This window comes from Lissotriton helveticus, chromosome 3_1 (assembly GCF_964261635.1).
Source record: "Lissotriton helveticus chromosome 3_1, aLisHel1.1, whole genome shotgun sequence".
Taxonomy (NCBI): Eukaryota; Metazoa; Chordata; class Amphibia; order Caudata; family Salamandridae; genus Lissotriton; species Lissotriton helveticus.
Window position 1 is genome coordinate 820291563 of NC_136061.1, and position 72089 is coordinate 820363651.

Here is a 72089-nt window from a genome sequence, read left to right on the forward strand (position 1 = left end):
CCTGGCCAAAGAGGGTACAGAAGAGCTGAAATTGGATCATGCATTCCAAGCTGTTCCGAACATGGAGCCCCAGAATACTTTTGGCCCAGGCCGCCCCAAATCCTTAAGATGTCCCTGGTACTCCGTCCTGCCGACCACACAAAAGGCAGACCTTCCCGTGGTATTTCATCAGTGACGCGCAAAGCAGTCACTCTCAAGGCAGGAGGCTTGGGGAGCGCGCCACGGGGCGCGAGCGCTGGTGGTGGAGTCTGCCAGCGACGCACAAGCAAAGCGTAGTGCGTGGGTGGAGGCGATGCGTCGCCGCCAACATTCAGAATAGTAATATAAAAATATACAGAAAAAATAATCGAGGGATTTCATTTCGACGGCAGCTTTCCAAACTCGTTCAAACAAAACCTGCTGGGCAGAGAATTTTTTGCTCATCTACTAATTCGGCTTTTTCTCGCTCTGCTTTCGAGTTAAGAAAGGACTGGGAGCGCAGACACCATTCAGCATCACGACAAGGTATTTACTTCTGCAGCCTAATCATGCGTGGCGGCGTTGGAAGAAAGTCCCGCGCTTACTTGACTGACTGAGATTAGTACGTGTGTGGCACCAAAATTGTCCCCTCTAAGAATTGGGAGGTCAGGAGCGGAAAGCCTTTCAAATGGACGCCAGCTCCTCGAAGGCTGCCCGCCATTGTGGCGCAATACTGCCCCCGTGGCTGAGAAGGTGGTCGAGGCCCCCTGATCTCTGGTCCATGCTCCAGACATCAGATCAGTTCACACACGCAAGCGTCGGAATACATTTGCAGATGGTAGACACCACAGTGGGAATCTGGATCAATATTTATTTAATTGCTTGTATCGCGCCAGAATCGACCCATGGGGTATCTCCGCGCTTTGCTCGCGTAAGTACAGGGATGCGTTGCCTCTGTGGAGTACCACAGGGTGGGTTATGCTTCCTGAAACCAGTGGTCGAAGTGGGAAAACAAAAGTAGGGGAACTGTGGGTGGAGAATCAGGGGGCGGGAATAACCGAAGATTGAATCAGTGGGCGGAGTCAGGGGTGTGGCTAGAAATAGCAAAACATGCCAATTTTTTGTACGTTTAGCATTTCACTGACCAGTTACAGCTTATAACATTATTTAATTAAAAGAATGGATATGTTTATTTGAGGTTTAATTCAGGAAAAAGCAAACACGCATAGGGAATACAAGTTTATGTAAAGCATGTGAAATATAAGCAGGAACAACATGTTACCTTAATGCTTTTACTCTCATTGTTCAGAAATCCATGATTCTTTTTTGTCTCAAACATTGAGGTCATGAATACAGGGCTCCTCTTGTACACATGTGGGGCTCAGAAGAGAAGGAGACTCTTCAGGAGAATCTAGACTCAAGGAAACCCACAAAGGCTCCTTCATATTCATGTCAGCCAGCTAGCTGCTCAATCATAATATAGCAAAAAGAACAACTGGTGGATAGAATCCAGAACAAGATCATACATTCACCCCAGTACAGAGATCTGGGCCTAAATCCATTGTTTCTTTGCTCACCATGCCATTCCAGTTTGGACCCAGCCATATGCAAATCAGTCTTGATCCTGCACCCAATGAGAACAGTCCAGCCCGAACTGCCAGGCCAGGTCCTCCCTGGACCGGAATCAAGCATCCTATGACCGGTTTCGGGCTTTCAGCCCTCATCAACCAGGATAGCTTGATTCCAGTGGCATGGAGAGCACGGGACTATTGTCTGAGCATACCTGTCCCACTCGGGGTGACAAATGCAAAAAGAACAATTGATGGACAGAAGGCAGAACAATGTCATACATTCACCCCAGTTCAGAGATCTGGGCTTAAATCCATCGTTTTTTGCTCACCATGCCATTCCAGTTTGGACCGAGCCATATGCAAATCAGTCTTGATCCTGCGCCCAATGTGAACAGTCCAGCCCGAACTGCCATGCCATATGTATTCAAGTGTCCTTTCATTCGGGAAGTGAACACAAAGCAGTACCCACTGAACCATGCACATAACATATTGCTCTTTGATATGCATGGTACATGTTCTTTGCAGCAGGCATATTACCACTCTTCACTACCTTAGATGAGTAAAACAGCCACTAGACAAAACATGCTCCTATCTCTCGCCAGCAGGTACATTGATCACCAAAGTTATCTTGGCACTTGTATTGTTGACCGAAACCTGCTGAATATACAAAGAACTTTGCAGTGTTTTTAAAACTCCTGCACTTGTACAAAACCGGTCCCCCCAAACTACACTGGCCCCCTACCCTTCCAGTCGCCCTGGGAAACACCTGCTCCTGCGCTTTCACTGCTCCAGTCCAGTCAGTACTCCTGCTCATGCTCGATCAACACTCCTGCTTCGTCAATTCCCCTGCCCCCTCCCTTCTCCTGGCCCGTCACTTCTACTGGCCCGTCACTTCTCCTGCCCTGTTCCCTTCTCCTGCCCTGTTCCCTTCTCCTGCCCTGTTCCCTTCTCCTGCCCTGTTCCCTTCTCCTGCCCTGTTCACCGCTCCTGCCCTGTTCACCGCTCCTGCCCTGTTCACCGCTCCTGCCCTGTTCACCGCTCCTGTCCTGTTCCCTGCTCCTGCCCCGTTCACCATTCTGTCCTTTCACCGCTCCTGTCCTTTCACCGCTCCTGTCCTTTCACCGCTCCTGTCCTTTCACTGCTCACGCCCGGTTACTGCTCTAGCTCATGCCCCGTCACTTCTCCTGCCCGTCACTTCTCCTGCCCCGTCACTTCTCCTGCCCCGTCACTTCTCCTGCCCCATCACCTCTCCTGCCCCGTCACCTCTCCTGCCCCGTCACCTCTCCTGCCCCGTCACCTCTCCTGCCCCTTCACCTCTCCTGCCCCGTCACCTCACCTCTCCTGCCCCATCACCTCTCCTGCCCCGTCACCTCTCCTGCCCCGTCACCTCTCCTGCCCGTCACCTCCCTTGCCCCGTCACCTCCCCTGCCCCGTCACTTCTCCTGCCCCGTCACTTCTCCTGCCCCGTCACCTCTCCTGCCCCGTCACCTCTCCTGCCCCGTCACCTCTCCTGCCCGTCACCTCTCCTGCCCCTTCACCTCTCCTGCCCCGTCACCTCACCTCTCCTGCCCCATCACCTCTCCTGCCCCGTCACCTCTCCTGCCCCGTCACCTCTCCTGCCCCGTCACCTCTCCTGCCCCATCACCTCTCCTGCCCCGTCACCTATCATGCCCCGTCACTGCTCCTGCACCGTCACTGCTCCTGCCCCGTCACTGCTCCTGCCCCGTCACTGCTCCTGCCTCGTCACTGCTCCTGCCTCGTTCACTGCCCCTGTCCTGTTCACTGCTCCTGTCTTGTTCACTGCTCCTGTCCTGTTCACTGCTCCTGTCCTGTTCACCGCTCCTGTCCTGTTCACCGCTCCTGTCCTGTTCACCGCTCCTGCCCCATTCACCGCTCCTGCCCCGTTCACCGCTCCTGCCCTGTTCCCTTCTCCTGCCCTGTTCCCTTCTCCTGCCCTGTTCCCTTCTCCTGCCCTGTTCCCTTCTCCTGCCCTGTTCACCGCTCCTGCCCTGTTCACCGCTCCTGCCCTGTTCACCGCTCCTGCCCTGTTCACCGCTCCTGTCCTGTTCCCTGCTCCTGCCCCGTTCACCACTTCTGTCCTTTCACCGCTCCTGTCCTTTCACCTCTCCTGCCCCGTCACCTCTCATGCCCCGTCACCTATCATGTCCCGTCACTGCTCCTGCACCGTCACTGCTCCTGCCCCGTCACTGCTCCTGCCCCGTCACTGCTCCTGCCTCATCACTGCTCCTGCCTCGTTCACTGCCCCTGTCCTGTTCACTGCTCCTGTCTTGTTCACTGCTCCTGTCCTGTTCACCGCTCCTGTCCTGTTCACCGCTCCTGTCCTGTTCACCGCTCCTGCCCCATTCACCGCTCCTGCCCCGTTCACCGCTCCTGCCCTGTTCCTTTCTCCTGCCCTGTTCCCTTCTCCTGCCCTGTTCCCTTCTCCTGCCCTGTTCACCGCTCCTGCCCTGTTCACCGCTCCTGCCCTGTTCACCGCTCCTGCCCTGTTCACCGCTCCTGTCCTGTTCCCTGCTCCTGCCCCGTTCACCACTTCTGTCCTTTCACCGCTCCTGTCCTTTCACCTCTCCTGCCCCATCACCTCTCCTGCCCCGTCACCTCTCCTGCCCCGTCACCTCTCCTGCCCCATCACCTCTCCTGCCCCGTCACCTCTCCTGCCCCGTCACCTATCATGCCCCGTCACTGCTCCTGCACCGTCACTGCTCCTGCCCCGTCACTGCTCCTGCCCCGTCACTGCTCCTGCCTCGTCACTGCTCCTGCCTCGTTCACTGCCCCTGTCCTGTTCACTGCTCCTGTCTTGTTCACTGCTCCTGTCCTGTTCACCGCTCCTGACCTGTTCACCGCTCCTGTCCTGTTCACCGCTCCTGTCCTGTTCACCGCTCCTGCCCTGTTCACCGCTCCTGCCCCATTCACCGCTCCTGCCCCGTTCACCGCTCCTGCCCTGTTCACCGCTCCTGCCCTGTTCACCGCTCCTGCCCTGTTCACCGCTCCTGCCCTGTTCACCGCTCCTGTCCTGTTCCCTGCTCACGCCCGGTTACTGCTCTAGCTCATGCCCCGTCACCTCCCCTGCCCGTCACCTCCCCTGCCCCGTCCCTACTCCTGCCCCGTCCCTTCTCCTGCCCCGTCCCTTCTCCTGCCCCGTCCCTTCTCCTGCCCCGTCACCTCTCCTGTCCCGCCATCTCTCCTACCTCGTTCACGGCTCCTGCCTCATTCACTGCTCCTGCCTCGTTCACTGCTTCTGCCCGGTTTACTGCTCCTGCCCCGTTTACTGCTCCTGCCCCGTTCACTGCTCCTGCCCCGTTCACTGCTCCTGCCCCGTTCACTGCTCCTGTCCCGTTCACTGCTCCTGTCCTGTTCACCGCTCCTGCCCCATTCACCGCCCCTTTCCTTTCACCGCTCCTGTTCTTTCACCGCTCACGCCCGATTACTGCTTTAGCTCATGCCACGTCACCTCCCCTGCCCCGTCACCTCCCCTGCCCCGTCACCTCCCCAGCCCCGTCACCTCCCCTGCCCCGTCACCTCTCCTGCCCCGTCACCTCTCCTGCCCCGTCACCTCTCCTGCCCTGTCGCCTCTCCTATCACGTCTCCTCTCCTGCCCCCTCTCCTCTCCTGCCCCGTCTCCTCTCCTGCCCCGTCTCCTCTCCTGCCCCATCGCCTCTCCTGCCCAGTCACTTCTCCTGCCCAGTCACTGCTCCTGCCCAGTCACTGCTCCTGCCCAGTCACTGCTCCTGCCCAGTCACTGCTCCTGCCCCGTCACTGCTCCTGCCCCGTCACTGCTCCTGCCCTGTCACTGCTCCTGCCCCATTCACTGCTCCTGCCCCGTTTACTGCTCCTTCCCCGTTTACTGCTCCTGCCCCGTTTACTGCTCCTGCCCCTTTCACTGCTCCTGCCCCGTTCACTGCTCCTGTCCCGTTCACTGCTCCTGTCCTGTTCACCGCTCCTGCCCCATTCACCGCCCCTTTCGTTTCACCGCTCCTGTTCTTTCACCGCTCACGCCCGGTTACTGCTCTAGCTCATGCCACGTCACCTGCCCCGTCACCTCCCCTGTCCCGTCACCTCCCCTGCCCCATCACCTCTCCTGCCCTTTCACCTCTCCTGTCCTGTCGCCTCTCCTATCACGTCTCCTCTCCTGCCCCGCTCACTGCTCCTGCCCCGCTCACTGCTCCTGCCCCGTTCACTGCTCCTGCCCCGTTCACTGCTCCTGCCCCGTTCACTGCTCCTGCCCCGTTCCCTGCTCCTGCCCCGTTCCCTGCTCCTGCCCCGTTCCCTGCTCCTGTCCCGTTCCCTGCTCCTGTCCCGTTCCCTGCTCCTGTCCCATTCCCTGCTCCTGTCCCGTTCTCTGCTCCTGTCCCGTTCCCTGCTCCTGTCCTGTTCTCTGCTCCTGTCCTGTTCTCTGCTCCTGTCCTGTTCACTGCTCCTGTCCTTTCACCGCTTCTGTCCTTTCACTGCTCCTGGTCCTTTCACCGCTCCTGGTCATTTCACCGCTCCTGTCCTTTCACCGCTCCTGTCCTTTCACCGCTCACGCCCGGTTACTGCTCTAGCTCATGCCCCGTCACCTCCCCTGCCCCGTCACCTCCCCTGCCCCGTCACCTCTCGTGCCTGTCACCTCCCTTGCCCCGTCACCTCCCCTGCCCCGTCACCTCTCCTGCCCCGTCACCTCTCCTGCCTCGTCACCTCTCCTGCCCGTCACCTCCCCTGCCCCGTCCCTACTCCTGCCCCGTCCCTTCTCCTGCCCCGTCCCTTCTCCTGCCCCGTTCCTTCTCCTGCCCCGTCACCTCTCCTGTCCCGCCATCTCTCCTACCTCGTTCACGGCTCCTGCCTCATTCACTGCTCCTGCCTCGTTCACTGCTTCTGCCCGGTTTACTGCTCCTGCCCCGTTTACTGCTCCTGCCCCGTTCACTGCTCCTGCCCCGTTCACTGCTCCTGCCCCGTTCACTGCTCCTGCCCCGTTCACTGCTCCTGTCCCGTTCACCGCTCCTGCCCCATTCACCGCCCCTTTCCTTTCACCTCTCCTGTTCTTTCACCGCTCACGCCCGATTACTGCTTTAGCTCATGCCACGTCACCTCCCCTGCCCCGTCACCTCCCCTGCCCCGTCACCTCCCCTGCCCTGTCACCTCCCCTGCCCCGTCACCTCCCCTGCCCCGTCACCTCTCCTGCCCTGTCGCCTCTCCTATCACGTCTCCTCTCCTGCCCCTTCTCCTCTCCTGCCCCGTCTCCTCTCCTGCCCCGTCTCCTCTCCTGCCCCATCGCCTCTCCTGCCCAGTCACTTCTCCTGCCCAGTCACTGCTCCTGCCCAGTCACTGCTCCTGCCCAGTCACTGCTCCTGCCCCGTCACTGCTCCTGCCCCGTCACTGCTCCTGCCCCGTTCACTGCTCCTGCCCCGTTTACTGCTCCTGCCCCGTTTACTGCTCCTGCCCCGTTTACTGCTCCTGCCCCTTTCACTGCTCCTGCCCCGTTCACTGCTCCTGTCCCGTTCACTGCTCCTGTCCTGTTCACCGCTCCTGCCCCGTTCACCGCCCCTTTCCTTTCACCGCTCCTGTTCTTTCACCGCTCACGCCCGGTTACTGCTCTAGCTCATGCCACGTCACCTGCCTCGTCACCTCCCCTGCCCCGTCACCTCCCCTGCCCCATCACCTCTCCTGCCCAGTCACCTCTCCTGCCCTGTCGCCTCTCCTATCACGTCTCCTCTCCTGCCCCGCTCACTGCTCCTGCCCCGCTCACTGCTCCTGCCCCGTTCACTGCTCCTGCCCCGTTCACTGCTCCTGCCCCGTTCACTGCTCCTGCCCCGTTCAGTGCTCCTGCACCATTCCCTGCTCCTGCCCCGTTCCCTGCTCCTGTCCCGTTCCCTGCTCCTGTCCCGTTCCCTGCTCCTGTCCCGTTCTCTGCTCCTGTCCCGTTCCCTGCTCCTGTCCTGTTCTCTGCTCCTGTCCTGTTCTCTGCTCCTGTCCTGTTCACTGCTCCTGTCCTTTCACCGCTTCTGTCCTTTCACTGCTCCTGGTCCTTTCACCGCTCCTGGTCATTTCACCGCTCCTGTCCTTTCACCGCTCCTGTCCTTTCACCGCTCACGCCCGGTTACTGCTCTAGCTCATGCCCCGTCACCTTCCCTGCCCCGTCACCTCCCCTGCCCCATCACCTCTCGTGCCCGTCACCTCCCTTGCCCCGTCACCTCCCCTGCCCCGTCACCTCTCCTGCCCCGTCACCTCTCCTGCCCCGTCACCTCTCCTGCCCGTCACCTCCCCTGCCCCGTCACCTACCCTGCCCCGTCACCTCTCGTGCCCGTCACCTCTCGTGCCCGTCACCTCCCCTGCCCTGTCACCTCCCCTGCCCCGTCACCTCTCCTGCCCCGTCATCTCTCCTGCCCGTCACCTCTCCTGCCCGTCACCTCTCCTGCCCCGTCACCTCTCCTGCCCTGTCAATTCTCCTGCCCCGACACCTCTCCTGCCCTAGTACCTCTCCTTTCCTGTTGCCTCTTCTGTTCGGTCACTGTGGTCACTGCTCCTCCGTGTACAACATTGACAAAGGTGTCAAGTTCCCCACAGTACTCTGCTTGGGGAAAGCTCCTCTCTAATCACCAACTCCGATCTCAGGGGCACTTGATATGTTAAAGGCAGAGGGCGGGCGCGTTGTCATTCTAAAGGGGCTAATCTGCCTCAATCGGAATGACAATGGCCTGCCCTCGGTCTGTGCGAGCTCAGGGGGGGCGGGGGCTGCTGCAGCCTCTGGAGTACAACGGAGAAGTGTGAGCAGCCCCTGGAAGCGGAATGAAAAAAGTTATCATTTTAAAGTTGGACTATTCTTGCCGTCCCGGGACGCTTTTTTGAAAGCAAGAAGTAGGGGAACGGACTGAACAATTTTTTAGAAGTAGGGGCACGCCGTGCCCTTCCGTCCCCGCCCACTTCCATCACTGCCTGAAACAGATGTGTTTTTAAGGCTTTCCTAAAACACAAATGGTTGGTGTTGTGTCTTAGGTCGGATGGAAGTTTGTTCCACATGGTTGGACCTATAAATGATAAGGCGCATCCACCTTGTCTGACTTTTTTTATAGTGGGAGTTTCCAGTAAACACTGGTTACTAGAACGTAAGAGGCGTTCAGGTTTGTATATCTGGAATTTTTGTGCCAAGTATCTAGGGCCTTGTCCATAAAGGCATTTGTGCACTAAGCAGCAGATTTTAAATCTAACACGTTGTCGTATGGGCAGCCAGTGAAGGTAACTTAGCAGGGGTTTGGACGGGGTTCTTGCAGGAGCATTTAAAATTAGTCTGGCCGCCGTATTTTGGACTACCTGCAAACGGTTGAGCGCCTCCTCATTTGCTAATATGAGGAGGCCATTGCAGTAGTCCAGGCGGCTTATCACCAGGGCCTGTACAATCAATTCACAACACAGGCGGCTAATGTGCCCAGAAGCCCAGACCTTGCCAACTCACAGCATTGTCAGTACCGCACACTCTCTAGACGACCTCAATTCAAACATGACCTTCAGGTAGGGAATTTCAAAACAGGGGAGTGCTGGATCCACGCCAGACTTTCAGGATAACCACGGTCTATGTAAATAAGTTCCATATATATGCCTATTATGTGTACATTTTCTCATGAGGATAATCTGAGCCCACAGTAGACACTCTTCCTAAACAAGGAAAGGTTTTTACACATTACATTTTTTCTTGACCCAGCATCCATTTATATGGGACACATTTCCTTGTGCCTCTCATATTTCTTTTTCCCTCTCGAGGTCACAACCTTACTCTTAGAAACATTTGTCTTCAAGAACTGTTTGTTTTCCATCTTAACCACATTGGAGACTGTGGACCTGATTATAAGTGAAATAGACTGCTCCGACTCCAGCACAAACCTGTGTTTGTGCAGTGGTCATTATTCTGCGTTGTGCCTGTTTACCTCACCCTATACTTACCAAGTGCAATAAAGTCTGCACCATTCGTTACATTTCAGCAGGTCAAACATACCAGAATTTATTAGGATAAAAAATGGCCGTGCTGATTTTGGTGCAGTAAGCCCAGAGATCCACCTTATTCCCAGGAAACTAGAGTATGTGATATTTATTGCATCCAATAAATTCCAAACCCTGGGGTGTCAGATTTTTTAGATGCAATAAATAGCACCTTTCCCGAAGGGCCCTCATGATTAAGGCCTATTGGAGTAAGATCCGAACGGAACGCATGTCAGCATACAGTTGAATATGGAAAGGATATGACACTACCTGAGTAGGGTAACTGAGAAAAGTTCAAATACTCCTGACAAATAATAGAAATATAAGGAGACAAATAAAGAGGCTAAAAGACAGCCCTGCTTTGCTCCATTCTGTGTCTCCGTCCGCGAGGGCAAGCAATTGTTGCTTCCATTAAAACCTTATACCAAGTGGAAGAGTGAAAGGCAGTTATTAACTTTAGAAGCCCTGAAGGACTTTCAAGCTAAGCCAACTTTTTCCATTGAGTGGGTCCATCGAAATGATTGAAGGAGTAGAAAAATCAATGAAAGCCGTGAGGACAGGCAGCCCTCTACTTTGAACTTATCTCTCTGGTATGACTGGACTGCAGCTATTTGTCAGGCGTTGAACAATGTGTTTTAAATCTAGACTCTGGTGAAATTCCTGTTACGCCAGGGTAATCTTGTGCAATTTTGCGCATTGTGCATTAAACTTGATATGTGAAATTCCCGAAATGACACTGCTATGCCAATGTGGCAGTATTTTAGTGGAGGAGCACAGAGACAATTCTAGCGACTAGAACGCGAGCGGCTTTTGTTCGCTGCACTTATGCTTTTGCTCACACAATCAACACGCCAATCAAATGACTGTAGATGGGGCATGAAGACAATGCTGTTGCTGTTTCACCATGAAACAATCATGTTATTTGTGCAACGATTTCCAACCAATTATTCCTTCATTTATGCAGCCTTGATGTGGCTCAGCCTCTGTGTAGGGGCATGGTTGCGCGGAGTGTGAGAGGAGTTGAGATTGGGCGTACTCATAACATGATCTAGTGTTTCATCTACTAGTTAAAATGCCCTCCTTCCAATAGAAAAAGTCTAATATATTAAATTATTAGTCATCAATTTGAAAAGTGTATTTTTTGTGGGGAACTAGGACTCGTCAGCCTCACACTGAGAGACCAGACACACCAAAAATCCTACGGGGACAGATTTCCCTTTGTGAATCTGTTAATCTATCGTTTGAGATGTCCGTTTTTTTACAATGTCTTGTGACCAAAGTTGTTGTCTCAACCCATTGGTACATCCCATTCGGAGTTGCAATTAGGAGGGGACGCTCCGTTCACGCCTCCAACTAATTACTATTCAGAATGAATCGTAAAAACACTTTCCAACTCACAAAAGTTTTTTTTTACTTGGACAAACCACATTTTCTGGTCTCAAACTCTATCATTTCATGAATTGCCGGGTTTGTGAAATGAAAAATAGTTTTGTCAAACTAGTATTATGACCGGTTCGGTTAGACTTATTGGCTAGGACTGAATTCTTGGGAATGCAGGAGACAGCTATTCAGTTAATTTATTCAATTCGTATTTGATAGGTACGTCTTAGACCATTCCCCCCTAAAATATCTCATAGTTTAATTTTTTCTCTTACTTTATTTCCGTGTGTGCTCTGTGGTTTCATTTTGTTATAGCTCAGCTTTTGTTTTTCACTTCTGCATGCTTTTTGTATTGTTTGTGGCTCAGCATTTAAAATGTCTATTTTTAATTCTTTCTAGAATAGTTGAATTTGGGCTTCAATTACTTATTATTTATTCGCAAAATTATTTTGGATGATGTTTTTCGAGTACATTTGATGGCCTAAATGCTTCCATCACTTTAGTTCTAGTAATTGGAATATATGAACATTGTTTGCTAATTTACTTCCTTAATTTGCACTATGTATTTATGTGTTTCTCATAAGTCTTGTCTCAACTTTCTGTAACTAATGTTACAGTACACAACTGCATTATTTTATAACTGAGGTAGTGTTTGTTGTGCAGTTTATTACTAATGTTGTGTTTTAATTCCTGAAGAAGCCTCTAAAAGGGGGCAAAATGCCATATCTGATCAATTCCGATTTTAAAGAAGAAAAAAAAAGAACTTTTAAGAATAATAAACTTTCCTGAATAAACATTATGATTCAAACTGTATGAATACATGCAGGAGTGCATACCCAATCTTTATAGTAAATCCCTTTTCTTTGTTGCAGCCATTTGGGGATCGAACACCAAGACCCACAGGACAGCTGAGCCTCTTTTTTGGGGTTTGTTACACCCGCCATACCAAGGTGAATGCATGCAAGTAAAGAGGATGGGAACTGAGTGCAGGGAAAGCCAAAAGGTACAGCTAGTCAGCTACCAATGCCAGGATATGTACCTATTAAATATTTATTACCGTATTGAGCCTAACAAAATAACTCCTGTATGCAATTGCTTAAGCTGCTCCATCTAACAACAAGAGAGTGATCATGTTTGCCTGCCTTCCTTCTGTCTTACATGGCTCACTAATCATAACCGCCCTCCCCCTCCACCCCGCAGGTTCCAATTTATCATCACTCATAATTGTAACGTGCCTTTTGATTTGGATAATAACTCGCTTTTCTCTGATTACAGTCATCAGGAAAACCTAAAACGAACCTCTGAGCCCCACAATCGATAGGTTTTAGGCTACTTTTGCCATTTGCACCGATTACACTTCCAATAACCGATATTTGAACTCTAACCAGTCATTCAACAGCACACTACACCGAATGGTAACTGCAAAGAGCATTCTTCCAATCATGCTTTTAGATGGTCACACTCAGTCACTAGATCTAAGTCAGACCCTTTCAGTTTAAAAACACAACAGGCACAGACTTGGTAAAGCGTTGCCAAATCAACAGTACTCGTTCGACACGCCCCTCCACAAATAAGGCCCCACAACGCTTTCTTAGATCAGACTCATTTTACATCCATGCAACCTTAACACAAACTATTTCCAAATGATACACCGAACACATGTTACCAACTATAAACACACATCAACAAGCAATCGCCAGAGAACAATGGCTCTTCCTGAGACTCTAAAATGCTATAATAGTGATCGAAAGAGGTGTACAGTGCCAATAACTCAACATAGTGAAAATAAATCCTTGCTGTCACTTATTTCAAGATCCACTCTTGCCTTATGTACAGGGGGATGGGGAGAACCTCCCAAAGCCCTCTTCTTTGTCCTCCTTTACTAATCCTTCTCTTGTTCCTGGGGTCACACCCCTCTTCTCATTTTGCTCTTATTATTATTTCTCTTCCTACACCCAACAGGTCCTCCTAGTGGTTAGCTTGTAAAAGAAATAAGTGCCGGGGCTCTGTCCAGAAAGCAGCTTGCACCAGCCCATTTCTCCTGTTAGCGTCGCCTAAAACAGAACCAACTTCTAATCATGAAACTGGGGATAGGATGTGGCGTAATGGCCAGAGCTGCAAACTTCAGCGCTGTAGAATCAGGTTTGAGTCTTGGCGTTGGCTCACCACCCTGTGATCCTGGGCAAATCACTTAATCTCTCCCGTTCTATAAAGGAATGTGTCCTTAACCGGTGCTCATGAAAAGTGCAGTTGCTGAGCTCCGTAAACCACTGGCTCAAATTAAGTGCCTCATCAGTATTTTTACATTAACCCTGACATATACAACTGCTTGTATCCGCACCACTACTTATAGCTAACACCTCTACATGTACTTTGGTAGCTCTTTGCCTGCCCACACTCTAGTAACTCCCCTGTACCTATAACACAGTACCCCATCTGTACTCCAATAACTTCACATCTGCCTATAATATAGTACATTGATGCCTACCTACTCCTAGCAGCTACTCCCTTTTCCATCACTTTGAGCCACTTATCTCATTCCATTCTCACCAATTGCTTTATTGTCCCTTTGTGCATCTTTCAATGTATTTTTGTTTCCTTCAGTTTTTCCAAGGGACACATATTCCTCATTTTGTCATGATCCCGTTTAGGGGTTTCCTCTCAAGTGAGCTAGAGCCATCTAAAAGACAGGAGTTCAGGTTACTAAGCTAATTAGTTGACAGAAAACTTACCACGTGCACAAAAACGTACTCAATTAGCAGAAGGTAGCCAGGCTGTTTGGAAACAAATCAATACTGCCAAAAGGAAGCCAAAAATATGGACGGTTTTTTTCACCCCCAGATGTTCACAGGCCAAAGAGAGTCAATTTCCCGAGATATAGTGAATCTGATAGTACAGAATACTTTGAGATTGATATTACACATATAATGTTGATATGGATTTACTTACATTACGCAAAGTGGCCAGACTAATATATGAGCAATGCTTTATTTACCAAATGGCAGTTTCTCTACCCAATGGCCAGTTTGTCTCTGAAAATCAATAGATTTTCCAAACTCCAGGCTGACAAATGCATTGCTCTATTTTTTTAAGTTCTGCTTTCTTGCTTTAGATACTATATAGAACTAACATGTGACATTTCGAAATACTTTAAACACGCAGGAATGCCAAAGCAAAGAAGGAATCAAATATGGACTATGAGTCGCCTGAACCCTACTTCTGTAGAACTCTCTGAGTCCCTCAAAAGGCTATGTTCTACAGGCAGGTTACATGGATAGGAGCAGGAAACACTCACACAAGGGAGAACGCCGGTCTGAGGGTCCTCTTGTTGCAAATGGCCTGACTTCATGTCCAGTCGGTGTTCTAATAATTAGCATCTAACCTAGTGAGTTGCCAATAGCACAGTTAATAATTCAGTGTGTGGGCGGCAATTTCCCTCTAGATGAGTCGCTCTATGTAGTCAATACCTGTATATTTTGGGGGAATTTCAGAAGAGGTGATAGATTTCTGTATATCCTTCTCAATTTTCACAATACTGTAGTTGATATCCTAGGAAATAGGCCAGCGTAGTAAGTTGTCAGTCCATGAAAGAGAAAAACGCAGCTAATACATCCAACATGTTTATTGTCCTTCTCTATGAAGAATTGATTTTTTAAATAGTAGAATGTATGTAACACTGGTGGTATATACACCAATCTTCCTATGTGGAGCTGTTGGAGTCCTTCAGATATCCTTCATGTTGGCACAGTTCAAGTTCCTCTGCTCGTCGCCAAATTGTAGTCATGGATGTCACCCCATGAAAGAGACTAATGCAGGAGTAAACCTAAATATGTTTATTCTCCATTGAAGAGGATAACCTGAATCATACAATCCAGCAGAGCAAAAGCCAACATTTCTCAATGGAATGCTGCAAACCAGCAACCATAAATATTCCAAGAACCCGTATAAGTATAAGAAACAACTGGAGCGCTAAGCATAATAACAAGGAAACTACACCTAGTCTTCTGTCCAAGCAGCCATAGATATCAATGCCATTTGTAACCAACATTATCAAAGCCAATAGGTCTGGCCCCGGTAAGTTTGCAATTCTTACTATGTATTCCTTTTTGTAAATAAATACAATAATTAACAAAAACATTGCCCAATATTTAAAAAGAAAAAAGAAAAAAGTGGCCTTGCAGCCCCGGCACACAGCCCGTGGCACTGAAGTGCTCTCCTTTTCAGACAGCTGCACAGAGGTTGTTAGACTTAGCATCTTTTCGTGTGGTTGCCCTGTCTTTTTGCTTCTGACCTTCTATCTTTGACTGTGTGCTGAACTTCGTTATTTCTGGTTTAGGACTCTGGGTACTTTACCTCTGCTAATCAGTGCTAAAGTGACGGTGCTCTGTGTTTAAAATGTAATGGCATTTGGTTTCTCCATGATTGGCATATCTGATTTGCTGATAAGTCCGTTGTACAGTGCATTACATCTGCCCAGGGCCTGCAAATCGAATGCTACTAGTGGGCCTGCAGTATGGATTGTGCGACCCACCAGTAGCCCTTCAAACCTGTCTCAGCCCTGCCACTGCAAAGCCAGTGTGTGTAGTTTTAAACTGCCATATCGAACTAGCAAGTTCACCTAAATGCCAGGACCAAACTTTCCCTTTTATTACGTGTACAGGATCCCCAAGGTAAGGCCCTAGGTAGCCCCAAGTGCAGGGTGAAGTGTAGTTAAAAGGTGGGACATGAACTTTGAGGTTTACATGTCCTGGTAGTGAAACACTGCTAAATGTATTTTTCACTACAGCAATGCCTATCTGCAAAGGTAGCATTGGAGCTGCCTTGTAACACCTTACAAGAGTATCTTCCAATTGGGGATGGATAGAGAGTTGGAGTTTGGTGTCTCTGGACTCGCACATTAAAAATACATCTTTTTTAAATTGCAGGTCTGAAAATGCCACTTTTAAAAAGTTGAAGTACAAAAGGGGGTGGTGATGGACGGAGCATCGGAATCAATCAAACACTCACACCCAGTCAAAAGATCTGGGTTTGATCCATCACCGTTCTTTAGCCCACTCTGCCACCCAGTTCAGACATGGCTATATGCAAATCAGTCTGACCCTGTGCCTCATGGGAACAGTCCAGCCCGAACTGCCAAGTCATGCCTTCCCTGGACCGGAAACAAGCTTCCGAGGACCGGTTTCTGGCATTCCAGCCGTCTTCAGCCCGGCTTGCTTGAATCCAGTGGCAAAGTGAGCAAGGGACTCACGTCTGAGCATACCCTGCCACACCTATGGCGGCCAAAGCGGTACAAAAGGGGCGTGATGGATGGAGCATCTGAACCAATCAAGCACTCACACCCAGTCAAAAGATCTGGGTTTGATCCATCACCGTTCTTTAGCCCACTCTGCCACCCCAGTTCAGACATGGCTATATGCAAATCAGTCTGACCCTGTGCCTCATGGGAACAGTCCTGCCCGAACTGCCAAGCCATGCCTTCCCTGGACCGGAAACAAGCTTCCGAGGACCGGTTTCTGGCATTCCAGCCGTTTTCAGACCAGCTTGCTTGAATCCAGTGGCAAAGTGAGCAAGGGACTCACGTCTGAGCATACCCTGCCACACTTATGGCGGCCAAAGCGGTACAAAAGGGGGTGGTGATGGACGGAGCATATGAACCAATCAAACACTCACACCCAGTCAAAAGATCTGGGTTTGATCCATCAATATTCTTTAGCCACTCTGCCACCCCAGTTCAGACATGGCTATATGCAAATCAGTCGGACCCTGTGCCTCATGGGAACATTCCAGCCCAAACTGCCAAGCCATGCCTTCCCTGGACCGGAAACAAGCTTCTGAGGACCGGTTTCTGGCATTCCAGCCGTCTTCAGCCCAGCTTGCTTGAATCCAGTGGCAAAGTGAGCAAGGGACCCACGTCTGAGCATACCCTGCCACACTTATGGCGGCCAAAGGGGTACAAAAGGGGGTGGTGATGGACGGAGCATCTGAACCAATCAAACACTCACACCCAGTCAAAAGATCTGGGTTTGATCCATCACCGTTCTTTAGCCCACTCTGCCACCCCAGTTCAGACATGGCTATATGCAAATCAGTCTGACCCTGTGCCTTATGGGAACAGTCCAACCCGAACTGCCAAGCCATGCCTTCCCTGGACCATAAACAAGCTTCTGAGGACCGGTTTCTCGCATTACAGCCGTCTTCAGCCCGGCTTGCTTGAATCCAGTGGCAAAGTGAGCAAGGGACTCACGTCTGAGCATACCCTGCCACACTTATGGCGGCCAAAGCGGTACAAAAGGGGGTGGTGATGGGCAGAGCATCTGAACCAATCAAACACTCACACCCAGTCAAAAGATATGGGTTTGATCCATCACCGTTCTTTAGCCCACTCTGCCACCCCAGTTCAGACATGGCTATATGCAAATTAGTCTGACCCTGTGCCTCATGGGAACAGTCCAGCCCGAACTGCCAAGCCATGCCTTCCCTGGACCGGAAACAAGCTTCCGAGGACCGGTTTCTGGCATTCCAGTTGTCTTCAGCCCGGCTTGCTTGAATCCAGTGGCAAAGTGAGCAAGGTACTCACGTCTGAGCATACCCTGCCACACTTATGGCGGCCAGCGCGGTTCAAAAGGGGGTGGTGATGGGCGGAGCATCTGAACCAATCAAACACTCACACCCAGTCAAAAGATCTGGGTTTGATCCATCACCGTTCTTTAGCCCACTCTGCCTCCCCAGTTCAGACATGGCTATATGCAAATCAGTCTGACCCTGTGCCTCATGGGAACAGTCCAACCCGAACTGCCAAGCCATGCCTTCCCTGGACCATAAACAAGCTTCTGAGGACCGGTTTCTCGCATTACAGCCGTCTTCAGCCCGGCTTGCTTGAATCCAGTGGCAAAGTGAGCAAGGGACTCACGTCTGAGCATACCCTGTCACACTTATGGCGGCCAAAGCGGTCCAGATGCTCCGTCCATCACCACCCCCTTTTGTACCGCGCTGGCCGCCATAAGTGTGGCAGGGTATGCTCAGACGTGAGTACCTTGCTCACTTTGCCACTGGATTTAAGCAAGCTGGGCTGAAGACAACTGGATTGCCAGAAACCGGTCCTCGGAAGCTTGTTTCCGGTCCAGGGAAGGCATGGCTTGGCAGTTCGGGCTGGACTGTTCCCATGAGGCACAGGGTCAGACTAATTTGCATATAGCCATGTCTGAACTGGGGTGGCAGAGTGGGCTAAAGAACGGTGATGGATCAAACCCATATCTTTTGACTGGGTGTGAGTGTTTGATTTGTTCAGATGCTCCGCCCATCACCACCCCCTTTTGTACCGCTTTGGCCGCCATAAGTGTGGCAGGGTATGCTCAGACGTGATTCCCTTGCTCACTTTGCCACTGGATTCAAGCAAGCCGGGCTGAAGACGGCTGGAATGCGAGAAACCGGTCCTCGGAAGCTTGTTTCCGGTCCAGGGAAGGCATGGCTTGGCAGTTCGGGCTGGACTGTTCCCATGAGGCACAGGGTCAGACTGATTTGCATATAGCCATGTCTGAACTGGGGTGGCAGAGTGGGCTAAAGAACGGTGATGGATCAAACCCAGATCTTTTGACTGGGTGTGAGTGTTTGATTGGTTCAGATGCTATGCCCATCACCACCCCTTTTGTACCACTTTTAAAAAGTTGGCCTTCTCTTACTTCAACCATTCCGTACCTCTGCCTGTCCCTAGAATACACAACTGGTCAAGATGACAGCTTGGCTTTGTGCATTCCTTTAAGACAGTCACACAAAGGGAGCTGAGGTTTGCCATGCATATCCTGATGGCCCATCACCAGACTAATGGGTCTTCCTGAGCTACAGTGGAGGGAGGAGTTGACACTTGCACCAGACTAGGGGTGTGCCTGTTCCTACACAAAGAACCCCCTCGGTACGGTGTCTGAACCCAGGGCCAGGAAGGGCAGGGTCCCTACTTCAAAGGCCAAATAAGTTCTAGACCTCTGACACCATATAATCAGAACATTTCTGAACTTAGGATATTCTGCCAGGAAGAAGAGCTCTTGTGCTGCCATGAGGGACTGTCACTTTGCTGCTTGATTTGCTGTGTTGGCCTGCTGCTTCTTGCTTGGAAGTGGGAGGACTGGACTTTACTCTCTACATCCTGCAATTCCAAGGTTCTCCAAGGGTTTAGCGGAGCTTGCGTCCTGTTACTGAAGCCTAAGGGATATCAAAGACTTCACCTGCATCTTGCTACCTGCACCTGGACTCCTTTGCTGTGGGCCCTACTCTGACAAGTAGTGCCAAATCCAGTCCTGGACCCTTGAAAGTGAGATTTTGTGCTGCAACAAGAAACTGATGCATCGACTCCAAAGCGTCATTTCAGAGCAAGCACGTCCCTGTGAAATGAAAACATCGCTGCTGCCTGCACAGAAGCCGTGGACACTGCTTGCCGAGTGTACAATGCAATGCCCTCTACTTTCAACACAGCTTGACTTTGCCACAGTGCCGCCGAAGAACTGCTGCTGCGCAAGTCTTGGGCATCATATCACCGACAGAACCGCTGCTGCGCAAGTCTTGGGCATCATATCACCGACATCCATGCTACACTGTCCCGACTCCGACACATTCCTGGACCTGCGTGACTTTTGACCGACGCAGTGCCTTCATCCCAGCAGCTCTACTTTGACGCCAAGGAATCAATGTCCCGCGCTCTTGACATCGACACATCCTTGACACTGTACTGCCTTTGGGAACCGAGGCCTCGCACCAGCGATTGATGAATCACCTCCTTTGCGCACTGCATCGTCCCCAAGTGCCACAGCCTTAACAACCTTGCACCGCCTCCAGGAACTGATGCAAAACCTGCATCTGCGATGTCTCATCTCCTCTGTGCACCGCATCAGCTACAATTTCTGACACATCTAAGATAGTGTTAGTGGGTTTGCTTGACTCAGGTATCCTATCCGGCCCGCATTCCATCGCAGTTGGACTGAACTTTCGGGTTTGTTCCTGGTCAAGCGCGACCAGGTAGCCTCAGTTTGAGCTATTGATTTCTAAGCACTGCATTTTGATTTAATCTTGCAAAATTCATGTCATGACTTGTGTATGTTGGATATCTGTTGTTTTGGTCTTGTTTTACTCTCATAAATATTGGCTATGTTTCTAAACTGGTGTGGAGTAATTTTGTGTTTTTTTCACTGTTTTACTGTGTGTGTATTTGAACAAATACTTTACAAATTGCCTCTTTATTTTAGCTGACTGCTCGGTGCCAGGCGGACAGAGGGTGAGCATTGGTAAGGTTTTAGGGGATTATTTACAAGCCCCTTGCCCTGCCGGTGCGTCACTTTTAATATGGGAAAAAGTGATGTACCGGAGGTGCAAGGGGCTTTTCAATAAGCCTGTTAGTGTGTACTACACTTACCCTGACTAGAGTGTGGGGCCCTACTTGGACAGAGTGCATAACTCTCCCAACTACAGACCCATTTCTAACAGAGGTGATCAGGCAAAATGCTGTCATGCACAGCGCTAGACAGTCAATGGAAGATATGGGTTGACCCAACGCTCCATGTTGTATTCTGTGGTGCATAGGAGGAAAATGAGAATGACACATCAGTAGACCAATGGATGAAAAGGACTGATCAAAAGCCCTAAATGTGTGTATAGATGTATGCAATTTTATTGAGAACTTTCTGGAAAACTTTGGGCATGCGAGATAGCTAAAGATGTCTGTAGGTCAGTCCATAAACTTGTAAACTGCGCCTGCATTCCTTGAAGCGAGGACCACAGAGGACATGACCTTTCCCTTGCTTTGAAAGATACTTTGTAATTCAGAGCCAGCAGAAAGGATTTCAGAAATGCAATAGACCGCCAAGTTTTTAATGCCTAATCCAATTAATAGGTTTCTGATGCATAGATGTACAAAAAAATGCACGTGCAGGGCTGTACATCAATGGAGCTCAGCCAGGTGCTGAGCAGAGATAAAAAGGATGGCGCTGCTTGTCAGAGATTAGGATGATTATTAATATTGCCATTATTGTTACTTATAATCAATATCTAATTTGTATTGCGGTTCAGCTCCAGAAGTTCCACTTTGAACAACTGTACATATACACCCTGCGGTTCAAGGAGCGCCATTCTTCATCTGCGCGAGACATTTAAGCACGTGTCTGTGTGCGGCACGTGCAGCAGACTGGATCACCTCTTTTTGGTGCTTGCATAGAAATAGTTCTAAGGAGCGTTACCAGATTTAAAGCAGCAAAGAGGTATGTCTTCTAATGCTGGGATCATTTCCTTACCCTTCCCGCAAGAGGCCATTGAACTTATTGAGGAATCTGAGAAGGTTGTTTCCAATCCATGGCCATCATGAGTGCTTAGAACAGGCTTGTGTCAGTCCCGGGTGTGTCCTTGCCTGCATACTTATGCGATTTCACCGGAGATCCAAATCCAACCCCAATCACCCACAAAAGATTAATACCTAAATGAGTAAAACGCTTATATTGGGTTGTATGATACAACCACACTTGCCTAAGCAACGCAGTCTGAACCACAACCACGTCTTTACTGCGCATGTCTTTTCCATGCATGCCTTTACAACTAATTTTGTTGGAAAGGCATGATTTCTAAAGGGATATGCCACTCTTCATTTTGTTGTTTTAAGCCTGTAATGTTGTGTTCCTATGTACCTTTCTTCCATAGCTGTTTACATGGCTATTTACTGCCAACTTTTTTGACAAATAGCCCATATTTCCCTCTTGCACCCACATGTGACGTTTCGTAATGGCAGATGAAAATTTGGCTGTTATTTAGTGGATATGGGTGTTTACTGCTGTGCAGATAACCTACATTTTAACCCATCTTTTATGTCCTCCTTCTCAATCATGTAGTGCCAATCTAGCATCCACCTAACACCTATAATCAGCCTTGAAGCAAACTAGCAAACTAGCACATACCACCAACTCTGGTCTGTAGAGACTTTCAGCCCACAAGCTCCAAAGTAATAAAAAAGGTGTTCCTTTCTACACACAGGGCAGGATAGTGAAGACTACTGCCAATCAGATGGTGCAGAGCACAGGTGAAGAGGAAGCAGGCTGTGACTCTAGCTACAATCAATCAATCACAGGTTTGTAAAGCGCACTACTCACCGTGATCGTCTCAAGGTGCAGGGGGTGGGTGTGGGCAGCTCCGTTAGGGTCATTTGAAGAGCCAGGTCTTGAGGTCCTTCCCGACTCGGTGCAGTGTCGGGCTCCGTCGGAGGTAAAGGGGGAGTTTGGCTGCAAGGTAGGAGAAGGATCATCCACCTGCTCTGGTCCTGTAGATGCAAGGGATGGTGGCTGGCGGGAGGTTGGCTGAGCGGAGGTTTCTCTTGGGTGAGTAGATTGAGATTCTATCATTGAGGTATTGGGGTCTGGTGTAGTGGAGGGCCTTGTAGGTGTGCATGAGCAGCTTGAAGGTTATTCTTCTTTATACAGGGAGCCAGGGGAAGTCACGTTCTTGCTTAAGCAGAAGGACCAAAGCAGCAGACCAGGTCATGCACAGCAATTCATTAGTTCCACAATTAATGGTGGTGCAACCACTTCTAACACCCGCTGCCGTAGGGTGCGTAATTTACACGAATATTCAAACAGAAATAGAAGGTGCACTCTAAAAAAAGTCAATATCCGAAGTCGCTCTTTTTTGTATGGATTCTTCTTTATTCAAATTTCATACAAAACATCAAAGGCACAGCCAACGCGTTTCGTTCCACTCTTTGCCTATTGGAACTTCGTCAGGGCAATAGAAAATATGCTCGCGATATCAAAGGCAGTACCCTTCAGACTGCCACATGGATCCACGATTTGCACTGTATAGGCCGTGGGTGTATTCTCATATATCAGGATAAGGTTAAGGTCCCGTAGCTCCTGGGAAAGTCTTGGTCCAGTGCAGGTAATATGAGGAACCCGGTTCCAAAAGGGGTCAGCCTCCGTTCGTTTCGAAGTTGATTACGCTGTCCCAATGTAATATCCCCGACCAAAGTGCTTTGAAATGGTTTGTATGTAGCCAATATGTAGCGCACCGAGCCCGTTTTCCACCAGGTGGCCGCTCGTATTTATGTTTCCAGCGTCAAAAGTCCCCAGACTCAAAGCAACAGCCGATTGCTTCATATATCAATTCAAAGCTTCTTAGTGTAACAAACCGAACCTATAGTTGGGTGTCGGCTCTCGGACCTTCGGCGTATGCCACGTTCTTGCTTGCCATCTGTTCATGCTGCCAGGCAGGGTACGCACGCTACCAGTTCTATGATTAAATTATCATCACATGGACACGCATAGATCCCAATGTAGAGGGGTCTATTGGCCATTAAAGGCCTGCCCCAGCGTTACAGGCCCAAGGCAAGGGCCTTTAACAAGGGAAGAGGCCTTTAATAGCCGGTAGAGCCCCTACAAAGGACTCTATGGCTATTAGAACATTCCTCCCCTAGAGGGCAGAATGTTCTGATTTGTAAAACAAAAGCCTCACGGAGCCTGAAGCTCTGTGAAACCTTTGTTTGACAGCTGTTAACAAACATTAGAATGTTGATACTCCGGGCTCCTACCAGCGGTAAGAAGCCTGGAGCACTCCAATGTTCTAATACCAGACAGAATCCAGTTGAAAAAACCCCACTGTTAATCTAAGATACAACCTACTGTCTCCCTCCCTTTAACATGGAGCCTGCACCTTGACTGTGGTAGTTCAAATACACTGGACAGTCAGGATGCCTTCCTATACATTAGGACACAATGTTAGAAGTGCTCAATGTTGTGTGTAACTCATATGGCAGTCATATTTCAAGGACATTGAATGATCTACTTCTCCATTCAATTCACACATATATCCATACTACACCTGACAATGGTCATCATCCTCTACAGTGTGTCTCACTTTCTGTGATTTGAAGACCCAAAAATGAATTGCTAGCTTTCACAGTCCAGCATTAATTTGCCCCTGGAAGGTGGCATCAGCCAGTTCACAATGTTTGCCTTAAAACGACCTTTCAACTATATCTATCAGTACCAACCTTCAGAGCCACCACCTATAAAGAAGTGTTATAATGGATTTGATCTAATAGAAACAGGATGTGACCAGGGTAAAGACATTTTTGGACCCTTTTTGAATCCTTAGGCTGAAAATAGATAGCATGGAGCCAACGAGAGAGAGGGAAGACAATGAATGTTGGGCATGAGGACTATAGACTTCTTCAGGTGGTTGTGACAATTCCATCGAGACTGGACAAGACACAGGTCTGGACACTGAAGCTCCCTCTCACTCCTTAGAGCAGTGGTCATCAAACTATTAATACTGAGCCCGCCTGAAGAATAATTAGAATCCCGTCCATTTTAACACATACTTCCATATCGGATATAAATGACAAAACAGGTTAGTGATGGCGCAATACATAGTGGCTAATTCCTGCTAATTTTTTCCACAGTTAAAGCAAAGCACTGATATCAGTATAATGTTCCTTTTGGCCAGGGTCTGATGCCCCCTTGGGATCACTTACGACCTGCCTAAGGGGGACCCACCCCCAAGTTTGAAGATCCCTACCAAGTGGTGTAACAAGGGGGAGGGGTGAGGAGGTGGCAAGCGGCATGAGTTTCGTGAGGTGGCCCCAGGAATCGCCAGCAGCCCCCAGCTCTTAGATTTGCCTGCAAACACTGAAGCCTTCGAGACAAACGTCTCAGACAAAGCAGAAGAGAGACTGCCGTGGAGGTTGAAGATGCTCTATGGCTCTTTTTTGGCTCTTTCTAATGTTAGGCCGAGGACTGAGTGGGCACAGAGATGCAAGCCCTTTTTTAACATAGATAAGTTGCCTCTAGTAATAGAAGAAAGATTTTATTGTTTTTCATAACTGAATTGTTACAAAAAAGTTACAAAAAAATGGGAGTGGCCATAGTTCTTTAAAGAGCAAAGAACGACTTTATTCCCTGTGTGTTTCTTTTCAGATTAAAGTCACAAGTGCTGGGTAATCTGTCACTGTTTATTGTACCACATATTAACTGTACTTGTGTTTTTTAAAACTTTTTAGTGGGTAAAGACTAAGAATACATTGCCTCCTTCAGTTCCATGCCCTTTGCCTTCATTATGTGTCCTAATGGCTAGAGCGGTCGACCCTGAAGCTGGGGAACCGGGTTGGAGTCTTGCAGGGACGCTCAACATCCTGTGACCCTGGGCAAATCACTTAATTCTCCCATGCCTAACAAAATAAATGTGTCCCTCTGTAACACAACTGGTGCTCATGAAAAGCGCTCTCATACCTTCGGGTCCAGTTCATGCTATATAAGACTCCCCCCCAAAAAGTTCTACTTGTGAAACACTACTTACTGCACCTTATATACTACTTATTACAGGGTCTTCCGGAGAAGGAGAAAAAAGTTGTGATTGGCTGTGCTAACCGCAGTGTACTTTTAAGTGCTTAACTTGTAAAAAAATAAATGTCAGGGCTTTCGTCAAGAGGCCACTGCAGTTTGCACCACCCATTGCCGCTGTCAGCGCTGTCAATGGCAGTACCAACACAACTACTAACCATCTCACTCCTACAAGTGTGACAATTCAGACTATTCAAAGCCCTTAAGGCTACTAGCATTGCCAGGGTGGCAGGTATTAGTCATTTTGAATATATATTGTATCAATGAACAACTACTGTGTACTTGTGTCGGAATTACAGAAATAGCACCACCATATAGCAGACTGTCATAGGTGTGGTGTTGACAATTAAGTGCCAGTGCAGAGCACCGGAAACCACAAGCTGAAATTAAGCACTTTCACCTGAGTGATAATTCAGGAGTAATGTGATTGGCCAGTTGCGATTGCCCTCTAAAAGCTCAGTTGTGACTTTTCCTCCAATATCAGGCTTGAGGGTGGGATGCACATATGCAAGCTTAGGTGCTGTATCATTCTACCCTTGTATAAATCAACCTAGGACAGACCACATTGGACCTACAGAAGACGTTTCCAATTCTTGGGCGCAGGAGGGACATTGACTGTCTTGGAAAAGGAGCAGTTTGACCTTGCTAGTCCTTCTTATCAATGACTACCGCCTGCCACAAACACTCCTTGTACTCATGCTGCATACTGCTTAATGTAATTTGCAGATCTGCCAAAATGGAGTGGTGGTTTTGAGAGCATGTGCAAAAAATAGAATGCCCGACAAAAACAAGGATGTGTCCACCAAGCACAATTTTCGTCCTAATGTTTGCATTGTATCATTAGTAGAAGCTGAATTTTAAAGATGAAAATCTATGTAGGTACAGGGGAAAGACCTGTCATTAAATTGTGAGATTTGTAAGGAGCTGCAGACTCAGAAGCTGTCGATCAATATACCGTATAACAGAAGAAAAAAAAATCTGAAAACCAGGGAATGAAAAAGAAGCCAGGCTGTGTCTTCAGTGACAAAATTAGCTGTGACAGGCATCACATTATCCCGCTCCGCAGAGGTAGGATGGTTTCAGGGAAAAGGCGAGAGAACAAGAAAGCATTTTGTTACTGCATAACAGCTGCCTCTGCTACAAGCTCGTACCGCGGGTGCAAGGACGATTGCTGTTGTGTCTCTCGCTTGTTGTGTCATCTAATGTTTTGTCCTGCGTGTTTTGATTTTTTCAAACACGAGAAATGGCTTAAATTGGTCCATTTATTCATGATGCTAGGTGCAGAGGCAAGAAGCTGTTCGCTTGCAGAAATAGCTGCAGAAGTCGCAGGCCAAGATAAAGTGACCTCTGGCAGAAGGGGCTGATTATCTCTCCCAGGACAAATGCCCCTATCACCATGGGCATCGCTTAGGGTCAATAAACAAGGTTCAAATAACCACTCCTTACTCAATGGAGTTTCAACTTTTGATCTTTGACTAGCCCATTAGAAGACATAGGACAAGGAGGCAGCCCTGTGCCATCACGAGGCACAGTCAAAGGGTGCATAATGAGCCGCGGTCGATAGGGGAGTACCTGCCGGGGCGGTGACGTGGGGAGGGGGAGGGGCGGGGTGGGGGTTAGTAATGTATGGATAATGGAGGTTTGCAGGTAAGTAAACATTTAAATAAATTAAAACGAATTTCGTTGCGCGCACTGCATCCCCAAATGCAATGCAGTGCGCGCAACGAAATTCGTTTTCTTTATTTTTATGTTTACTTACCTGTTAAGGTCCAGATTCCTTACATTACTAGCCCCCACTCTGCCCCTCCCCACTGCACCGCCCGGCCGGTACTCCCACTACCGGCCGCAGCTGTGCATAGTATAATTTACAGGATCCTTGGCAGTGTGGCGACTCAAACGTTATGCCAGTACTGGGAATGAAGAGGAGCAAACTGTCACTACATCTGGAGCACCACAATGTCTTGCATTGAGTCTCTGGCTGTTAGACCTGTCAGCCTTAAGGTGATCTTCCCACTGACATTTTGCCTTATTCCTCCACTTTTGGTGATCTCTGCTTATCAGTTATAAAGGGTGTGTGCTCACTCCCTAAAACATGACAACATTGACCTACACCCAGTTGGCATATTTAGTTTACTTATAAGTCCCATGTAAAGTGGTACGACATGTACACCAGGCCGGTAAATTAAATGCAGCATTAATTGTGCCATCTATTTAAATAGACAATCAAACATGTCTTAGGCCTGGCACTACAGCTTGTGTGTGCAGTTTAAAACTGCCATTTCAACCTTGCAAAATAAAACGTTTACCAGGCCTAAGCCTTCCTTTTTAATACATTCCCATCACCACTAGAGGAGGCCCTAAACACCCCAAAGGGCAGTGTGCAGCGTATTAAAAAAGTTAGACATGTAGTTGTACCTGTCCTGGTAGTAAAAACTCTTACATTTTGTTTTTTACTACGGAAAGGCATATTTTATTATTTTATATTTTATAGCACTTATAAGGCGCACAGCTACCCACAAAGGGTTTCCCGGTGCCGAACCAGCATACCTCTCCCATAGGATAACATTGGGTTACCTTATTACATTTAGTAAGTGATAACCTACAATTGAAATTAGGTAGGGATGTTAAGTTTGGCCTCCTTAATTGTGAAGTTGGAATTTAAGTCACAATTCTGAAAATGCCCCATTTAGGAAGAGGGTATTTTCCTTGCCTTTGGTGCCTGAAGCCTATATTCCGGGTCCCATGACTAGGTGTAGCTGGCAGTTCAGTTTGTGCATTGTTCCCAAACAATGAGACAAAGAGGCAATAGGTGGCGACAAAATGGGCTATCTCTGACTTGATAAGGAGAGTAGCTGCCACCTATCACACTTGCCCATCATAAAGACTATGCCTCAGCACACTCACAAAGGGTTTCACATGCATCTATTGTGCCCCCTGGCAAGCTAAGGACAAGGCATCGAGGCAGGAAATTCCATACACCTCTCCGGTAGAAAAATCCAGACCCTTTCCCTGCTTCAAAGCAGACACCAGGTATAAATAGAAGACCCTCTGACCCAACTCTTCAGTACACATCTGACCTGTGGAGGACTTTAAAGAAAGACTGATATGCTGCTCTGCTGCAAGAAGCACTACTTCTCTGCTGCCCTGATGCCTGAGTGAAAAGAAATGTACCTGCATCTTGAACTCAGGACTACCAGAGTGACTCCAAGGGCTAGTTGGCTGGCCCCCTGATCAGAGCTTCAGGGACAGAAAAGGCTCCAATCACCTTGCACCAGCACCTCAACTCTACCTACTGTGAGTTTTGTCAGTCAAGTGGTGCCACCCCAGTCCTGGACCCTTGGGAGCGAGCCTGAAAGTTTCTGCCAGCTCAGTTGTGGTATCTTGGGCATAACACACACAGCACAATGCCCAGAAACTGCCACTGCATGCTGCTTCACTGATGCAGGACCTTGCATCACAGCTCATCAGAACCACTACTGAGTGAAGCATTCCTGACACAGCACTTTGTATTGCAAGCCTTTATCAACGGCATCCCCAACGACAACGAAGGAACTTTGCATCACAAGCCCTGTCGACAGCTTCATTGGAACAACTTCTGCGCAATGCAAGACTTCAGATTGCAGTCTCAATCTTCTTCGAAACCACAGCTGCATGACGCATCCTCGATGTGGGAATTTGCAATGTTCTGGAAACCGGATTTAAAGTTCTTTGTTCTGCTAACCTACCTCAGTCACTGTAAACAACTTGCGCTCCATCCCGGTTGACCTGAACTTATAACTTTGTACCCATCTGGTGCCACCAGATAACCCACTTTCTGCTTCTAATCACTGTTTTCACTTAGACCTTTAACATTGCATATCTCCTGCTCTACTGATTAGATTTTTGTTATTTTGGTGTCAAATAATGTATTAAATGGTACACTATTTTCTACATTGCTGTAGTATTTTTCTTGAGCTGTGTTTTACTTTATTACTGTTTAAAGTTCTGCATAAATACTTTACACGTTGCCTCTAAGTTAGCCTGACTGCTTTTGTGGCAATCTACCAGAGGGTTTAGGACTATTAATTTGGGGTTTGCTTGTGTTTCACCCTGACAAGAATTGTGTTTGCTGCTTGGGTAAGATTTCACTCCCCTCAGTCAGTAACCCAATTAACATCCCATGTATCAGCAGCACTGCAGTGCCCTCATAACCTTTGCGGGATGCTTTTTCTTATTTACAAAAAAAAACCAGACACAGCTAAAATGATCCTGTAGTACAAAACACAAAGGCAGCCTAAGGTGCCTAAAAGCAACCTGGAAAATGTTCTGCACAAAAGAGTGGCTCTCTAGGCACCCATTTTACGGTAGTGCAAACTGTCCCAGAAGGTTCCTTCCCAAGGAGACATCTGATTAAAAATACAAAGCAGTAAGCGCTTGTCTGTAATTACCGTGTTTATTTCCAATATAGGCAAATAAATTGTCAAAATGAAAATGTTATAGTGCTCAGCGCTCAAAGTGATCGCATGGTGATATAGAACAAGACACACACGTGTGTATGTTTGAAAAGTTCAATCAACTCTGGGATAGATACAAAACGTGGATGTAATATATGAAAGCCTGACACATTGTTTGTTACAATTATATAGTTCCTACACTGACTGAACAGTTGCTGATGTTGTTTCAACTTTATAAGGTAATTCGAAGTTCATTATGAGGAAAGAGTATTTTCTGAGCACAAAATGGTTGGAACTAGGGTGGCGAAGTTTACCGATCAGTAGAAAAGCCGGTGTTTCGGTGTAGCAAGCACACTTTCAAGAGGCAGGAGGAGGACTGACTCCCTCCTGCATTCAAAAAGACATGAAGCTGCCAGACGAATAGTTGTGTGGGGAACTTGGCAGTGTAGAACTAGCACTGTGTGCCGACAGCGGTGGGTGTTTTATTTGTTGCCCAATAGACACGATCACTAGGGGCTGTGGCAGTGACCGAGATGAACTTCACCGGTTTAGAATGTTTTTTTTAGAAGTGGAAACGTTAAGGAAGGCATCACTTTTGCTGGAAAAGTCTGCCACAGCAGAAGGAAATTTCGCTCTTTTTTACATTGATGACAAATTGTGCAGCTTCATGATGGTACAAAATATTGCACCTTCACAAAACTATAATACATTCGAATTCCACACGCCCATAATTATAATACTTTGCAGGTGGGGCGGGGCTGTGCCAGCCATAGAGAAGGGGGAGGATTGAAGATCACACTCTAAAGTGTGCATGACTCAGTGGCCGGCCGTCTTTGTCTGGCCAAACAGCCATGCACATTTTGCATGTTCCCCATTGCACAGCTTAACAAAGAACATGCCAAGGCATTGCAGCGTTGTGATTGGCTTAGGGGAGGGAACCTAGATGCTTCCTGTTCCTACGTGCAGGGTGGACCTGGACGAAGAGGACGGAGGAGAGCCAGCCACTGGGAAGGTAAGTGGGTTTTTCTTAATTATTTTGTACCCCTTTTCCTTTCTTTAACACCCCTTAACCCCCACCCCTGCCCACCCCACCACTACTTCCCGGTAACAGCACTACTGCTAATGAGAAGTTTTGGGATGTTTCCTCAACGCTTTGGACGTAAAACTGTAATCTGTGAATGAATATTATGCCTTATACAATGCAAAGATGTGTAAAAAATGCTTAGTGATCTCTGTCCAGAGGCAGCATCAATATTTTAAGCACACAAACTGATGAAGTTTCTTTCCTGAGGAAAGAATAGTTTCTATCGTCTTTAATGAGCATAGATGGTGCAAGGTGCTTTCTTCCTGGGTGGTGGGTGAGGAGGCAAGGATTGGTTTCCAGCGTCTTTAAAAGGCCTGTCTCAGACATCCGATTCTGTGGTGACTGCTGGATGATACCCCTGCAGTAGCAGCTTGTTAAACTCCTGCTACCTGATGTTAAGGCCCTTCCCCCTGGCCCTCCCATCAAATACCCCCCAGGAGATTCTGCACTGACTGTGCCAGATTCACCCTACTTTCCAGCGGGAACAGATGCTAATTGCTGCCAGTCAAGCTGGTGGGAACCAGGAGGCCTGTCAGCACAACGCCTCCTGTGTGGAGTTTAAGATCTTTCAAGAATAGACTATGATCCCAAAATAACTTGGAACGGTCCCCAAATTCAGCAAGCATTCAATGTGTCTGTCAATGCTAATAGATGACTCGCTTGTGGGAATTAAGTTTGTGACATTTGGTTTTGTGAAAATAAGCTTCGGTGTCACTGCAGTCCGAAGTATTACACACATCACAAAAGACTAGAAGGAGTAGACACTGTAGTGTAAGACTTTATCAGGCATGCGAATAGTCCTGGACGGGCAGAAGCAGTGCAAGCTTCACTCACATCTGCATACCACAGGCACGAGCAATTTAAGTTTCCCTCGCATTGACACCCACAGGTACTAACAATAAACTCGACCATAGATGTGAAGATGGCTCCTAATCAGGGGACCCTGGAGGCCCACAAAGAGGCTACCTTTCTTGTGGTATGGATCCCTGGATCTTGTGGTATCTGACCCTGAGAAGTGGACTGTCATCCCTCTCCTTGTCTGGGCAGACAGAGCTGCAATGCTTCACTCACCACATACTATTAAGTCCTTTTCCTCACAGCTAAGGGATGAGGTCTGTGGCGTCTGCACAATGTACCAAAGTAAAATCTATGCGCTTCAGTGCAACTTATGGAGGTCAGAGAGCGCCCATCTGCAGGAGAGCTCCTTGGATGAGGTAACGTTTTAAGAAAGTCCCAGGCTTCATTCAAGACCGATGATCTGCAAAGCATCACCTTGAACTATGCATGGACAGAGGTATCTCCCTCACTGCTTACTCCTACGGCCAGTCCTAGGAAGTGTTGTGCCCCAGCGGCGGCTCCTCTATGTGGGCAGAGGAGCATCGCTTCACTCCTTTCTCGCAGTGAGAGAAGCAGAAACATAAAATGGCAGAAAGCAGAAGGGTTTGGTTGGGGGTGGGCGGGTGGGCAGGTCTGATGGAGGGCAGGGGTGGAGTGGCTAGCCCAATGCTGTGGGCCTGACAGTTTGGTCGGCCCTCTGGGGGTGACCAAACCAGTCAGCCGCACTCTCCATTTTCTCCATAAATGGCCTTCCCATAGGCGCCTGGCTGGGCCCAGTCCTCACCAATCATAACGCTGCCATTTCAGCGTTGTGATTGGCTTAGGGGAGGGGAGGGAGGCTGCCTGCTTCCTGTTCCTGTGAGGCAGGAAAGCATGAGCAGACCGAGCAGTGAACATGCAGTACCCGGGAAAGGTAAGCTTTATATATTTTTCTGTTTATTATTTAAATCTGTGTTTCAGGGTCAGTGCATGTCTAAAATTTCAAGATGGATGGGTCCAAGACAAAATGCTGGAATAAGAGTATCTCCATTTTCGCAGTGCAAGATAACATACCAACACAGAAGAGTATAGTACCACAAAATATATGTTCTTAAACAAAGTGTAATGGAAAATAAAAGATATTAAAGTAAACAAAGCACAGAGAAACTTTCGTTATAATGTTAAAATATTGTATTTTTCCTTTTAACAGTCCCTCCACAATAATACAACTTGTGTGCGATCATACCTACATGCAGACACTTCCAGCCTGGGTGTTGCACTCAGACCACGCCAGACCTCCTGAGCTAGCGCCCCAGGATTGCAACTTACAGGTTATATATGTTCTGTGACATGCATGTGCTCTGGTCCCTGATCTAGTTATTGCTTTTACCTTCAACTAGCTCTCTCTAATACAGTTCACAATTTATCCAATCATTTAATGCGATGGGAGTTCAAGACTGTTAATCCCTTTTTAGAACAGCTATATAACACACTTCTGCAGAGTGCACCTGCCCTGGTCATGCGATCTTGAAAAATGCAATCTAGCAAATGATGTGGGGGAGGGGGTACGGCATCTTCTTTTCTCCCTTGCTTTATTCCTCTTTTTTTTCTGGCACTAAATCTTTTCTCCTTTCCATCTTTTCTCTTTCACTCTCTCACTCTTTCTTTCTCTCTGGTGCTATACTGCAGCAGATTGAGGGGTGGTACAGTTTTACAGGTGGGTGGAACATGTATTCAGACTAGGGTAGGGTTGAGAGCGTGATTGTGAGCAAGGGAAGATACCAGGGGTAGATTTACAAGCCCTTTGCGCCACTTTTGAGTCATTTTTAACATGGGAAAAGTGCCACAAAAGTGGCGCAAGGGGCTTGTAAATCTGCCCCCAGGTATATAAAATAACGCACAGTATATGAGCTAAAGAATACTACCACACAGATGGTGGAAAGGGAGCTGACTGTACTAAACTGTTATAAAGAAGGGAATACAGGTTCTAGCTATTAACTATAACCATGGATATGGTACACGCTCATTTTAAGTAAAGGAGTTGTGAAACGTGTTGACCAGATTCAGCTTGTATCTCAAGATGAAGTTGAAGGGTATTGAAGTGTATTGAAGTGTGCCCTTTATTTTTTAGACTGTACAGAAAAGGAAGATGTTTGCTTAAGGATGGATGGAGAGAGTTGAAGCGAGAGCTAAAGGGTGTGGAAATTCACAAAGGATGAAACTGACACACTGCAGTGACAGCTGCATAACTTTAAAAGCACTGGGGCATACATATCGACATCAACATTGACAGAAAGAATGGTTGGAGAGGGAATCACATTTAAACTTTCAATAATTTGAGAAACTGAGTTACGACATTTCTGAGAGAAAAATTATAAACGTGACCCAGCTACAGGTTCTCAAAAACATGACAACATAATTTTTAGTTACTGCATCATAAAAGCATGGAGAAAAGGTGTTGACTAGATAATATCCTTAGTATAAATAATATAGACTGTCATTTTTTAATCAGCAAGATGCTATTTTCCATTAACGTGGTAGAAATGTGAAAATGGTGAACTCTCACGTTATGGAGTTTTTACCGCAAATCATCATTATTTTCATTTATATAGGTATATCTAATAAGAATGTATCAATTATTATGAATAATCCTGATTATGATGGTGAACTTTACTAAAATTGATCATTTTATGTTTGAAAACGTGCACCGAAATGACAAAAGAAACGTAGGTGTTACACATTCTTAATTATTGATGCTTCCGTGAAACTTTCATATATTGTATTTCGCACATTGTTAGACCTGGCTTTTTCAGCTGGCTTTATGCCCAGAGTTTTTGCTTTTTGGTCTCCTGTTTATGACATGTATTTGTTGGTTTTATGACTCTGGGCACTTTGCCACTGCTGATCAGTGCTAAGGTGCGTATGCTCTCTATGTAAATTGTGTTTATGGATTGGATTGGCTTGTTTGATTTACCTTTAAGTCCCGAGTACAGTACCCTGTGTTTGCCAAGGGCTTGTAAGTCAAATGATGCGAGTGGGCTTGCAGCACTGATTGTGGCACCCAAAAAAGCAGCCTTTTAGAAAGGGTCTCAGACCTGCAACTTAAGTGTCTGTGCACAGTTTCTACTGCCATGTCAACCTGGCAAATACACCCACTTGCCAGGCCATAACCTTCCCTTATCTTACATGGAAGGCACCCCTAAGGTACCCCTAATGCACGCCTGCTGGCAGGATGCAGTGTCTAGGGAAGGTAGAGCATGTATTGGTGTGTGTGACATGTCTTGATAGTGAAATACAGTGCATTTTACTATGGAAAGGCTATCTGTCCCATGGGATAGAATAGGAGGTTATTTACAACATCTTATAAGTATAACTTCCCACTGGGACCAGGTAGGAAGATGAAGATTAGCATGCCTGAACTCAGAATATAAAAATTCATCTTTTAATAAAGATGATTTTTAAATTGTGTGGTTGAAAATACTACTTTTAGAAAGTGGGTATTTTTGTGATTAGCCATCATGGACGCCTCTGTTGGTTTGTGGATTGACTGTCTGGCTTTGGAGTGACACGGGCTGGGGATGTGCATGCTCTCAGATAGACACTGGGTGGGGTTGAGGTGTGTCTTGCCATTTCTGAATGAGCCAGGGTGGGAAACATCCTTTACATCGCGGTGATTACACCGCGATGCATTTAAAACTCTGGCATTACAACACAAGCGGTACATCGAAGTCCACTGGAGGGCGCTATAACCTAAGGAATAGTAAGATTTAGTATTCCAACACCTTCCCTACTTTACGTAAACTGGTGTTGGAATAGTAAATCTTACTACTCCAAAGTCCAGTACCCTCCAGCGCAAGTCGTTGTAACGACTTGCGTTGTAAAAACTGCGATGTTACATACCTCGATCATTTTGATCACGTTGTAACATCACATATTCACCAGGGCTGGGCTGAATAGCCCTGGGCTGCATTTAGAGTAGTGGGAGGAGCTTTACCTGCATCTTAATAGGCCTGGTCTGCCTTACACAATGCTGTCTACACCTCTTGCCAGGAAACTGGGCCAGAGAGGACAGAACTGGTTTTGACTGAGCACAGAGCCTCTTTGCTGCAAGTGAACAAAGGGAAAATGAGTATAGATATTGGGGCCCGACCCCTGTACTTTAGATTACTTCTCAACGCAAGAGGAACCTCTGCCAAGGAGAAGAGCTGAGAAAGCTGAAGGAGAAATACTGCCCCTTTGTTGTGTGATGCGTGGGGTTGGCCTGCAGTGGCTGTGTCTGGCAAGGAGAGGACCAAGACTTTGCTGTGTGCTGTGTATCCAGCTTGAAGAAGACCTCCAAGGGCTTTGTGTAGAGCTTGCCTTCTGTTCCGAAGTCTCAGGGACACAAAGACTTCATTTCCTCTGTCTTCCTGCACCTGGAGTTGCTGTTTCAGCTGCCACAGATGGAAATTTCAGCACTGACGTCGGCGAGTGATACTACGACCTGCAATGAAGTCGTGGGCCCTGCTCGTGAAGTCCATGATGCACCGCCCGACTTACACCACAGTCCAACGCCTGCCGACGCCGCATCTTACTGGCTCTGAAGCTGTCACCGAGGCCGCCGCCTGCACTGGAGCCAATGGCAACACTTGTGATGCTCACGATGCACCACCCTGACTCTCCCAGCAGCCCGACCTCGCTGACGCTGGTGCTTTATCACAGAGCCGATACCTAACGTGGTAATCTCCCGAATCCATCAACCCTGCATCGTCGTAATGAACTGACGCCACAGCGGCATCACCTCCCCGAAAACAGTAAGGAACAGAAACCTCACCTCTCCTGCATCACAGTAAGGAACTGACTCCTCACCTCCCCTCTGGTCGTTAGTAATCGACGCCATCCACCGCCAACGAAGCATCACCTCCCGACGCAGTGCACCGTCTTAGTTTTTATCGTGTACCAATATACTGATCTTTGGGGTCGGTGTGACTCCGGTCCCGACGCCACACACCTCACGGTCGAGGCTGTACTTTGGGATTTTCAGCTGTCACAACGTCGTAATTGCCCTAGGTGGAGCTATTTGTTGCTAGAAGCTTTATTTTTGTGATTAACCTAGTGTTGGTTATATCTTGATACATGTATGTGGATTTTTGTTCTTTGATCTTGATTTGTTTAGATAAATATGTCCTAGCACACAACGGAGCCGCGGGTTGGCGTGATTTGGAGCGAGGTAGTATTGTCTCCTACATTACATAATTAACATTATAGAGGTACTATTAGGTATCGTATAAAGTGCATAAGATTCCTGCATTTTTCACCTTTGTATGTAGCCCACTTTCACATTTGATAACAACATAGTGAGTACTGAGGGGATCTTTCGGTCCTGATGAAGAAGCCTTGATGCTTCAATACATGTTGACTTTCTAGGAGTATCCGCACATTGTATGCAGGTCATCTCCTCGCCACCTTTTTTAACTGGTCCAACCTCGATGATCTATTAAAGTTTCTTAAGTCCATGAGGCCAGGTCCTTTTTAATTCACTTTTTTGACATTCACTCCTGTCTCTTCCTCTCACTACCCCTACACTACACATAGTACTGTAAGATCAGTGCTCCCGCGTAGTCGCAGGTCGTAGCACGCCCGTCCCGCAGTGGGACGGGAAGACCCCTATGATGAAGCATGACACCAAGGGCCCTTTTGGTGTGTGAGGGGTATTTAAGCAAACACTGTGTGCATCCAATCCAGGATGAGAAACACACTCCCTTGACACAGTAAGACATTTTTAAGAACCCCCTTTAAGGTGGATCTCTTTGTTTTGACAACAGATTATTAGAGGAGGAAATCCACCAATAGTGTCCATATAGGACACTACCTCTTCACTCCCTAATTTTGTTCTTTGATGCTATTTTTCTAAACTGGTGTGGTGCCCATTTATAGTGATTTCACTGTATTACTCTAGGGTGCATATTCTCAAGAACGTGTGATAACCATCGCAAAAGTTACTTAATGCAACCCTCAACATCGCAGTACGTCGCGGGAAATTTACACCTTGTTAACCAGGTATTAACAACACGGCAGTACCACGCGATAGTCACCAGACAACGCGTCGAATGGCCGCATTAAAATCAACGCCATGCCGCAAAAATGTGAAACACTAACGCAAAAAAGCTGCAAAGAGGCCAATCGTGATACAAAAATCCAGCCACAGGCTTGCAAGCCACACACGTCACGTGGGAACATTCACCATAAAAGGTGAAAAAAACAGACAAGTGAAGTGTGGCTCAATGGTTAGAGCAGGCAGACCTTGGTGCAGAGCTGTTGCCAGGGACCAGGGTTCGAATCCCGCCTCGGCGGGTCTCTGGCTCATTAATTCCCCTGACTGGATATTCTCGCCTCAGTGCCTGTTCTGATCATGGGTCCCACGCTGCAACTCAGGGCAATAGCTTGCTTAGTCTCCACAAAGGCCCCAAAAGCGCTGGGATGCCTGGCTGCACCTGGGGGGTGCCCAGGAGTGGACATTTCCCAGGAAAGCCAGGAAGGGTTCCTAAGTGGTATACGGACAGCGCCGGGACACCTCCGGTGGAGGTAGCTGTGCGCTTTACAAATTCCGACATTTACATTTTACATTTACATTGTTAAACTGCATCTCCCCTTCACATTGCAGAGGGACAATCAACACCTCCTGCAGAGCACTCCCAACCTCTCTTCTCTGATGACGAAGAGGACCACGACACCTTTGACTCTGACACCCTCAGAGAGTTCATTGACAGTCTCAGCAGCGCACCTCCAGGAGCAGGGCAGCCCAGCTGCAACAAGGAGAACCCACCCCCTGCACAGACCACACAGCAGGCAGTATCCACCACCAAGGCTGCCTCCCAGAACCCCCACGAAGAACACTTGGTTGCGTGGTTAAGGCTGAGTCATTGTTCGGGCAAGTCGTTCTTCCGCTTTCGTGACTCCAGAACTCGTTGTTCCGGAGTCGTCGTTCAGGATTTTCCCGGTGTGCTGACATCCCTCCAATCTAGAAAGAAGGAGAGACTTCTGATGTGATGTCTAATCCAAACACAAGGAGATGATGGATGGAGCGCTGACATTTTTCAGACACTCCCTCCAAGTCAAAGATCTGGGTTGAATCCTTCATCATTCTTTAGCTCACTTCTCCACCCCAGACTAGACCAAGCAATATGCAAATCAGTCTTGACCCTGTTATTCATGGGAACAGTCCAACCTGAACTACCAAGCCTGGTCTTCCATAGCCCAGAAACAGGGATCTTGTGACCGCTTTCGGGGTAACATCCCTCAATAGTCAGGCTAGCTTACACCCAGTGTGAAAGTGAGCAAGGGACCCACATCTGGGCATACCCTGCCAACTTAGAGTAAACAAAGCTAACACAAGGAGATGATGAACTGAGCTCTGATACTTTCCAGACACTCACCTCTACACCACAGAGCTGCGCACTTTACTCATATCATCTTAAATGGTAATTGTAATGAATGCTATTTCCACACTAGCAAATTGCTGATGTACCTTGTGCTCCTAGGGAGAGATGAGGCCAATGGATTAAAAGTTTTGAAAAGCATTTGTTGGCAATTGACGGATTGCATAGAGTACTGAATGAAAAACAGCACTCTTGTACAATAGTCTTAGCATTGCAGATAGTGGGCTGTTTGATAATGTGAGTCCTGCTGAGAAACCAGAAGAAAAAGAAGTCTGGAACTCATACACAGAGACAAAGAAAAGAATGGGAGACTACTTTGATACTACTCTTAGTATCATAATGTAAAGACATAATTTGTATTACAGATATCAAGCCCATGGCGGATCTGTGGGGGCAGATGCAGCTACCTACGGATGCTTGCTTCAACATGTGCCTCCCAAAATCCAGATAAAATGATCCGGGATCAGTTAGTAAAGGGTACAACATGCACTAAGGCATAGGAGTATGTGCTATGTCATAAAAACCCCATGCTAGATAAGATCATATGTATTATAAAAAGTTGTGAATGTTAAGCGAAAGGTATTAAATGTTTAGGAGGCCAGAAACAACCACAAGCAGGGTTAATTCAATTTGTATGCAGAAAAGTAACAAGGAGGATGTTCTATGTCCAAGAAACCTAACAGAGTCATCTATACATAAACAAAATGAGCACGTAAAGACTGAATGCTACAGTTGCGGATCAAACAGCCATGTAGCATCATACAAAAACTGTCCTGCTTTAAGTAAGGAATGCCAAAGGTGTGGCAGGAAGGACCACTTTGCCAAGGTCTTTCGTTCAGGTTCATGCATTAAAAAGGTCCTAAGCATACTGCAAGATGATATATTATATCAAGAATTGAGACGTGAATGGAGGATGTGGCTGACGTGAACCCACGCACGTCGTCAGAGCACTTCCTGTTTCATTGCGCCCCGCCCCTGGACGCCACTAGATGCTGTTGCTCGCTGCTCGCTTCCCTGCTCCGCTTGTATGCTGAGGCACAGATGAACATCGATTCCCTGAAGGCCTGAAGGCCTGAAAAGACCCTAACAGCGTTAAAAAACCCCGAGGTGAGCGTCTGGATAACCGCAGGCAGTGGTGCCAATACCGGAGGGGAAAAAAATGCTCCCGGGCGTCTTCTGCTATCTTCGTGTTGCCGCTTGGGTGTTTGCATACGGGTGCAGCCTGAAGGCGAGGCGACCCGGACGAAAGAACGCTGCTGAACGCTGCTGACGTGGGACGCCCCTGGCATTCCTGGAATTGCCCTGATCCGGTTTGACTTTCCCTTTGCCTGTCGGTGGGTTCCCAGGGGTGATTGAAGCGCGTAAGACCTAAAAGACTTTAAAGATCTTAAATACCTCAGAGCAGCCTTTCAGTATATGCAGTAGCGGGGCGACTTTGTTTCTATAATTCCGGGGGCACCCAAGAGGCATCCCATATCTAATACTCAACATCCTACAAATGACTACTTGTGGTCCCTGGGCGGCGGAGTGAGCTAAAAACGCCTGTGGTAGTTCCCTGTTTGGGCTCTAAAAACTGACCAGCAACAATTCTTTCTACTGTCTATCTGTGCTTCCAGTGCTCCCTGGGGGGGTCCGGTCTCAGCCAGCCACGGCCTTTCCTGTGCACCGAGGGCCTGAAGCAAACAAGCCGACAACACAGCAGAGCCAGGCGCGTGCGGTTGATTTCTGAACGGCGCTGGGATTGTACGTTCGCTTTTTGCAAAGATCCGCTTCTCTACTGCCTTTTCTCCTGAAGACAAGAGTGAAGGGAATGGAGAGGATAAGGCGGACAAAGCAGACAAGATTGGGAAGAGCATGAGCATTGGGACAGAGAGTCAATCGAGTCCTAAGCAATACCCTCTTTTCTCCAAACCACTGGTCCAGCAGGGGTGATTCACGAGTACCCCGAATCGGGAGGAGTTGAAGGGAGCAAAGGAGCGGGAAGAGTACAGAGAAGAAGGGGATGGGATAAAATCAACACCACCAGTGGCAGTGGCAGTGGCAAATGCCAATTTGGCTTCCCCGACTACCCTAACACAGTCACCACAGCTCCAGGCTCTCTCGACTCAGGCTACATCTCAACCCCACCCTCATCCCCATCCTCAGCTCAATCCTGATGAGATTATAAAAACAGTTGAACAGATAGAAGAAGCACTGTCCGGGAATACCCTCTCCTCGCTAATCACTCCATTTCCAATAAACCTGGCATGTTCAGGTTCAAGTCCACAAAAGGTTCAAGAAGATGTTCTATGTATCCTGCCGAAAGCATCAAAAGAGAACTCGGTAGAGGAGATGTTGTTAATTATCCTTCAGGAAATAAGGGACCTCAAAATCTCCCAAGCGCATGAGATATCACAACTCCATAGTAGGCTTACAAAGACGGAGGAACATTTCGGAAATCTCCCCAGAAGGGTCTCGGAGGCAGAAGTTCGGGTTTCAACGCTGGAAGACACTTTAACTGCTATGGAAAAAGATCTTCATGCAGTAAAGAAAGATAAATCTCAAATGGAGGCAAAACGGCAGGACTTAGAAAATTACAACAGGCGGTCCAACCTACGATTAGTGGGCATTCCCGAAGGCCTGGAAGGTACAGATGTGGTAAAATGGTCAGAGTCACTTTTAAAAAAGGCTATACCTGGACTGCAAGGCGACCTAACAATCACAAGAGCACACAGAGTGCCGGCACATAAGCCCAATAACCTTAAATATCCGCGTACCATACTAATGAATTTTTTTGATTATAGGGTTAAAGAGAAAATCTTGAATATGGCATTCTCAAGAAGAACTTTCAATGCCGATGAAGTAAAAAATTTCCAGATCTTTTCGGACATGTCAGCGGCATCTGCTCACAGACGTAGGGATTTTGTTAAGATGATTGACTTTTTTAAGGCTAAGGGCGCTCAAGCAATGATTGTTCAGCAGTCCAAGTTAAAGGTGGTAGCCAAAGGAAAATGTTTTATATTTTCAGACATACAAGAAGCGCAGTCATTCATAGAGGGTCTTTCTGCATAGCCAGTTTTGAGATAATTAAAATATAGAATACATTTCTGGAAAATTGAAGATCCCATGTATTGTCTAACGATTGAAGGGGCGGCTGCAAGATGACTCAGGAAGCGCATACGGATGCAACAAGAAGGCATCCACAAAGAAGAAAAGAAAACAGATGGGGACGGAAGTGGGACACTGGGGGTTTCCGTCCCATCTACGGGGTCTAGGGGGAATAGGGAGGGGGGATGGTGAAGGGGGTGTAGCAGGGGGAATTGTAGGAATTTTTATGGAAATCGATGGTACCCTTCGTAAAGAGTTCCTGCTACTAGTTAATCATCTATTACAAGGAGGGCCGCCGCCGGAATCCTTCCGCACGGCAGTTGTAGTTAGTATTTTGAAAAAAGGAAAAGATAAGGATAATATGAATTCGTACAGGCCAATAAGTGTTTTAAATACAGACTACAACATTTTTAAGAAACTCCTGGCGAACCGGCTGAATCAAATGGTAGGGTTACTTGTCGGACCCGACCAGTGCGGTTTTATAGCAGGAAGACACCTCCACACCAACACAAAAATTTTATTGGAGGCATTGGATTTTTTTAACGTTAATAAAGTGAAGGCACAGATTTGGTTGTTAGATGCCGAAAAAGGCTTTTGACCTTGTGTCATGGGACTGTCTTTTTGCGATTTTGCACAGTTTTTATTTCCCGATTTAATTTATCCCTGTCTTGCAACAACTATTTGAGAACTCTAGGGCACAGATTATTATTAATAATATAAACGTAGGAACACGCCAAATAAACAGAGGCACGCGACAAGGCTGTCCACTATCTCCAATTTTATTTGCCTTATTTATTGAACCCTTGGCGATCGCAATTAGGGGGAAAATGGCCGGCACAGTACCAGTAGACGGAATGACCAATATAAAACTTTATGCCGATGACATTGTCCTATTTCTAAACCCAAAGCCCACCAGTCAAGCGGAAATTTTAAAAATCTTCTCTGATTTCCAAAAACTGGGAGGCTATAAGATAAATACGAATAAAACGGAAATCATCTTATGTAATTGCACGGTAGACACTTTATTAATAGAATTCAGGCAAATATATAATACTCTCCCTAAGAGATATTTGGGAATTTTTATATCAGAAAACCTGGAAGATCTTTACCCGCTAAATTATATACCTTTATTAAAAAGGGTTGGCTCACAATTAGATCGCTGGAACCAATTGCCTTTGTCAATAATGGGTTGTGCCGCCCTAATTCGTATGTTTATCCTACCACTTTTTAACTTCCTTTTAAGTGCAGCTCTTTGCGCAATTTAGGTTTTATTTTTTAAGAAAGTGGATGCCATGTTCTCTTCCTTCTTATGGGCAAATAAGATTCCGAGATTAGCACTTAGCACATTGAACTCCCCGACCATACAGGGAGTGTTGTCTCTTCCAAATATTAGAGATTATTATTATGCTACCTTTGCACATCATAGTTTTAGTTTTTTTTTACAGATGATCACGAAGTAGATATTTTTTTATGAGAAAGATGTTGTTGGAACTCAAAATCAATGACCCAGTAAGAATCACGAAATACCCAAAGAAGGTACGTTATAAGTCTATACAGTGGCTATTTAAGCAAAAAAACCAGCTCCTGAAACAGTTTGACATTTTTAGAACGAATAGCTCAACTAGTTTAATGAATCTAAATATAGGAGAGCTGGGTACTTTGGATAAAAATATTTTGAGACTCTGGAAGGATAACGGATTTGAAAAAATGGAGGATTTTATACTAGGGAATAGATGGAAAACCTGGGAGGTAATCGAAAGGGAGATTCAGCATTCGAATACAATCATGAACTGGTCCTTTATTAGCCTCCATGCTGAACTAAGAGAGTTAGGTATAGGTAACTTATTTGATAAAATACATATAACTGAAGCACTAAATAGTGCGACGCAGAGGAAGATTAGCACTTGGATAAAAAATCTCAATGAAGATAACTCAGTCGCTTTATTTAATAAGGCGAGGGACAGGTGGAGAAAGAGAGAAGATACTGAGATTAATAAAACAACTTGGGACAAAGTTAAAAAATGTAATAAGTCCATGTTCCGAGGTGCTAATTTTAAGCGAATGCAATTCTTCAGTAAATGGTTAATCTATAGAACACCCTCGTACCTCGACAATATATATCCCCAAGTGGAGGATAAGTGTTTCTGCTGTGAAGAAAAGGGTACTTGGAAACACATAATATGGGAATGTACCAAAATACAGGAATTTTGGAATGACATTGGAAGATATCTTAGAAATATAATTGATGTCACAATTACATTTAATGAACTAATTTCAGTCTTTGGTTGTTCCACTAGTTCTACCACTGATGACGACTCCCTGTTTATAGCATCACTGGTAGCAAAATCACTTATTCTGCAACTTTGGAAAACAGATAAAGTACCGACTCTCAATGCATGGAAGGTAAAAATATCCAGGATTCAGGGAAGGGCAAAATAATATGCACTGAGGTCAGGGGCCCTTAGAAAATATGATAAATACTGGAGTGTGTTTAAATGTTAGTCATTGATTTCTAACTTCCTCCTCTTTTGTATACATATTCTTGGAAAGTATTGCTATTTTCTGCTAATATCAATATATTGCACTATGCACATTGCACTTTAAAAGTAATATCTTCTCTCAGATTTTGTATTTGTATTATGATAAACTGACAGCCTGCCTATTTTTGTATAATGTATTTTGCACTTTTTAATACTGATGTGAAAATTGGCATGTAATGTTTCCCTATTTATTATGAACTCTCAATAAAAAAATTAAAAAAGATGATATATTATACAGCAATATTGAGGAGCACTTCGATGATTTGGTTCTAATAGTAAATCTTCTCAAATAATTAGATCATCATGATTAACCTAAGTATATTGTACAAATAAATTAATTACCACTGGAAATTCTAGTTGACAGAGGATCTTACATTACTATAATTTCACAAGAAAAATACAAAACAATTCAAGATAAACAGAAACTGCAACCTGGTGAAATTACACAAGCTTATGGAGGACGCAAAATCCATCCAGAAGGAGTTTTTGAAGTGAATGTCCAATCCGAAGAAAGTGTAACAAAGACGAAGGCATAGGTGGTCAACTATGGAGTGAACATTCTAGGATGGTCTGAGCAAAGTCAGTTACTCATTGTAGGACTTGGCCCCTTTTTTGCTAAAGTTCCCTAAACTTTTTGCTTACCCCCGAGACCATTTTTCTGACTTGGTGGTGCCAACTTAGATGTTTTGGACACTTTGCCACTGCTAAAAAAGGTCAGAGTGCAAGTTCTCCCTGTATAAAGTGTAATGATAATTGGTTGTCCATGATTGGTATGTTTGCCTTACTAGTAAAGTGCATGATGTGTGCCAGGACTGGTAATGCAAATGCTACTAGTGGACTTGCAGCACTATTTGTGCCACCCACACAAGTCGCCTTAAAAAGGGAACTGCAGGGCCTGCATGCAGTTTGTTAAACTGCCACGATGTTGTCAAGTGTACTCACTTGCCAGACCTTACCTTTCCCTTTCTATGTACACCAGACACCCTATGGTAGCTCCAGGGTACACCCTGGGCAGGGTACAGTGCGTGTGAAAGGTAGGACATGTACTAAGGTGTGTACAATATCCGGACAGTGAAATAATCACCATTTCGTTTTTCACTGTGGAAAGGCCATCTTGCCCAAAAGATAGAATGGGAAGGCTTTATAATATGTTTTGCTGCCTATCTTCCCAAAGGCTTAAGATGGAAAGGTGAAGTTTAGTATTCCTGAACTCACACTGTAATAACACATCTTTTTAGGAGGTGGTTTTTGCATTGTGTGTTTAGAAGCCACTCGTTTAGAAGTGGCTGAGTTTTTGTGCTCTAACATTTCCGTGTGTCTCTGCCTGGCTGTGGATTGACTGTCTGGATTTAAAAGCGATAGCATCTGGAATGTCTTGACCCAGGAATGGAGGTGAGACAGCAACATGCTGACCTGCATCTGGAGTGTAGGGGGAGGAAAAGCCCCTAGAGGTGACGAGCCCAGGGTTGCTGCTATAAAACAATTGTTCCATCTCCTGCTGAGTGATTGAGAATCCAGACCTCCACTAATCAAAGGAAAAAAATTGTCACTGGCAGGGAGGCACCCAGAACTGGTTTGAACAGGGGTAAGTGCCCCCTGAAACACAAAGACTTCAAAGCCATAGAGGGGTATAACTAATAGAGCTGAAGGCTCTGAACTTTGGAGAATTGCTTGATCAAGTGTGAACAAGACTGGAGCTACTTCATGGTCAAGAGGACCTTTGCCAATAAAGAAACAACTGAAGAGACGGAAGGATAGGGCTGACCCTTGCTGTGTGTTCTGGGGCTGGCATGCAGTTTGCTGTTTTAACCAAGGAAAGGCTGAAGGGGCTTTTCTGTGTTCTGCATCCCCCCTGCTTGAAAGGACTTTGCTGTGTGTTGTGTCCTGAAGTAACTGATCCCCAAGGGCCGGAGGTGAGCTGGCTCCCTGTTTGGAAATACAGGAACACAAAAGTTTCCATGAGAGTCTCAGAGGCGCTGTATTCATGCTTGTTGCCGCCTGAGCCCCAGTTAAGGCGTGCTCTGTGATTGTGGGCACCTGGAGTCCAAGCAAGGATCAGCGACGCTGTGTGCGTGTGCTTTGTGCAGCCTGAACTTCTTTGTGAGGATTGTCCAGTGATTGTGTGCACCGGAATCCAAGTGAGTCTCATCGACACTGTGTGCGTTGTGCACCTTGAGCCCTTCGTGAGGATTTGCCTTTTATCGTAGGGCACCGGAATCCAAGTGAGTCTCATTGATGCTGTATGCGTGTAGGTTATGCACCGTGAGACCTTTGTGAGGATTTGCCTTGTTATTGTGTGCACTGTAATCCAAGTGAGTCCCATTGACGCTGTGTTCGTGTGCGGTGTGCACAGTGAGACCTTCGTGAGGATTTGCCTTGTTATCGTGGGCACCAGAGTTAAATTGAGTCTCAGCGACGCTGTGCACGTGATCTTCGTGCAGCCTGAGACCTGTGTGCCCAGTGATCGTACACCCGAAGCTTAAGGAAGACTCATCCACGCTGTGTGCGTGTGCTCTGTGGCAGCCTGAGATCTTCATAACTGTAGCGGCCCGGATCTGGCAGTCCCAGAGGAGTTGAGTTGCCAGCCCGAGCCCGCTGTTGCCAATTCACAGTGTTGCATTGGAGGCCCAGCTGCTGGATGAGGAGAGGTGAGTGGGCTGGGAAGGAGATGCTCTCGGCCTCTCACTCGTGTTGGCAGCACGAGCCTCTGCTTCGGCTCGGATCGCAGCCCATATTTCTAAGGAAGTGGCAGTACAGGGGCCGGAGTGCGGAGCTGCACTGTTTGATTACATCGTACCCGTGTGGGGGTCAACAGTTGAAAGGCTGACTGCAAGTCAGAAGGAGAGTCAGTGAGACCGCCTAAGGCACAGTGATCGGTCCCTGAGTGTATTACACATTATTCCATTTCTGCATAACGGAGTACCTGATTGGAGTATTAAGCATTGCATTGTTCCTGCATAACAAACTACCCGATTAGTGTATGACGCATGGCATTTTATCTGCATAATGAACTATCTGATTGTCATATGACGCATTGCATTGTTTCTGCATAACGACCTACCGGATTAGCGTATTACACATTGCATTATTCCTGTATAACAATTTACCTGATTAGTGCATTATGCATTGCCTTATTTCTGCATAACAACATACATGGTGGTTGTATTAGGCATTGCTTTATTTTACCTTGCAAAGTGCCTGATTGTAGTGTTACGCATTGCATTCTTTTTTACTTTGCAGAGTGTCTGGTTACTGCTTCACGCCTTACAGTATTTTTACATTGCAAAAGTGCCTGATTCTAGCGTTACGAACTGTATAACATGATATTAGGATTACAGGAGAATGTTTAGAAGTGCTCATTAATATCGCCAGAATTTACAAGAGCTGGCTGGCCTAACAACCGGCCAGGAGAAATAGTACACAACCTCATATGTTGGATTTATATTGTGTGGTCTTATCGTATATCTTTTTGCATAAAGTTTATACTTGTTTTTATAAAACTCATGTGTAGTCTGTTTGTGGTGTCATCATTGAGTTGTTGTGAGCGTGGTTGCAAATACTTTACACATTTGCCTTGAAGATAAGCCTGGCTGCTACAGAGGGGGTAAGCGGGGCTATCTAAGAAGGTAACCTTCCTTTCCCTGACGTTGGAACGCGGGTCCCTACTTGGCCTAAGGTACCTACCTCAGCCAACCAGGGATCCCGGGTCTAACACTCATGATGATTAACCGTTGCACAGCTCCTTTTGTATTCACTATAACTAACAAGCATCCCGAGGAAATTCTACAAGAATTTGAACCAGTATTCAGGGAAAGATTGGGACATCTGGAAGGATTTCAACATATGATCAAACTAAAAGAGAATGCAATCCCTGTTAAGCAGAAGGTACGAAATATTCCTCTATCAGTGAGAGGAGATGTTAAAAACATCCTGGATAAACAGTTAAAGGAAGAAATAATAGAACCAGTAGATGCATCATCATGGCTATCCCCAGTTGTTATTGGAAAGAAAAGATTTGATGAAATCAGATTATGTGTATAGACTTGAGACAACTGAATTGACTAATAATTGTTGAAACACAACCCTTGCCCAACATTTGTGAATTGATGGAAACTCTTGGTGATGCAATGGTATGTTCCACACTAAATTTCACTGCCACATATCCCCAAGTGTTACTGCATAAGTAATCTCTGGCTCTCAAGTCATTCAAAACGTGCTTGGGATCTGCATGCCATTTGGCTGAGTTCACCGTCTGCTGTTTAACAAAAAAAATCATGAACAAACTATTCGATGGAATGCAAGGCGTAAAAGCCTTCCATGATTATGTATTATTTTTTCTAATGATAATGAAAGCCACCTACAGATTTTGAGGGAAGTGCTCACTTGCATAGAGTCCAGAGGATCAGCTCTTCAAAATTCGATCATGGAAGTTGGTTGTGGCAACTGTGGGTTCGTTGTTGAGGCACACAATCAGCTGGGTGTCATAGGCGTAGGAGACAATGTTGAGTCTGTGGTTCCTGGCGATGACTGTGAGCGTGGCCATGTAGATGTTGAAGATAGTGGGACTCAGGGAGGAACCCTGAGGCACACCCCAGCTGATCTCCGTGGGTTTGGAGAGGAACGGTGGTAGTCTGACTCTCTGTATTTGGCTGTGAGGAAGGAGTAGATTGATTCCAGGGTTTTGTTGTAGATGCCAGCATTATGGAGTCTTGCACATAGAGTGCGGTGAGAGATAGTATCAAAGGTGCCCGAGAGGTCCAGGACGAGGGCTCCAGTTTCACGTTGGTCGAGGATGGTGCAGAAGTCATCTGTGGTGGCGAGGAGGGCGGTCTTGGTGCTGTGGTTGCTTCAGATGCCGAATTGGGAGAGATCCAGGATGTGACACGCTTTGATGAACTCATAGGGTTGAGCGTTGGTGGCCTTCTCAATGAGCTTGGCTGGGACGGGGAGAAGAGAGATAGGTCTGATGTTCTTGAGGTTCTTCGAATCGACAGAGAGTTTTTTCAGCAAAGGGTTGATCTCTGAGTGTTTCCAGTCTTCCAGGAAGGTGGCAGAGGTGATGGAGCAGTTGATGGTGTGGCAGAGTTGGGGGGAAACGGTGTTTCTGGCTCTGTTAAAGATGTGGTGTAGGCAGGGGTCCAAGGGTGCTCCGCAGTGGATGCTCCTAATGATCTGGAGGGTGTTGTCCACGGTGAGGAGAGTCCTGCTGAGGAGCGTTTGCAGGGGTCTGGTGTCGTTGGGTGCGGTGGTTACGGGTTGGGTGGGAAGGTCCAGGTTATCGAAGCTGTCGTATAGCTCCTTAATCTTGCAGTGGAAGAAGGTGCCTACGTTGTTGCAGAGTTTTGGGAGGGAGGGATGTCTGCTGTCTCTGTGCTGGGTCTGTTGAATTCTTTGACCACAGCAAAGAGTTTTTTACTGTTGAGTGCAATGGCATTGATCCTTTCTTGTAGGGCAGCTTTCTTTGATGTTCTAATGAGGTGGTGATGTGCTCATTAGCTCAGAAGGACTTACACCTATCAATTGTAAATTCATCCATTGTAAATGCACTTAGACCAGCTAACAATGATGAACTAAGATTTTTCCTGGAGTTATATGAATTATATTCAAAGTTCATAAGGAATTATTCTGACAAAGTTCACCCTATGCGCAGATTATTTCATAAAGAAACAGACTTTGTATGCAATGATATGTGAACAAAGTATGCATTTACTTAAAATAGAGATACAAAATGCTCCTTCATTGAAATCATTTGACAAATCACTTCTTTCCATTGTGACTGTAGATGTGAGTCGAGTTGGTTTCAGAGCCATGTTAAGTAAAGACAAACAAAAAGAAAGTAAACATATTGCCTTTGCTTCACGTAAATTGAGAGAACCTGAGCTGAAATACTTAGTGATTGAGAGAGAACTTTTAGCTTGTGTATGGACTGTTGCAATGTTTAAGCATTTCTTAGGGAAGAAACGTTTACTCATTCATAGAGACCACAATCCCTTGTTTAGTATATCGAGTAAATGCAGTACAGAAAAGGTATCCCCCGTATCACAAGACTTGCTTGCAAATTACACAAATATGTATTTGACATAGAATACGTGACTGGTAAATCCAATATTGTTGCGGATTTCTTATTGTGGTATGCCATTCAATGATATAGTTGATGATGATGACTTTAGTGAGATGGATGAGAATGTGACAGTGGCATACCTGTCTAATGAACCTGGTGACATGAGTGCAGTAAGCAGAAAGCAATGGTTGTCTGCTATTCACAATGCAATGAAGTTGAATATCATCTAGTTTCCAAACTCACTGTCAAGGAGTGGCCAAAGGAAAAACAATTGGATGATACATCATACCAAAATAAAAGGTGAGTGATGATTTAACAAGTATTGATGATATCATTCTGAGAAATTATAAATTGGTACCCCCCCTTGCATGTTAGACTACAACTCCTTACGTTAGCTCATAAGGGACATACTTGAATGATGAGTACAAAGAAAGATTTGAGTGGATTACTAATAGCCCTTCATGGACCAAGATGTTGAGAAATTGGTGCAAAATTGTAGCATATGTAAAGAAGCAGACAACTCCATATAAACAAGTGCATGTTCTTTGACACCCTTACCTTTTCCGTAGGACCTTGGTAGAGGGTGGGAATAGATTTCATAGAACCAATATACAAATTACCACTAGAAATGAGATATGCCATTGTTTGTATTGATTATCATAGCAAATGGATTGAGTAGGAGTTCATGGATAATACTACAATCCTGCCACTAGTAACGTTTTGGACTTCTTAAAAATGGTATGTGCTGAAGAACGATTCCCATGCCAGATTGCAAGTGACGATGGATCACAGTTTGTATCATGAGATGTTTGCTTTTTTGAAGGCATTTGGTACTAATCACTGCAAATCATCTTTGTCATCCAAAGCAATGGGCAGGTAGAACATGCCAACGGTATTAAAGAAACCATACAATTGGTATTGAGAGTTAAGATTCATGTAAAAGAAGTATTGCCGGGCATATCACACTACTTTTCATTCTGTCACGGGTGTCACTCCATTTGAACTGTTAAGAGGACGTATACCCATAACTAAGTTGACTTCAAGTATTGCTTTCAAAAGTAATCCTTTCAATGCAGAAAATTCTCACAACAAAAAGGACAGGTTGGGTCGGGCAGTTGCTGACAAGCAATCCAAAATAAAAAGATATTATGACCAAAGAAAAGCAGTAACTAAAGCTAACATAGCTGTGGGTGGTATGGTAAGGATCAAGGGTCCTACAATAAAAACAGGTGAAACAAACTTTGTTGAACCCTCACTAGTGGTCAGAAAGTCTGGGTCTTCCATTTGGTTGGAAAATGGGCGGTGGTGGAATGTGCCACTTGCTGTTCATATTTCCATAATGTGACAGAAAAAATCCAACGTTCCAATTTTGGAGACAATTCCAGGACCAATCTAGAAGACCCAGCCAACGAGTCCAAATCACAAGCATTACTTCTAAGGACTGGCAGTGAAGCCAATAATGCACCTGGCCTATTCGACATGGGCAAGGGTAGTCCTGGACAAGCAGATAGTGGGCAGGATAGTTTGCAGTGTCGACCATCCAGCAATGTGTGAATGTCTTCAAAATGTAAAGATTTTATGATGTTTTAACTTTTCTAAAGAGGCGAGGAGATGCAATGTCAGATAACTAATTGTATGGGTGTTGAATTACTTACTTATCAGTAAGGCTTTCAGTTTTCCATTTTTACAGATAAATACAGCAGAAAACAATGTGCTTACTGTCTGTATTTATTTTTAAAAAGAGAAAAAAGCAAAGAAGTTGTCCTTTTGTGGGAGACTCTCCATGCTGTCCTTTATGAATTCTAGGTTGACCGCTGAGCAGATAGAGAGCATGGGTAGTTCAAAAGCAGGATATCTTCCTTAAATATAGGCATTTGTTAATATATATATTTGTAAATAATGCTAACATTTATCCTTGGGTATAGTCTTTTGTTATATTTGATGACTAATTTTCTAAAATGTGATAGACATTATAGTTTGAGTGAATGTTGATCAGTTAAATAATTATGTAAATATACCATTTTACGACTACATTAATTCTCAAAACACTAAAGAAATATAGATAACTACCAACAAGATGGGCAAAAAATAAATATGGACAAATACAGATTGGAATGTTAAAAAAGAAAACATTGAGCCCTACTTATCGGTTAACATGTTTCATTATCCTTCTCCCTTTTCACCTTTATGTTAGGAGCATGGGCCCACGTGCCACAGTTTGAATGTTCAGGGGTTTTGACTGTTGTGAGTATGGGCGGGAATTATTCGGGAGTATGTGGAGTATCGAAGAATAAAGGTTGCTGCCCCACCTGGCGTCCTGTCATCACGCCTTGTAGCAAGCAACAGACTCTCCTGGCTTGCAGCCCTCCATGGCCATCTGCAAGTGAAGACATGGAGGCAGGGCCAGGGAAAAGGCCTGGATTGTTTTTCTTTTTCTTTTAGTTTAAAAAAAATATACATTTATTTATCTATATACATAAAAATGAAAGTATGTCTGTCTGTCTGTCTGTTTGTCCATTATGCATTACTACACCATTCATCCGATCGCCATGAAACTTTGAGAAGTTGTTGAGTACACTCCTGCGAAGGTTTATGGCATAAACTTTTGTTAAATATCGGCCCCCAGGGACCTCATAATCTTTCGAATACTGATGTACACACCAGATGGAAAAACAACAAATCGTGTATCCACAATCACTCAAATAAATAAATAGAATTAAAACACCATTCATCAGATCGCCATGAAAGATTGGGAAGTTGTTGAGTACACTCCCGCAAAGGTTTCTGGCATAAATGTTTTTAAAATATTGCCCCCCCCAGGGCCCTCATAATCTTTCAAATTCTGATGTACGCACAAGACGGAAAAATAAAAAATTGTGTATCCACAAGCACTCAAATAAATAAATAGAATTAAAACACCATTCATTCGATCGCCAGGAAACTTTGGGAAGTTGTTGAGTACACTCCTGCAAAGGTTTCGGCATAATTATTTTTAAACTATCGGCCCCCCAGGGCTCTCATAATCTTTCGAATACTGATGTATGCACCAGATGGAAAAATAAAAAATCGTGTATCCACAAGCACTCGAATAAATAAATATAATTAAAACAACACTTTGAAATGTTTTCCATATTAAAATTAATACGTTTCAATAAAAATGACACAATGTAAATTGAATGTTATCATAACGAGTTTCCTTGAATTTCCTTTCTTCGGAGATCGCAGCAAGGCGCGACGGGTAAGCTAGTAACATAATAAAACATTGGGATAAGAAACAACACAACACAAATAAATAAGCAATAAGTTATACTTAACTAATTAATACAGGTCGACTATGAAAGAGAAGAATTGTATATGGTCTGAAAACAGGAAAAGTTTGGTTGTACAAGCATAAGAAAACAAGTGCATTACATATGAGCTTTACGTGTTGCACAGCAGTACGAACTGCTGTGCAGAATGGCTTAAACTAAAAAAAGCACTATGATGCAGCCAGAGTTGACCATGTGATAGAGCATTGTTCTTCCTTTAAATCATGTTGCAGTCTGAGCTGCTCTGCTATATGTGTAAAAACAGCGAGTGGCAGTTTGGGGGTGGGACAAGCAAAAGGAGGAATGAGGATGGAGAACAACAAACCATGGACAGTGGAAAGAGGGTGAGAGATGGAAAGGAAAACAACCACAGACAGTGGGAAGGTGCAGTGGGTGGAAAACAACAAAATAATGACAGAGGGGGAGGGCAGGGACTAGCGGCAGTCCGACCTTGTGTAATGTAACCAGTGCTCCAGTAAACGCAATCCAAAATGTATGGGTTGAGGTAGCATTGTATAAAATGTCAAACATAGAAAAAATAAAGACCATGGACAACAGCTGAGGCGCGGGGGAATATGTGGAATCTGACCTTGTGTAATGTAACTGTTGCTCCCGTAAAAATGCTCCAATATCTTTGGGTCGACTAGGCTCTGTATAAAACAGCAACATTAAAAAAGGACAGACAGTGGGGGAATGGCAGGTGGGCAAGTAACATTAGGGAGGAGGTGTGGGAGAGGGAGGTTGGGGCAATAGCATAGACACTTGGAGGGAATTGGGAGGGATCAAGCAAAAATGCAGACAGTGGTGAGATAGGGAATGAATGCAGACACATGCACTCTTGTAAGAGTTCATGAAGTAAATTTGAAAAACTACCTGCAGAAGCCTGCTACCAGTGAAAAACACTAGCCCCAGACAGGAAACTTGACTTGGTCCATGCTCCCTTACAATGACTCACATGAAGCCCAAGGAGGGAGCCGAGTAGGAGGTTCTGAACAATAAGAAGCAAGGAAATGAGAGTGACATCGAAGCCTGCCAATGGTAAGTAAGGAAGAGCTTCTAAAACCCTTTTGAGCTTTTGTTTGTTTACAAGATATTTCACAAGCATAGCTCAAGTGTTGTACAAAGGAAACCTAAAATGGCACCTGTGTCATTTTGTAAGAGTGTTCACATGCGGTGATGCATGCATCTTGTTGCATGGTGATGCAGGCATACATCATCAAGCATGCACGCGCCAATTAAATTACACCATTTTCATCATATGACTATCCCCTTTTCAATCTGATGGCCCAGGTCCAACAAAATCTGCTGACATGCCTACACAATTCCTTCCTGCATTCTGCCATTGTGAGTCTCATCTCCAGCCATTGTTCTTGTTTTAGCAAACACAACAAAAAGATGGATGGAGCTGAAACTTTTTTAAAACTCCCCCCCAGTCAAGAGATCTGGGTTATTCTCACCATGCCACCCCAGTTTGGACCCAGCCATATGCAAATCATTCGTGGCCCTGCTCCTCATGGGAAGAGTACAGCCTGAATTTCCAGACTGCCTAATTATAAGAGATTTAGTGCAAAAAGTTACCATGCACAAAATGCTCTGACACCCAAAGTCCATTTTACTCCACCAAGAACAGAACACACAGTGTTTTCCTTAACTGCTTTGAAGATCCAGCAGTCAAAGCCTGCCACACAAAAATACACACCCACTTCACAGGATCATCTTGATGTGGTAGTGAAGCAGCAAGCAAGCTGTGCAAAACAACCTGTAAGAGACATAAAGGGGCGAAAGTGGAAGGAATGACCACGACCAAGACCACGATACTCAGGGATTTTTTCCTCCAAATCTATATTTTGAAAAACCGGATGTGTATTGGAAAACTGTACAAACAATGATGAAGAATTGCAATGAGCGAACTGAATTGTAAATAGCCTTGAAAAAGCCCTGGCGCGAATCGCCATAGGGGGCGAAACACGTGTTGGCTGTTCATGTTTTTACTAAAAACAATAAAGAGTCTTTTTCTACATTAAATGGACTTTTGACTCAATTCATATGAGCAAGGATTCAACCTAATGATATAAATGAACTGTTGTCAACACACTCACTATCCCCCTAAAGAGCATATTTAATAAGATAGCACGCAGCACAGCAAGTCATCTTGCTGCACTGCGTGATAGGGAAAGGGCACAAATGATCCGTAATTAACACAGGGGTGTCTGGCACAGCTCACAAGTGTGGGGGGTTGCGCAGGGAGGGGGATGCTGGCTGCTTTTGAAAAAAATAGAATAAAATAAAACCTACCTTGTTGCCGCCGCTAGGTCTCATGTTTTCTCTCCTGCTCGCCTGTGTCCGACTTCAGGTCGGAACAGGAAGCAGGCCGCCGAGATCCCACCCCTAAGCCGTGACACAGCGCTGGAGGGGTGGGCATTACAGCCTGCATGGAGAACAGGGGAGCCCGCACAGCTGCTTTGGGTAGCCTGAGAGATATTTCTTCTCGTTACACCTCACTTGGGTAGTTGTAGCACTTTAAAGCATTCCCACGTTTTCCAGAATCGGTACATTTGGGAATGTGCCAAAATCCATGGATGGATGCATGAAAGCACCCATATTTCACCCATGGAACACCTTCCCAGGGCAGAGCAATGCAACGCAATGCAGCGTAATGATTTGTGGTGTGTTGCGTTACTATAGATTTATTAAGACATGCAGGGCCATTCAAGATGGCCTTGCGTGGCTTGATAAATCTGACCTAGGTTTTGTGAACCATTGCATGGCACAAGGGCAATGCACGACCTACATAAATATGACTCACCATAGTATTGGATAATAGTTCCTAAATTAGGATACTATTTATTTTACAATAAACAATTTGATCTAGCAACCCTGGCAGTGAGTCAGCCATGAATTTACCCGAGGTCCCTTCAAGTATGCTCGGCAGAAGACAGGTCCTGCCAGAGAGGACCACATACTCTGATGCAAGAGTTTAGGGGCAGGCAGGATGTTGAGGAAATACGCTGCTGTGACGACTAAGCAGCAGTCGCATCGGTGTTTGAATAATCCCTAAAAATACGAAGGACTGCACAGGGGGATTTCCCTGTTTCCCACTGCCCAACCAGCTCCTTGCTGCTAAGACAAAGTGGCTGGGTCATGTCTTGGCACAGGAGAGCAGTGACAGACACAAAGCAGATAAGAGCACAGAATGTGTGTAAACCAGGGCTGAAGGAGAGATGGCTGCTGAACTTTCCTCCTTTCACCTAATGAAGTGAAGATGGTATTGTGGACATTGTGAGTGCAGGTCCTCAGGATGGACTGAGTGGATGGTGTAAGAAGACCGGCACTCCCTCCTAGGAAGGCCTGAGCACCTCCACACACCATGAGGGATGAAGAGAGCTGGCAGTGCATGGTGGATTGACATGAGGATGAGGGCAGAGAGGGCAAGGGCACCCTCTGAAAGTATGTCATCACATCCAATGAGGAGCAACAACAGGGATTTGCAAGGGTCTAGTGGGGCAACGGTGGATGCAAGGCTGGTCGGGCATTACCAAGGTAATGAGGACAATGACACATGTTTAAAAGGAGGAGGGGTTTCTGAGGAGCCTTGGGGTAAGGATCAGAATGCATGGTGAATTTAAGCTATAGAAGTGAGTAAGTCAATAAGGAATTCTTGCGTGAGGGTAGTTTGGAAGCAGAATTATCGGAAAGGTTGAGAGTTGTGGACAGGTAGCCCAGCTGCAGCTTCTCCGCAATGGCGGAGGAGTGTCGCCCCGCTGCCTGGCTCAGAGGCAGAAAATGTAAATAAAATGATGTTCTAGCATTGTTTTATTTTTCATTTGCTGGCTCTGAGGCAGCTTGTGCAGGTAGGGGCAGGGCATGGGGAGAAGGAGTGCTAAGTGCACTCCTTAAGTGTGCATATGTGTTGGATCAGTCATCTCAGGCCAACAAAAACACACATGCGCACGTAGGTTTCTCCAGCACTGCTGCATTGAACAGCCGGGCTGCAGAAAACCCCTCAGGCTCCCTGGCCTGAGCAGAGCTTCTTTCCATCCCGCTCAGGCCAACACCGGCATTGCTCTCCGAGTATGAGAGCAGCACCGGGGTTGCACAGGGAGTTCATGACATTGTCCCAGTGCTTGCTGGGACTAGGAAGGACGAGGAGCGACGCTGGACTGGGTGGCAGCTCCAGGTAGGTGTTTATTTTACAATGTTTTATTATTAACTTCCCCGTATGATTCCGCGTTCACCCGCGTCCCCTTCACCTCTTTATTGTGGCGGCCACCACTGAGATAGTCCGAAGCGTGTTGTTAGACCTGGCATCATTGGCATGAGTCTCTCCTCCATTTTTTTCTGTTTGCCTCCTCTGTTTACGATGTTTTTGCTGGTATAATGCTTTGGGCACTGTGCCACTGCTGATCAGAGCCACAGTGCAAGTGCTCCCTATGTGAAATTGCTGTATTGATTGAATTCCATGTTTGGCTTATTTGGTTTACTGTCAGTCCCTGGTAGAGTGCACCAGGAGTGCCAGGGCTTGTAAATACAAATGCTGCTAGTGGGCTTGCAGCACGTGTTGTGCCACCCACAGAAGCGGCCTAGTAAAAGTATGTCTACAGGTCTGCCATTGCTAGACCTACGTGCAGTCTGGTACTGTCACGCAGACTGCGCAAGTACACCTACTTGCCAGTCCCTAAACCTTCCCTTAACTTCATGTTAGTCACCCCTATGGTAGGCCCAAGGGCAGGGTGCATTGTAAGCATGAGGTAGGACAAGCCTGACAAGGTTGGCATGTCCTAATAGTGAATTACAGCCATATTCGTTTTTCACTATTGTAAGGTTACCTGCTCTCCACCAGTTAGAATGGGCTGCCAGGATTATTAATGCCATAATCCTAGCGTGCTCGGGGAGCATGGTGCAATGTCGAGTTTGGTATCCCTGAACTCAGGGTTTAATAACGCATCCGTTTGGGTGGATGGTTTTTGGACTCTGTGTTTGAAAATAGCACTTTTAGAAAGTAGCTATTTTCTTGTCTAACTGTCTACCGGTCTCTGCTGGTTCTGGTGTGCGTGTGACAGGAGCTGGGTGGCTTCAGAGGTCTGAATGAGTCAGTGTGGGGTGAGTGGGGCATTTGCATTGAGAGTAGGGGAAGAGTAGCTCCTGATAGCCTGCCCTGCCTGATACAATGCTGGCTCCGCCCCCCTGCCAGGCGACTGATGACTCTGTGCCTGCCAGGGACTTTCCTGGCCCCACCTCCTGCCGGGCAACTGATGGCCCTGCCCCTGCCAGTGACAATGCTGGCTCCGCTCCTGCTGGGCGGCTGAAGACTCTGCCCTGCACAGTGAATAGGCCAGGTGCCTCGGCCTGGCAACACCCACAACAAACCCGAGATGGGGGGAAATTCCCCTGCATGGACAAAGGGATCAAAGCCAAAAAGGGGTATAAGAGAAGGACCCCTGAACCAAGAATTCAGATCACTTCTGACAAGGAAACCTGAACCAAGGACAAGAAGCCTGCTGATCCAAGGACTTGCCTACCCCTTCTGCCAGTATGCTGTTTGTTGGGGGAATCCTGCAGTTGCTTCTTTATTTTTGCCAAGGAACCAGGAGAGAGGAACTGAGTGTGTACTCTCAAGCTTTGCCAAGGAAATCTCCAAGGGCTGGAAGAGTGCCAGCCTCCTGTTGAAGTCACAGGGCCAAAGGACTTCATTTATTTGCTGAAAGTGCTTGTTGCTGGAACCTGAAAATCCAGCACCTCTGAAGAATCCAGCAATCTCGACGCCGACGGACGCCGCCGAATCCAGCTCGACATCATGAGAGCAGCTCCCGTGTCCCGCACCTTCGACGCCGGCCGCCGGGCCCGATCGACGCCAGTAGCGACGCCAGTGAGTAGCGAGTTCGGCTCCAGCTCCAAGTGACCCTGTGTCGACGCCGCCGCTGATCGCATTGACACCGAGCCCTCTCGACGCCGTGAGCGCTGCTCCCTCTTGCAACATCGACATCGACGCCGTATCCTGCTTCACCTCGTGAGCGCTGCTCCTGTCTGACATCTGTCGACGCCGCTGCAGATCGCCCCGACTCCGAGGCCCGATCGACGCCGAAGACGCGACGCCGGACATCTCAACGCCGCTGATCATCGAGTGCTTCGCTTTTCCAAGGTACTGTGTTGTGGGGGTCTGTGCGACTCCGGGCTCAACGTAGCGCTCCTCGCGGTCGACGCCGAACCTTTGGATTAACTTTGCCTCGACGTCGTGTGACTCCCGTGTGGGTTACATTGTTGCCAAGAACTGTGTTTTAAAGAAGAAGAGTTGCTTTTGTTACTAAAGACTTTGTGCTCAGAAGAAACCGTGCTTGAACTACTGTTTTTCCTTCCAAGAGTGTTTATTAAGATTGTGGTATATTTTTGTCGTTATTTGGTCTTGTGCTAAGCCTTATATAAACATTCTTATTTTTATAATACTACTGTGTCGTGTCCATTTGTAGTGTATTCACTTTATTACTGTATGTGGTCATAAATGCTTAATGCACTGCCTCTGAGATAAGCCTGTCTGCTTTGCCAAGCTACTAAGGGGGTGAGCGGGGGTTATCTAAGTGTGTGATCCCCTTGCCCTGACTAGAAAAGGTGTGTCCCTATTTGTCAGAAGTGTATACCTCTGCCAACTAGAGACAGCCGCTTCTAACATTGGTGGGTCAGCGGTGAGGATTTGAACTTTGCATTTATGACCCATGTGCAGTGATTAGTGTGCGCTACATAGTGAAAGCAGATCATAGCGCAGCCACAATCTGTTTTTGGTAGGATTCTATTTTTGTTCTCCAATTTCCTGAAGCTTGATTTTTGAAACTGCCAGTTTTGACCATGAGTGATGCCAGAGTCACTACCCCTGTTGTGGAGGAATTTGATAGAAGTAAGATAAAGAAATACAACAGAAAGCAACTGGAGCACTTTTGCGAGCAGTTGAAAGTCCCTACTCCAGGCCTCTCCAAAAAAGCAGAATATCTCAAAGCATTAGAGGCCTGGTTAGAGGCCAGAGATCCCTCTGATCTGGTGGTGGTACCGACAGGGGAAGGGGAGGAGGAAGTGCCCGTGAATGGGCCTGTATCCCCTCCCGGCGGCAGTGTTTCCTCCAAGGGTCTTTCTCCTGAAGAAAGAGAAGAAAGGGCGAAGGAGCGAGCATACAACATGTAAATGGCAAAACTTAAGATAGATGGGCAGTTGGAGATAGAGAATGCAAGAGGCAGGAGAGAAGCTGATATGGAGATCAAAAGGTTGGAGTTTGAAAGAGAAAAGTTAGCTTTTGAGCGTGAGAAAATGGTAAGGGACATGGAGCTTAAAGCTAAGAATTTAGAATTGAATCCCTCTGGTGGCAGCATCCCATCTGTGCCTGCAGAAAGTAGGTTTTATTTTCCTAAAGATGTGATCAAAGATTTTCAGAAGAATGAAGATATTGGTCAATGATTTAAAGCATATGAGTTAGCATTGTTGGCCCACCGGGTCCCTGAGAAAGATTGGGGAGTGGGGTTGTGGGGTCGCTTTGTGAATGAGGGAAGAGATACCCTGTTAGACATGCCTCTTGAGGATAGGATGTCTTATGCTCATTTTTTTTTTTTTTTTAATATATTTTTATTGCAGATTCGTGGGGAGTACAAGCTTACATTTCAATAACACGACAGTCGGTGGTGACCATCATCAGAGGACGTAGAGAACATAACACAGCCGTTCAGCCCACAACCCGGAGGTCGGGCGGCGGTAGCCACACGATGTCTAGAAGAAACAAAAATCAGGAGAAAGAAAGCCTGGAAAATCTCCGTCCTCAGGCAGTCACTTGAACCATTATCTGCTTTTCACCATCCCCACACTCATCCAGCCCAACAATTGTACTGCTACAAAAAAAAACCAGTTTCCCGCCCTCCACCCCCCGTCAGTGTCGCTGCTGGTGTGGGCTTTATTTCAATATATGCATTTATGATCCAAAGAGATCCGGTCATCAGTATATCTAGTTGTGTCTCATGGAACCCTCATGTGGTTACTCATCGTCATTCTCATCCTCTAGCAAATGATCTTTCAGCGCTTGCACCAGCCCTTCCCATGCCCTCGCCATCTCCATGCTCTTCTCATTGGATGTCCTAGTGGCCTGCTGAAACCTGACTGTACTCTCTCCCTGGGCCCATTTCAGTAATTCGTTCGTCCACCTCCTACTGGATGGGCCCTCCCTCGACTTCCAGTGCCAGGTGATTTCCCTCTGTGTCAATATGAGCCCCAAGTCAATAAATTTACTAGTGATCTTTGTTTTAGCCATGTGGGGAAACCAAAGCAGTAAACAGGTGGCCATATCAAACTCCAGTTGGCGTTCAGTGATTGCCTGAAGCAGCTCCCCCACCTCGGACCAATAAGTTCCCAACTGCGGGCAGCTCCACAACATATGATCGAACTCCACAGCAGGCGCCATGCATCTAGGGCATACAGCGTCAAGGGCCTGGAATTGTCTCCTAATCTTCCCCGGGGTAAGGTAGGCTCTATGCACTACAAAAAAGTGTACCAGCTGAAACCGGGCATTTCTGCTCCCCTTCCATGTCCTCCGTAGTATGTGGCCCCACACCGCGTCTGGTATCGGCTTACCAAGGCTGACCTCCCATTTCAACTTTAAGACCGTAAGTGGTTCCAAGCCCTCGGCCAACATCCGGGAGTGGAGACAAGTGATCGCCTTATAAGTGCCCGCTGCCATCACCACATATTGGCAGGCTGTAGTCGTGCCAGGCTCCACTTGTCCCATCTGCCAGTGTTTACGGATCGCCGTCGTCACAGCCGCATGAAGGAGAAAACCACCATCCGGGACACCAAAGAGGTCCTGCACCACCCGGAAAGGCAACAATTCGCCATCGGCATAAAGGTCGCCCACCATGTGGAGACCCAGCTCCTCCCAATCCAGGAGCGGGGACCAGTCCCCACCATGCGGTAGTACCGTCAACATACCCAACGGGATTTCAGGAGCGTATGGGTGGGCTACCCCCACTCGCCTCTGGCTCCTGTTCCAGCACAGACGTAGGGTACGTTCCTCCAGCGTCAGAGCGTGCAACTCGAGCCTCTGCTGCATCACTATATAAGATAGTACATGTCTTTGCACCCCCTCCCCTCCGGCCTGGGCAGGGCCTCTGAAAACTCTCGCCACGTTCTGAGTGAGGATCTGCAACTGTGCCGCCAAATAGTAGAGCTCAAAATTAGGTACCGCCAGGCCACCCTCTGCTCTTGGCCTCTGGAGCGTGGTCAGAGCCACACGGCGTCGGCCATGTCCCCACAGGAAGTCTGTTGTCATGGTGCGTAACTCCCTAAAGACCCTCTGTGGGATCCACAGCGGCAGCGTGCGGAAATAATAAAGCAGCCTGGGCAAGGCCACCATCTTCAGCAGCGCCGCCCTGCCCTGTATCGAAAGGGGAAGGGTCGCCCAGAACGCCATACAGCCTCTCAAGGCCCGTATACAACGCCCCACATTCCCGTCCAGCAGGTTATTGACGCCGTGGTAAATGCGGACCCCCAGATAGGTAAAGCACGAAGGTTCCCAGATAATGTTCCGGGCCAGCTGCGGCCTGGGCGCGTCCTCCCGCAACGGAAAGAGGCAGGTCTTGCTCCAGTTCACTGGAAGGCCGGATAGCCTCCCAAAAAGCGACAACAACTCAGTCGCCCCATCCAGGGCCATAGCCGTGTCCTCTAAGACCACCAGCAAGTCATCCGCATAGAGTGAGATGTACTGTGGAGACCCTCCGCTCAGCACTCCGGCATAGGCCCTTCCTGTTCTAGCCCGGGCCGCTAAGGGTTCCATCGCCAGTGCGAACAACAGCGGGGAAAGAGAACATCCCTGCCTCGTGCCTCTCCCTACCGGATAGTCAGAAGAGATCACCGAGCCCAGCCGCACCCTGGCAGACGCCGAGGAGTAAAGGACTCTCGTCCAGCGTCCAAAGTGTTCATCCAGACCGTATTTCTCCAGCACTTTGTCGAGATAGCTCCACTCTAAGCTATCAAAAGCTTTCTCGATATCTACAGACAATACTGCTGGCATCTGGCCCGGGTCCCATGAACTATCCAATACGCGCACAAGGCGACGGATGTTGATCGATGTATTTCTGGTCGGGATAAACCCAGCCTGATCGGGATGGACCAGCGTGGTCATGTGGGGCAAGAGTCTAGTAGCCAGAATGCGGCTCAGAATTTTATAGTCCACCGTTAGCATGGACAATGGCCTATAGGAGGTCACTTCGATGTCCTCCTTACCCGACTTTAAGAGTGGAATTATCAGAGCCTCTCTCATCGACTGAGGCAAGTATCCCAGTTCGAGTGCCTCGGCATACACCACCAGCAGTCTAGGCGCCAGAACATCAACATAGTGAGCATATAATTCCACTGGAAGGCCATCCACACCCGGTGTTTTATTCTGGGCCATCTGCTTGATCGCACCCCTTATTTCAGGAAGCGTTATTGCGCTACCTAGATCCTTAGCACTATCCTCATCCAGTGTCGGGAGTTGGATCTCTGCAAGATAATCCTCTATCTCGGGGATCCCCACCTCCAGCTGGCTACTATAAAGAGTCGTGTAGTAATTGAGAAAGCGGGAAAGAACCGCCGTTTGGGAGTAGACCATCCCACCCGACTCATCACGTATACTCAGGATCGGGCAGCCCCTGGGAATCGGGTTGGCCAATTTCGCCAGCAGCGTTCCCACCTTATCACCCTCCACATGAGCTTTCGTCAGGTATAACCGCTAGTCATAACTCCTCAGACGTTCAGTCTCCACAGCCATTCGTTCCCTCGCCTCCAACAATTGTGGGTGCAGGGCCGGATGTTCCGGTCGCCGGCGTTCTAGGTCCCGCAGTGCCCCCTCCGCCTTGTCCACGTCAGCTAGAAGGCTCGTCCGTACACTGGAGGACTTTCCTACGCACAGTCCTCTGACCACCACCTTGAACGCGTCCCATTCTAAAGCCCTGGTGGTGGCGGTCCCATCGTTGGCGGCAAAATAACCCTCGACGCCCGCTCGGAGGTCAGAACTAAAAGCCCTGTCTTCTAAAGTTTCGGGCCGCAACCTCCAAGTGGGAATCACGGTTCGAACACGTTGCCATTTGATGTGCACCAACTGGGGGTTGTGATCAGATATGGTCCTGGTCAAGTACTCCGAATGCGACACCAGGGCTGCTATTGTAGTGTTACAGAGGATCGAGTCGATCCGAACATGCAACTCGTGGAGTGCGGAAAAGTAGGAGTAGTCCCTATCAGTAGGGTGTTGACCTCTCCAAACGTCTATGAGGCCCCATTGATTCTGCCACGCCCTCCTCTGTGCAGCCAGCCTATGGACCGGGGAGGAATGTAATGGTGGGTGTGACCTATCCAGCAGTGGATCTGCAATCGAGTTAAAGTCGCCCCCTAATAGGACCTGTCCCGCCAGGAAATGTGCCAGAGAACCGGACAATTTATCAAAGAAGCGGGCTTGTTCCGAGTTAGGGGCATAAACACTGCAAAGCACCACATCCCTACCATATAACCTGCCCTCCACCGCCACAAATCGTCCCTCCGGATCTGTGACCTGGTTCGTAGCCTGGAAGGGAACTCCAGCCCGCACCCACACCAAGACCCCCCTAGCAAATGCAGAGTATGCTGTGCCAAACACTTGGCCACGCCACCTTTTCTGCAAGGCATTGCATTCCGACTTGGTGAGATGGGTCTCCTGAAGCAGGGCAATCTGGACGCCACGTCGCACCAAGTATGCATGTACCTTATGGCGCCTTGCCATAGTCTGCAAGCCACGTACGTTCCATTTTAGACATTTCAAATCAGGTGAAGTCCCCATTATGATCATCTTTCAGCACCTCAAGCGTACCAGTCATCCCGCCCACACTCAAAAAGCACTGACCCCCAAACACAACACCCCATACAACTCCCTCAGTCCTCCCCCCCAGAACAGGACCCAATAACACATCAGTCCCCATCCAAACCCCCTTAACAACACACACAATCCTAATCTGTGGTAGTCACCACAGTAAGCCTTAAGGGCAAGAAGAGGCGGGTCTGGGCCAACGGGCGGCATGCGCCGCTTTCACTCCAAGTCCGACATCCCGTATAAAAGTGCGTCACCTGAAGTCCAGCACCAATGGATACTCAGGATATCCGCTGCAGCAGGGCCAGGTCCCAGTAAATCCAGGTCCAAAAGGTTCATTCCCCGAGGATCTCGTCCGCCGTCTGAGGCGTGACCACAGGGCCTCCCGCACTGTCCAAATCAGAAAGTTCCGGACCCGACTTCTCCTCCGCTTCCTCAGAGTCCGACCCCATTGCTGATCCACTTTTCTGGGAGCCTGTGATTGCCGCTGTCGCTACCAGAGCTCCTCGCTTGTCGGCGGCCATTAGATCAGTTTGTTGTTTCAGCAGCGCGGTATTTCGCCTGCGGATTCTCTGCGATTTTCGCACCCGGACCGGCTTCGGCCGTTACCACTCTTCCCTCCCTCTGCGGTCCGTACCAGCTCTGTACGTTTCCAGCCACGTCCAGGCCTCCTCCGGAGTGAGGAAAAAATGTGGAGTTCCGTCCATGATAACCCTCAATTTGGCCGGGAAGAGCAGAGAGTACTGAATCCCTTCTTCTCGTAGTTCTTTCTTCACCGATAGGTAGGAGGCCCTTCGCCTCTGAACGTCTTGAGCATAGTCCGGGAATATCGTAACCATACTATTCTCCACCTGGAAGGGTCCCGCCGAGCGAGCTCTCTGAATCAACAGGTCCCTGTCCTTAAAATGCAACACTCTGGCCACCACCGGTCTAGGAGGTCCACCCTGCAGAGGCGGCCTGGCCGGGACCCGGTGGGCTCTTTCCAAGGTGAAGAAGGGAGAAAGGCCCTCCGGAGCGACCACAGTCTTGAACCAGTTCTCCAGGTACTCCACCATGTCCCCACCTTCTGATTTTTCTGGTAGGCCCACCACTCGGACGTTGTTGCGCCGATTGCGACTTTCGGCATCCTCGGCCTTCCGTTCCAGGATCTCCAGGCGGGTCAGCACATCCTTTAGCCTATGTTCCGCCGTGACCACAGCTGGCTTCAGGTCTTGGAGGGACAGCTCAGTGTCCTTAACCCTGTCCACCAGTTTGGCATGGTGCGCTTTCAGGAGCCCCAGTCCCGTCGCCACCTGTGCTATTTCCTGGTGTAACGACTCCTTTGTCGAGGTTATAGCCTCCAGGATATCATCGAGGCGCTTATTGAGCCGCTGTTCCTGTGTTGAGTCCGTGGGAGATCCATGGGCCCCTTGGTCATCGTCCCGTCCCATCTTACGGTCGGGCTGCTGCTTCGGCTTCAGCACCCCCGCCACCGCGGCCCTCGAAGCCTTTCGCTCCTCAGTCGCGACGTCACCGTGGCCCCTTCGGGGGACCCGGGCCTCTGGGTGCCGGTACCTGCTCAGGGGTCCCTCCACCAAGGGTGTGCCGTCAAATACCACGCTCGGAGCTACTCCACTGAGCATAGCCCCCCTCAGATAGCGAGGCAGACACTGTGCACCTCCAAGTGCGTCACCTCGCCGACCGCCATCTTAGGCCTCCAACACGGAGCAAACTGTCCACAGCAGCGCCGCCATCAGGGGGGTCCCCCACCATCCGCTCGCCGGTGCACACCTCCAGAAAACAAGTGCGCCACGGTCTGGATCCGAATCTCGACCTGGTGCCCCCTCTCAGTCACGGGCCATCGAGTTAGAGTTTCCCTGTGCTGCCGGGGACCGCCGCCATTTTGTCGTCACCACCGGGCTCCCGATCAGCTCCGTCGAATGTCGTCGCCTAGCGGACCCCTCCTCCGACTCAGAACTGGTCGCAACAGCTGCCCCAGGTGTTCCAACGTCCAGTGCTGTGTTACAGGCAACGACCAGGAGAATTATCAGGAGAACAACCGGGATCGGGCGCGGAGCTACCAGCTCACGCCGCCATCCCCGTCGGCGTCCAAGCCACGCCCCCTAGGATGTCTTATGCTCATATCAAAGATGCGTTAATGTTAAGGTATGGCCTAACCCCAGAAAAGTACAGACAGGCCTTTAGAGAATGTAAGAAATTGCCTGGTACTACGTGGGTTGAATATGTGTCATTTTTTTGCAGAGCCATGGATGGTTGGGTAAAGGGCAGCAAAGTGGAAAGTTATGATGCTCTTTATGATTTGTTTGCTTGGGAGCACTTGTCTAATAACTGTTTTCCAGAGCTGCGCCAGCACCTTATTGATAGCAAGATATCTAACCCTAGAAAACTTGCTGGGTCAGTACCAGGGTCCACAAGGGTCCAGTGGGAGACTCAGCCAAAGGTGGGCTTGGTCCCCAGCAGAAGAGTGGGGGGGACAAGGGTAAACAGAGGTAGTTCCAGAAAGGGCCACAAAGTAATCCCCAAGGGAACCAAGGGAAGGGTTCCCAGTCTCCCCCAGTGAAGAAGTCAGAGGCCCCACCAGGTAAACCTGTTCATAGGTGCCCAATGACCTGCTACGCTTGTAAGTAGGTGGGATACCGTTTTTATGATCCCCAGTGTCCCTTGAAGAACTCTAATGCACCACCACGTGCACCCCCCGGCAGTTGGCGAGTGTAGCCCTGGGAGGGGAGCAGATGGTTGCCCATGGTGGGGAGGGTCCCGCAGAGATGTCCCTGGTCTCTTTAGGAGACATGAAAATGGTCCCTCCACCCCCTCTGCCTAGTGACACTAAGAAATATAGGCAGTGGGTGACCATTAATGGCCATAGAGTGGAAGCTCTCAGAGACACCGGAGCGAGTGTGACAGCTGTCAAGTGTCACTTGGTGTCCAGAGAGCAGGTGGTTCCCCACGCATTCTACCCTGTGATAGCTGCTGACAACTCCCAGAGAGAGTGTGAGGTAGCTCAGGTTCCCTTTGAATGGGGGGGAGTTTCAGGTACTCTTCAGGTTGCTGTAAGGCCCGCCATGCCTGTTGATTGTCTCCTGGGCAATGATTTGGAGAACTCCCCCTGGACTAGGGTGGAGAGGGAGACACATTTGAAAATGTTGGGCGTGCCAGAGTGGGTGTGTGCAACCACTCGATCTATGACAGCGAGTAAGGGTGTTGATGGGGTCCCGGAGCCTGAAAGTATGGCCCAGGACCCAGCTGTGAAGAGAAGTGGCAGGAGGCGCGGGAAACCGGCCCCCATAGTGCCCGTGGTCCAGGAGGAGGCAGACCCTGAGGGGGATGCCCTGGAACCCACAGGCGAACAACAAGTTGCTGAACTGGGAAACCTGCCCGAGCTGACCCACTGGCAGCAGGATGGTGGTCCCTCCAGGGAAGAATTTTGTGCAGAACAGAAAGTGTGCCCTTCTCTTGTGGGTATGAGGCAGCAGGCCTCAGCCCAGACAACAGGTGATCAGTCAGGGTCACATTTGGTCTACTGGGAGAACGATCTCCTGTATAGCGAGCCTAAGGCTGCTGAGCCTGGGTCAGCCCGTGTGCTGGTGGTACCCCAGCGCTTCCGAGCCTTCCTACTGGGTTTGGCTCATGACGTTCCGTTAGCTGGACATCTGGGGCAGGACAAGACCTATGACAAGCTTGTCACCCATTTTTATTGGCCTCAGATGAGAAGGGATACAGATATCCATTGCAAGACCTGTCAAACTTGCCAGGCAAGTGGGAAAAGCGGGCGGAAGCAGAAGGCTCCCCTCCAGCCTTTTCCCGTGGTTAGTACCCCCTTTGACCGGGTGGGGATTGACATTGTTGGGCACCTCGACCCCAAGACAGCCATGGGCAACAGGTTCATCCTGGTCTTGGTGGACCATGCCACACGGTACCCGGTAGCCATCCCTCTCAGAACAGTGACGGCCCCCGTGGTGGGACGGGTACTGATGGGTGTCTTCTCCCGCATGGGGTTCCCCAGAGAGGTGGTGTCAGACCGGGGCACCAACTTCATTTCCAACTATATGAAGTCTCTCTGGAAGGAGTGTGGGGTAACCTACAAGTTCACCACTCTAAGCATGGGCGGATTTTGCGGATCCACGATTCACGGATTTGCGTATTCACGGATCGTGGATCCGCAAAATCTGCGTATTTGAGGATTAGCGGATTTGCGGATTTGGGGCGGGGCTTCCATGCGAGTGCACATGCCTCTTTTGTGTATAAAAGGTCAGAGACCGATCAGAGCAGCGGATGAAGAAGATACAGAAGCTCCTGGCCACAGGAACAGCACGAGGATTGTGCTCGTGACAGTCAAGGATGCAAAGGCCTCTGTCCAGCATCACAGCCGATTTTCGATGGTATATTTGGGAAGAGGGCACAGCTGCCCAGCCTTGACAACGCTCATGATTGCTTTTTGGGCCGATGAATGAGTCACTGAATTTAAGCTTCAACTAGGGCACATGCTTGAATGATATCTGTAAGTGCTTCCGGTTGAGGTTTAATTTTTGTGGCAGGACCATCGTGCCAGAATGAACCCTGCCCTTCATATTTATTCAAGAAGACGCCACAGTTTTGTGCCATACCTCGTTGGCTAAATGTATAGTGCTTTCACTGCACTACACTACAGCTGCCTAAAGTGCCAGAGAGCTGTCTACAGCGACCAGGTGTGTGTTACTATGCAATAGCGCCGAAGGGCGCAGGGGTCCCTTGAGTGAGCTATAAAAGCTCCTGTCCCCAGGAACAGCACGAGGATTGCGCTCGTGACAGTCAAGGATGCAAAGGCCTCTGTCCAGCATCACAGCCGATTTTTGATGGTATATTTGGGAAGAGGGCACAGCTGCCTGGCCTGTTAACTATTTTACGATGGCGCCGGCAAGCTGCCAGCGCCATCCTAAAATAGTTACTAAATTAGCTTCAACAGGAAGCTCGAATAGATAAAATAAAGCAGATGCACGAGCGCCTGCTTGATTTTATCTATTAGTGCTTCCTGTTGAAGCTAATTTAGTAACTATTTTACGATGGCGCTGGCAGCTTGCCGGCGCCATCGTAAATTAGTTACAACAACAGGCCAGGAAGGCTTGAACTTTTGGCCTCGGAATCCGCCGCTCGCGGATTGCGAATTTTCGGTAAATTCACGAGAGTTCGCGGATCGCGGATTTACCGAAAATTCGCAAAATCCGCGAGCGTAGCGTATTTTGCGCTCAGTAATGGGTTGGTTGAGAGATTCAACCGTACCCTCTGAGGCATGATTATGGGTCTTGAAGAACCAATGAGGCGTAAATGGGACGTCCTCTTGCCATGCCTGCTGTTTACTTACCGTGAGGTGCCACAGAAGTCTCTAGGGTTCAGCCCCTTTGAGCTTTTGTATGGACACCCGGTAAGAGGAACTTTGAGTCTGGTCAAAGAAGGCTGGGAGCAATCTCCCAGGAAACCTCCCCAGGATGTATACAGTTACATGCTGGCCTTTAGGAACCAGACTAGGCGCTTCAGAGATCTTGCTCAGGCAAATCTGGAGGCCAGCCAGGAAGAGATGAAGCGGTGGTACGACTGGAATGCCACTCTGGTGGAGCTTCAGCCTGGTCAAAAGGTTTGGGTCATGTCCCCTGTGGAACCTTGTGCGCTCAAGGACAGATGGACTGGACCATTTGAGGTTGTGGAGAAAAAGAGCGATGTCACCTACATGGTGGACTTGAAGTCTCCCAGGAACCCCTTGCGGGTCCTGCATGTCAACCGTTTAAAGCCCCACTTAGAAAGGTCCGAAGTGGGCATGCTCCTAGCTACAGATGCTGGAATGGAGGAGGAGAGTGAACCTCTTCCTGACCTCCTGTATGCAAAAGAGCAAGATGGGTCAGTGGATGGTGTTGTCCTCTCTGACACACTGACCCCTGAACAGCAGCAAGATTGTCGCCAACTGTTGGGACAATTCCCTGATCTGTTCTCCTTGATTCCTGGTGTCACTCAGTGGTGTGTCCATGATATGGACACCGGGGACAGTACTCCTGTGAAGCACAAGGCTTACAGAGTGACTGACAAGGTCAGAGCATACATCAAGGAGGAGGTCTCCAAAATGTTTGCCTTAGGGGTGGTTGAGTCCTCTAGCAGTCCTTGGGCCAGCCCAGTGGTCTTGGTCCCAAAGGCTGCAGCGCCTGGTGCTTCACCGGAACTTCGGTTCTGTGTGGATTACCGAGGACTCAATTCAGTCACCAAGACTGACGCGCACCCCATCCCCAGAGCTGTTGAGCTCATAG